Here is a 72,089-nt window from a genome sequence, read left to right as displayed (position 1 = left end):
CAGAACAGCCCTGCCTCACGGACATTTCTGTTTCTCACTGACATTCTTTTTGTCCCATTTCTCATATCTGCTTCCTGATCTGTAAAAGTGACTGATTAAGCTATAGTTAGTACTTACAAACAGGAAGAATTTCTGTCTTCTGTGATCTAATTATCACTAGTTCAAATTGAAGCTAACAGGACATTTTAAAAACATATGTATTGCTATATAAAAAAGACATCAACACATGTTGAATTCTGCCCATATTCATACAACTATGTCAAAGATATATGTGAAAGACAGCTCCTCCTTAGGCCTTAACTAAGGCATATTTCTTACACCTTCAGAGTTACGAATTTATAAGATGTCCTAAGGCCACAACCCTTCAAAGAGAGAGAAATCAAAACCCTGGGTAAAGAGGAAACAATGGATGAGCTGGGGAAAACTTGGCTTCCAGATTCTAAAATGATCTCTTGACTTTGGCAGTATCTTGGTTTCTTTTTATGTTAGTACATGAGAAAATGCCAACAAGAATGAGACTGATGTTTTGTAATTTCTTCAATTTACAGAGATTTAAATTGAGCTAAAGGCTATCATGGCATCTTGGATCCTAAGAAGACAATTCAAACTAGTGGAAAGATAAAAATTATTTTGAATAAAGATGTACTTTAATCCACTGTCAAGGAGATTGGATAACATAGATATTGCTTTCCTCTGCTCCATCTTTCTTGTGACTTGAACTGCTGGCACCCCATGCAGCTCCATAAATGCCCAGAAGACTGTAAAAGGGTGGTTCCGGCTTGCTGCAGGTGGTGCGTCCTACAGCCAGCTCCTTGGTCCTTGTTCACTCTACCAGCAACCTTGGTCATGAACTTTCAATAGCTCATTTAGCAAAGAGGGAACTATGGGGGCTTTTTTTCATGATAACGTAGTTTATTTAGTGTGTGAAAAATAAAGGCACATATAGAATCTCTGTATTTGAGAATCAGGAAAGGAAGTGATAACAAATTCTTCTTTAATTATTATAAATTCTAACAGAATTATACTCCAAAGTAATTTCATTTATTTTATTTTTATGGAAAAAATAAAGTAATGGAAGAATAACAATAGTTAATGCACTGCGTATTATCTTCAAAGTAGTTATTCAGAGTAAATATGTGGGCATAAATACTAACACAAACCTTTCTTTTCAATGAACTAAGAGAAACCAGTAGTATAATTATCTTGTATTTTTTTTCCTTTTCCTTTCCTTTCTTTCTCCTTTCCCTCACCCTATTTCCTTTGTCCTTTTGAGTAATTTCTTCCCATTGCACACTACCCATTGGGGCCTTTCTGTTCACAGTTCATTCTTCAGCAGCAGCCAGTGTATTCCACCATCACAAATGATTGGTATAAGGGAGTGGGTGACTGATAATTCTTCTGACCTCATCTCCATCACCAAATTATTTCTCAGGGTGTACTGTGAAGCATGGAGAGATATATGTGATAAAAAGTATTAAATTATCACAACAAAGACATGCTATGAAATACTCAAGGCTGCAATAATTATTGACATATATCCGGGTTTAAAACTCTAGACAACCTACTATAGTGCCAAGGGAATTCAATTGAAATATCTAAAAGTGGCTGCATGGGGCTGGGGATTTAGCTCAGCGGCAAAGCGCCTGCCTGACAAGCGCAAGGTCACGAGTTCAGTTCCCAGTACCGGAGAAAAACTAAAAAAAAAAAAAAAAAAGTGACTGCTATGCTTCCAGATTATTGTTATTACCATATGTGCTATGAATAGAATATCAGATATTCTATTTTTATCACTTTATATGATATATAAATCCCCCAAATTCACTGAGGACCCACAAGTTCTCTGTTTGAAGGCCTTTTGGATGTACTATTTACTCAAAAATGTTTCGTGATCATGATGATTACAATTTTTCTCCTTCCTCCTCCTCTTTCATATTTTCCTTCTTCTTAGGACAATAGGAGCATATTTTGAAATAGCAATGAGGTCATTATTCTTTATAATATACCCCCCTCCAAATGTTTGCTATCTTAAGGGATAAAAGAAATGTTTGACTGTTAAGATAGCAAGTATAACTCATGCTAATTTCTATCAAATTGTAGGTTATACTCTGCACTTAACACTTAGATGGTTCAAGACTCTGATTTTCCAGAAAACTGGAGCAAATACATGAAGAATGAAGCATAATTTCTGGATAATTATGGATGTTTGGGGATATTATGATAAAAAAATCCTTGCTGGTATTTCAACTATGAACACTATCAGGTGATTCAAAAGTTATTGAGACCAGGGGAGAGAGTGGGACTAAGACAGGGAGAGAGGAAAAGGGAGAGAAGGGAAGGAAAAGAGGAGAGCTACAGGGAAAGAGGAAGAGAGAAATAGAAGGAAATAGACAGAAACATCCAATAACATATCACAAAAGACTTAAATATTTTTTTAGAAAGTGTGTTAGCATTTCATGCTCTCCCTTGAGGTATCATTGGAGGTACTACCCAGATTTAACTCAGTGTTTGATTGATTGATGTTATTATCAACAATATGCTCTCTGTGAAAGTTTCGCTCATGACAAAGTGAACATCTATGAAACTCATTCACCACCTGGAGTTTAATCTCTCTTGGAACTCCATACAGGGGAGAAAAAACACAGAAGAGAAATTCATAAATAGGACGACAGAGCTAACTAAATTTAACATGTTGTATTTTGGATGGCGATACTATTCTATTTTAGATTTAATCAGATTTGAGGTTAAATATTAAAAGTAAGAAAATTTACCAAGTACCTGAACATTTTAATTCATTTCATAAAAGGATAAATATCTAATCTCAGAGAAAATGTTTCTTAATATCACAGTTGAGGATGTATTAAAAATTACTACCATGATACACATGAATTTAAATTCTTTTTAAACTACACAGACCCTATTCTAAATCAATTCTGGCATTTGTGTTGATGCATCATTAAAGTTTATTGGAGAAATAAAATTAGGCCAAAATTTTGTCCATCAAACAAAATATCTATGACATTTTAACATATGACCATGAAGCTGGCCAAATTTGAATTTCTTTTCATTTGTTTTTCTTCTTGCCTTGCAGGATGTTTCTAGAATCTTTGTCCAAGTTTCTTTTAAAGCTATTCATCTGTAGAAAAGAAAAATAGAAAATAATTGCATGATTAAAGGGTGTAACTGATTTAATCCCAGAGAAGTTTTGAGATTAAGAAATAAAAAACAGTGGACCTCACTCTCCTCAAACATCTTCTTTTAAATGTGATTTCATTGTATATACCCCATTTCTCCCCAAGGGAAAGTATGGCAATGACTATTTTAGGTCAGAATAAGAAGGTCAATTGCTTGTCTAGACACTGTCTTTGATGACAATAGGCATTTTCAGATACCCAGGGAAAGCATATGCCTTTAGAACAGTAACTAGATAAGGCGAGGTGTTCTTATATTACCAATTATTGGCTGTAGAATTCAAAGTAGAACCCTTTCCTTTCCTTAGCTAGCTTGTACAGCAGACTGGGGACCACCTACTTTTTCACACATTAAAAGGAAAAGCAAATAATTCTGGCTTTTAATAAAAGTGGCATATTCTTAGAGACCACATCATTAACTTGTTAGGCAGTATGTCAATTTTTATAATTACCTCTTTTGATAGATGTTATGCATCTGTATGGAGTAGACAATATCCACATTGAATTTTCTTTCTTTTTGCTTAACATCTATATAAAATTCTTGATTTTTATGATTTCTGATGAGATTTTGCTGTCATTTGTTCTTACCCATACTTCTGCTATCAAGAAGATACACATATAGTATCCATAACAAAATTCTGTAAACACACATCTCCTTTTTAGTTTCTCTTTATAACAAGGTCAAATTTTGTTATATTGTGAGTAGAACTCAGCCTGCAAACGCATGGTGGAGATTGCTGAATTCAAACCTTCTTCGGGTTGCAGTGCAAAAATATCATGACAAAAGAGTATGTTCTGTCTTGTCTTGTCTTTCGATGAGCACAGCACAAAGTAGAAAATGTTCCCTTTTAGCACCGACTGCCAAATTTCTAAACTGGCGCCCTAATTACACCCTTGCAACATGAAGCCTTGTCCATTTGCACATCAGTGGAAAGTAAATCCTGCATCCAACTGGAAGGTTGGTGATGTCAGGTGAACTAGGAGAGTGGGTAAGTGATTCTTTGTCTTACAAGGTGTTTTTCTCAGCATTCTATAATGGAAGTGTTAAAACATATACCAAAATTTAGAAGTATTTTTCCTTGAGCATCTTTATATCTTCCCCCAAGATTCTGCCATTAACATTTTACTACACCTTTTTTATCATGTATTTATCCTTCACCCATCCCTGCACCTGTAGGCAATCTGTCTTATTTTTGCAATGCATTTCACAGTGAATTGCAGCATGGTTTTCCCTAAATACTTTAGCTTGCTGTAATGGTTTTGATGAAGAAAATGGATGCATTTCTCCCAAACCAACTTTGAAAGAGCAATTTTAGAGAGGCGAATAAAGGTAGAGGAAATTATTTTCCAGGAACAAAGACATGAGGAAAAATAAGTTTTGAAACACCACACAGGGTCATTTTATAGCACACTTTCCCACTCTTGCTGGAATTTAAATCAATATGCCTCCTTTTTTGATCTTAATGGAAAGAGAGAATTGCTCATCAGGTTTATGCGGCATTCTTCAGGATCAGAAACACATTGGTATTAGCATGGTACCAAGTGATGCTTAAAATATAGGAATTGCTAGTGGATTTTGTTGTTATACTACTAAGCAGATGTCAGACAATTTTGTTAATATGTGCTGTTAAAATCAAATAGTACAGTTGAGACGTTTTAGGCTTAGAATCAGAAAAAGAGGCATCTTTTCATTATGCCATTGTTTCGCTAAAATGAAGAGCATTAAAACATGTAACAGAGAAATTGAGACATGCATTCATCTCTGCACATTATGATGTTGTTCTTCTGCTGTGTGGTGGCTTACCCATCCATGGCAGAAAATGGTTGAGTGAGTTTCTAAGGCATTTGGAGGTGCAGGAAGTGAGTGGAGCAAGGAGTTCTGCACAGATGTTAGAATAAGCCACTTAATAGAAATCCCTAAATTGGAAACAAAGATAAATTATATGAGACAATCCTCAATCTGCCATGCACATGGAATTAGAGGTGAATTAATTTGAAAGTGCTTCATCTTTCAGTGATTCAGAAATTAAAATGATGGAGTTTAGGGGGCCCTTCCTGGTTCTCATCTCGGCCCAGGAAGTTTATATTTATAATCTCATGGAAAAGTTATTGGAGTCCTAGTGAGTCAATTCCAATCTACCACTTCCAGTGCAACCTATGGCAAGACACTAAGTTATATTTGTAGTTATGGGAAGTCAACTGTTCATAAGTCCAGCTATGATAGTGGCAAACTGGAGCAAAGGCCTTGACCCAGGACTGAACCTGGGTTTTATTAATTCGTGAAGAAGGAAGTAGCTTGAGGATGAGTGACTGTGAGAATGGCAGGAAGTACATGAGTGCTGTGAGCTGGGCTAGGTAGGAGGCCTAAAATCACCCATACAATATGCAAAGAGAAGGACATGCAGAAGGAGTAATCTGCATAACACAGTTGAGATAGTATGTGATGTTTTGGGTTCGGTGCTTCAGCTCTGATGTGTAGTATTTTATGCCCTGGGAAGTCATAGCCTCTTATCTCGAGGCTGATTGCAGCCAAGAGTCATCCCACCCTGGCTCAAACATGGTTATCTGGGAGCTGGGGCAGGGAACTGGGGGTGAAGAAATGCTGCCCTGCCATCTTTGCTTCAAGGACTCCACATCAGCATCTTGGCTGGACCAATTTGCATTGTTTAAAGCCAGTTGAAGGATATGGAGAAGTCCTAAACAGCTCTTCACATATCACAACATGGAAATAGGGCCAGGTTCAGGCAAAATGGAGACAACTGCTCCTCCTTCAAGGAGAATTGCCGAGGTGGTCCTCTACAGGGTTGGATAGTGCATAGTGTTCAGTGATTCTTATTAAACAATCTGTGTGTAGAGAAGCAGACACACTCTGTTGCCTGGGGGGTAGGCAGGGTAAGAGTAGTTGTGTGCAAACCTCCATGGACAAATCAGAAAGCTTGACTGGAGTTGTTCCAAGGGTGATATGAAGGAGCAAGACTTGAAATTGCACTGAGGTTAAGGTATGTTTCAGAAGGTGGTGGAGAAGAGAGTTGTTTATGGTAATTGAAAGTAAGAAGGAAAAAATGACCACGGAGTAGAGAAATGAAAAAAATTGAGAGGTAAAGATCCTTTTTCCATGAATTGTGGGATTTAGTATACATGATCCTCCAGAGCTGACACTCCTCATCTTTTCTTTTCCCTAGAAATTTATACGGATCTACACTGAAGTTGTGGGTCAGGTCTCATTCCCTCCCCCAGCAGTCCTTAAACTTCACATCCTTCCCTGTAAGTCTTGTGAAGTACCCCATCCCACTAGAACGCTCACCTGGGGCATCTGGAGGAAAGTCCAAAGACCATGGTCATAGCTTCGAGGTTATCCTAATCAAAAGGATCGATGTCACAAAGTGAACGAGCAGGAGAAATCTCACTTAACTAATTTGGCAAAAGGTCTAACATGTTTCTTCTTAGTTCACATTGCAAGTCAATCGAAATCATTAGACTTTGTGTTGACTTCTAGTCCAGCATGGCTGGGGGCAGAGTGAGAAAGTAACAAAAATGGGGAGAATAGGAGAGATGGGATAGGGAGAGAAGAGGGAAGAGGAAGTCAGAAGAAATGAAAGAAAAATACAGGTAAAACACCTTCCACACCCTCCAAATGTTTTAATATTTTTCCCTTTTTAAATAACACACTACTCCTTTTTTCTGGAAAAACTATATTATCCATCATACCTTCTTGCTTTTTCATGGTAATTAAATGTAAATGATCTGGTTTGTACTAACTACAGATGTTCTTGGTTTACCAACATTTCCATTAGAAAGACAAAATGCCCGTATATTAAAATGTTCATGAATCCTAATACTTCACCTTTATTTTCCCTGTGTTGTTCAACCGGGGAAACCTAGGGTGAATGGACTCAGCTTACCAAGACTGTAAGTTGCTAACAGCAACTTGAGGAGCACGGTACTAAATGAATATTTTAGTACTGTCTTCCATCACTCATTCTCCTTTAAATATATTATGTACATGAACATTTACTTCTAGAAAAATTCAAGAATTAGGGAATAAGCTAATTTTGATAAAAATTTTTTTTCTCTAAATTTCCATGAGTGAGGAAGAAATCATCACTTGAAATTTCCTGGAAGGTCCCTCAGAAACCCCCTATTTTAAGAGCTCTGTGGCTCTGCCCTGTGACCCAGGCTCCAGAAGCACCTCCCTGTCCACGCCAGGCAGCCTTGACACCTCCCCTTCCACTCTTACTTGACACACATTAACTCCACTCAGCAAATGTTTATCATATTGCTAATAAGAAGTGCTTTTAAATTTACTGTCTGAGAATTCATTTTCTCTCCTCCTCTGTTCTTTTCTACGGAAGTCAATGGTAATCTACTTTGCAGTCACCTGTGTTGAAACTCATCTATTGTCTGCTTGATAATAACAAATTTGAATTTCAGAAGAAAACATAGTTTAGAATAGGTACAATCAATAAACAATAAATAGAATCCCCAGGGATTTTGTGAGTGAAAATGTTTCCTACATTATCCATGCTAAAGGGGAAAAATGTTGTGCTGAACATCAAAAGAAAGGAATTAATGAGATAAATTAGATTTAGAAGTTTTCTAGCTTTTTGCCAGAAGATGGTCATATAAATCTAGTCTTTGTGCTTATGTCATATTTAAGATTTCCATTTCTGTGTCAACAGGAGTCATAGTATTGTACAAAAAGGTGAGGAAGCCACAAGGTTAACTGTAGAAATTATGAATGATTTGAAAATAGATGTTTTACTTTTTGATTTGTGCCTTCCATAATTTTTACAGTATTTACCTATCTCTCCTTCCATCCATGCAACCATCTATCCACCTATCCATTCATCCATCCATCCATCCATCCAATCATCCAGTCAGCTAGCTGATACAGAATACACCTGAGGTGTTTACTATGGTTATGGAGAGCAAAGAGACACATTTCCTGCCTGAGTGACTTTGCAGTGTAATGAAATGTTTTGTTTCTCTATTTGGATTTCACCCCTTGTTTCATGGAAGGTGCCCACCAAGGCTAAAGGATAAACATGATGTGTATTCCTTGGGCTTCAATTTTACTCTAAGGCTGAGTTATTAGAAACATTAATTAGTAAGGTACTCAAACACTTTGTATAGACAAAAACACTTTTATAGATAAAAAATGAATCTTTCATGGAAAGAGAATTGAAAAACATTTCTGATCTTGGTCAGGTCTCACACCCTCCCTCCAGTAGTCTTTCATTTCTCCATCCATCTCTGTAAGTGTTCTTAACAAGGAACCTGACTGATATTTTATAATTCCAGAGAAATTTGGGTCAAAGTCTTCAAAAGGATGGGCAAGTTCTGATGTCTTAGAAAAACTTGTGGGAATGACATTGCCTGGGGTGGTAGATCCAGCCTGGGAAGGTGCTTCAAATGCTGTGTTGATGAGCTTAGTCTCTATCCCAGAGGCTCCCAGAAGCCACCATAGTGAAACAATGCAATGAAACTTCCAGAATGGTTTCAGCTGCTTGATAAGCTGATAGGAGGCATTGTCTAAAAGTTGTTGAGTTAGCAAAATAAACTGCATGTGGTGTGCCTGATTGTGAGTCAGAAAGCCTTTTTTTTGGTTCCATTAACCACGAACCGTGCGAGTAAACTTGTACAAGCTCCTGGTCCTGCTTGAGACTTAGTCCTCTAATCTCCCAGAGGGAGAAAACATCTGCCCCTTTGCCACTACACGCCCCTGTGTGTCTCAAGGGAGACAGGCCCCTTAAAGAAAGCACTGAGCAATAAATGGAATGCTAATTAATATGAGTCACTGCCACTGTGGAATAAAAGCACTTACTAAATATTTTCATATCTTTTTATAAGTGAGTTTCCAAATCTTGTTCTTTTTCTTTTAACTCACGTAGCCTGCCTGCCCTAAAACAGGGCATTAAGGGTTCATATCCCCTCAAGGTTTTTTTCCTTCTGTGTTCACAGCATCTAAGCAGAGCCTCCAGTGCTATAATTCAGGAGGTACTCAATAAATATTTCTTTCATGACCCTTACCTATGGCCAGTTGTCGACATCTAGCCATGTTTATCTTCTATGCTCTAATAAATACAACCTCCTTCTCGCTTTTTTCCTTCTTGTCTCTGAACTCCATATCAAAGTGTTACTGAGAAAACAGGAGGAGGAAAATAAGCTGAAGACAGGGTGAGAAGAGAGTGTGATTCTTAGGCTCCTTAGAGGTGGATCACAGATTTGGTTCTGAGCCAAAGTAAAGACAAGCAACAGTTTTTGAAATAATGAGATATACTTAGGATGAAACACAAAGGAACTCTCTGGAGACCGCCACAATTCTTGATACTGAGAGATTCCCTGCATGCCTCGTATAGGAGAACACAGTGAAAAAGGATAAACACTGCTTTCCAACAATGCCACTGCAGGCAATGACACACCAAAGTTCATGAGTTTGTTCTCACCGCATTCCTGATGGGAACCGAAGGCAGAATGTCCATGCCAAGTTCAGTAAAAGCAATTTTGTGCTGTCAGGTAGCTAACTCAGAACAATGCATACAATTTTGCCAGATGGGCTGGCTTTGGAGCTGAAGAAACAAGATGTAGTACAATAAGGAGCTGTGAAAGTGCCCAGAGTGGTTGTTCTGGAATCATGCAGACTTTCGCATGGCTGTAATACTGGGTGTGTCTGGGAGATCCTTTTGCCTGTAGGATGCAATCCAAACATCTTGGCATTGCAAATCAGGCCCTTGATGATACGGTTGTCTGCCTACATTTTCTGCCCTAAGCATTGCCACACCTCATCCCCACCTTGGAACCATAAGATTGAATCATCTTGAACATTTCATTTTTGGGTTCCTGGATATCTCACTCTTTTATGAATATATGGCTTTGTCTAGTCAGTGCGGTTATGTTATGAAGCCATAGTCTACCACCTACTTATCTCTACCAGATCTATTCTCTTTCTCTTTCACAACCAAATATCTTCCAACAGCTCTGTAAGGAGCCTCTCAGGTTGGGTCCGAGCCTCTCCTCTGAATTCCACAATGCCTTTGTCTGTTTTCTTTGTTCTCTTGTCAGCTTTGTGATTGCAGGTATGTTTACCTACTCTCTAGTCTGTAATAGGATGCTACAGCTCTCTCTCTCTCTCATTCATTATTTCTCCACCTGGTAGAGTGCTTTACATAATTAGATATCCCTAAAAAATATTCAGTAAATATTTATGGAAGGGGAAAAAAGGAAGAAAAACTGAAGGAACAGGGGAAAAAAGGAAGAAAAACTGAAGGAACAGGCTGACAATATTGGAGTGATTGGCCGGCAAAAGATTGCCAAAGGCCCGTATTCATGCCAAAGGCAGAGGATAAGATTTAGGAAAAGTGGAGAAGCCCTAAGGATGCGCACATGAAGGAGCTGATGAGGGAATCCAACACTTAGGGAGGACAACCGCTTCATTGTGTGGATGAGCTAAAGGACCAACAGGAGGGATAAATCACATCTGCGCTGAGATGAGGTCAGAGGTTATGAGAAGACAGTTTAGAAGTTAAGCTGTTAAAATCTTGGAAGCTTTGTTTTCTGAGGTTACTTTGCAGACACTGCTGGGCACATGCTTTAGCATTTTATCAAGTTCTTCCCTGCTCATTATCTATTATTTTAAAATAGATACACATAAAAGCTACCGATCATAAATACACAAGGCAGTGAATGTGACATATTTATACAGCTGTAACTCCAAACCACATCAAGAGGGTATATTTCAAGTATATCAGGGGACCTCTCATGTCCCCTCCAAGTCAATGGCAGTCCCAAGAGGTACCTGCTATTCTGATTTTTATCACCATTGATGTTCTTGCCTGTCTTTTAACTTTGTATAGATGAAACCACACAAAACATATGCCACTATATCTTTCCCTTAAGTTTCTGCATGGGATCATAATCTATTTATTTTCATAGGTGCATATTATTCCACTTTATGAATATATAAACATGTACTAATCTGTCCTGATGATGAATATTGGGTTGTTCCTAGTTTGGGGATATTATGAATAAAGTTTCATCCTTTTAATAAGTTAGTTTTTTTCCGTGAGACCTCCTTTGACTATTAAATGCAGCTGTATCACCAGAAGCCTTTGACTTGGAGTCCAGTCCTGGTTCTGACAGTTATTAACTTTATAACACTGGTAGTTTACTTCACAACTGTGTGCCGCTTTTCACAGGGGGTAGTTTTCTGAACTCACTGGGTTCTGAAAACCAACTTGGGCCAGACCTAGCGAGTGTGGGATGATCAGGAGATGAGTCTGATTCACTCACTGTTGTGGCTGTGGAGCCTGATATTTATTAAAGGCCCCCAAAATGTTGAATAAGTAAATGAATGTTGACAACACTTACTAAGTTCATCCTCAGCCTTCCCTGTCTAAACAATAAGCTTTCCTCACCAACTTCTTAGTCATGCTCTGAGCCATCATGGAATTCATGGGTAAGAATTAAAATACACGTACTGTACAAGTGTGTTCCAGAAGCTCCTACATTTACCTTAGCAGCAATACGCAATGTGAACATTGCTCAGTTTCTATTGTTTTCTTAGTCACTGGACCTTAACATGACATTTTACAGACAGGGGAGCTTGTGCTCGGCTGGGCTTTGTGCCCCATGTAGCTTGGCTCAACACTGATTCATGATTGAGAGCAGATGTTACTTCTCCCGCTTGACGTTGCTGCTTTTATCTCCATTCCACGAAGTGCACTTAGCTCTTCTGATTCACTGTAATATTTACCAAATATATTCATTTGTTTAACATCAACCCATTTATGATCATAGCCTTCAGGACCTTACTGTTACTATAATCTTTGCTAGAAGCTTCTGGGTAGGGACCCGGTCATGCACTTGGTGCCAAAACAACTATTTACTGAGTCAGTAACAATCAGCTGGTTGTTTTGGTTTCATGATAGCAAAATAACTGGTTTTACTCCCACAAAAGTAGTGACAGTTTGGGAAGGGGCGTTTTGCTTTGTTAAGCCTAGAAACTTGCTCTCTGTGTAACTCATTTTCACACACTGTGTTAGCTAAAGCAGGAACATTTATAAGATAAATCATGAATATTATCCAATTTGGACACCCTTCTCTGTATCCCTTAATTTGCGTTTCCATTTTGACTTTTAAGGAACTCCGTGTAGTAAATGGTGATGTGCTTGTGGGTTTTAAGGGACATCAGAATCTTGTCTCCAAATGCCAACCAGGCAACTTCTCACTCACTGGATATCCTTTAGGATATAAAAATCCAACTCACCAAAGAAAAGCTCTTTCTCTTTTTTTTTTTCTCTAAATTTGTTCTATCCTTCTTATACTCCTCTTGGTGACTGACAATAGTTTTATGAACTAAAGTCCTTTCTTACCTCCCATCTCAGTTAGACCATTAGGGCATCTAGTGAGCCGGTCACTCAGTCAGTGCTTCCAACTCTTTATCTTTCTCATCTGCTCTCTCAGCTCCTCCTTTCTTCACGTTTTTAAACCTCAGGCCCTTAGCATTATTCTTCTGAATTATTGATTTTTGGTGTCTCTACTACTGAAATCACTGAAACCCCTTTCCTATGTTTTTCATGCTTTTCTCCAATTGGTTTTCCCAAAATAGCATTAATAGTGTTGTTCCCCTCTTTAAAACTTTCACTCGCTTCTTGAAGCTTTCAGGGAAGATATAAAGACTTTAGTTAACATAGAAGGTCTCCTGGCATGAAATGGCCTTTGTTTGGGGCTCCAAGCTCAGCTCCACCCATCTTTGGCAAACTTCCTCAAAGGTGTCATGCTATTGCTTTTGGTGCGATTGTTTTATTTCTCCTTTACATATACAATTTAGGGTAAGTACACTTCCATGATGCAAAGTTTAGGCACCTTAAACTGTGCAGAGCATAATAAGGAAGTTCCAGTTAGCTCCATTCCACTCAGTCTGTTCCATTCTTTGCCCTGATACCATGGTGTTTCAGACTTCTGCATCTATTCATCCCCTCCTCTTCCATTGTGGACTATCCTTCCATATGTTCTAGAAACCCCCACATCACTCACCCATGCTTGGGTTGAATTCTGGCTGCATTGAGAAGCCTTCTCTGACTTCCTCTCTGAAACAGATACACCCCCAGATTGCATTTCAATCTGTACATGTTTGAACTGTACTGTTTCCACTGACTCTATAATTACTAATCTGCTTGTCTTCCCCTTCAGCTAGAAGAGAGCCTTCTTAAAAGAAGGAGTTGTCTTTTTTAGTGTCCCACAATCTTGCTCAGTCCATGTTTGGTGAAAGAATAAATGAAATTTTTAATTTATCACAGATTCTATTTGAAGCGTGAGGTAAGAAATAGCCACGGTGCAAAGAACTTAAGTAATGGAAAAACATATTCTCTACTTTGATAAGCTCAGGGCATTTTCATCCTAACTCAAAGCCAAACATAGAGAGAAACCACTCTCACAGCCACAACACAAGACAGAAGACATTACCAAGGACTTAAGGGATGTCAGGCAGCAGGGATTATTCTATGCGAATTAAGAGGAAAACAATTAGAAACAAAAATTCTCTTTAGGTGTGATGGCTTCTATGTTGCCTCTACATCAAAGTTGGAACTCTGATTTCTACATAGCAAGAATCTGAGATAGGTCTACAGAGAGAATATCCCATTAAATGCCAGATGCAAGCAATCAGGCACAGGCTAACCTGGCACACACAGAGTTAGACACATTAGGAGATGAGACGATAAAAAGATCCAGGAGAGGCTGAGACAGCACATGAATGCTCTTGTCTCTGGGTTTTAATAACCCTTTGAACCTGTATCGTAGTTAACAGAGCAAGCTGTTCATGATCATTTCTGAGTACTGTTTAAAAACTGCTGAATCTATGTTTAAGTTAATTTCATTAATATGCATAGAATTTGTTCCATAGTATGAAGTTATCCTCTTAAAATGATACTTTGGCTATAAGTTATCCTTTTCATATAATACTTGGTTGGTTTTATAAGGTTTCAAGTAAATAAAATTCTAAGTTATTATAAGAATTTGTGGGGGCTGGGGATTTAGCTCAGCGGCAAAAGCGCCTGCCTGGCAAGCGCAAGGTCATGAGTTCGGTTCCTGGTACCGGAGAAAAACCAAAATCAAAAAAAAAAAAAAAAAAAGAATTTGTACTTAAAGCATATAGTTACAAATCACATTGGCCTGCTCTTTTGGCAAACTGACTGAGTAGAACAAATGAATTCTTGCGTGGACCCATTTCATGTTTTACACGCCATGTCCATAAAAATGAAAAAGTACACTGATACTGTACTTTGTGTCTTTCTACATGACAACACAAAAATGGTCTTATTCTCAAGATGTCTGTGGTTTTCTAACTAAACTAAATAAACTGATTATACAGTGTGATAGCATATCATGATGTCATTAAAATACAAATAGAATGTAGCAATAAACCCTAGAAAGCACTGATCAGAGAGCTAAGAGAAATTGCTACTGGGTTTGATTAAAACTGAGGCCAGGGATGGGAAACCATTCGATCAGGGTTGAGCAGCAATAACAATGACATTTTATGATAAATTAGAATCATAAAATTTTTCAAAGAGTACTAAGTATAGAGTAATGGTTATTAAAGGAGGATAACTATCTAGAGACCAAAAAGTAAGTGAAAGTGGGAGAATTAAATGCAAATAAGATGTCTGTGCATTTAGTTGCTTCAATATTGCTAATTTAAAAAAAAAATTGCTAATTTAAATTTTTATGCACTGAGCAACAAATACAAATAATTGATTACAATAAAATATATTAACAAGATAAAATTGTCACAATAGTAGATAGTGTAGTTTATTTACATATGACGTGTAAGAAATATTAGGCAAAACTTCATGCAAATAGAGGCATATGACTGCTTTTGGTGTTCTGAAGGTAAGAGGTTGCACTGATGATCTCAACCTCCCTTTTATTTCATACATAAACCACCATCATCTTTCCCTTTTCCCTGTAAACTCAAAGAAACCAATTTCCCTTAGGTTCATCAGTGGTCTGCTTCTTACCAGACTTCAATTAGTCATTCTATTCTTACTTCCTGGCCTTTCCAAGGTATTTGACACAAATGACAATTTCATGAAAATTTCTCTGCTCTTGACTTAATCTCAGGCCATTTCTCTTGAGTAATGTCAGATTCTCTTCATACCACTCAAACTACTCATTTCCATCCCCCTCACTAGTTTATTTGCCCCAGGCATTAGAGCTTACATAAAAATAGGTAAAACCCCATCCTAGGTGCAGTCTCCCCTCTCATCTATGACTGTCCTTAAGGATCACTGAAATCTTAGCCACTCCCAAGGTTTTGACCATCAATCCCATACCAGTCAAAACTTTGCCTTTCCACGCCTATGTCTGTCTTCAATATGGTATACGTTCTTCTGTCTACAGCTCACATTCTTTAAATGGACACCTTATTGTCTTGTTGAAGTGAGTATGCTCCTCTCTCCCAGATTCTTCTCTGTCTTTCTCATTTCCCATGAGAAATGGTCCTGCAGTTCACATGGTTGCTGAAGTAAGCAAGCTTGTGCTCATCTTTGATCTTTTATTTTCTTTTATTCACCATGTCAGAGGCATCACCAAGTTCCATCAGTTCCACCTACTAAGGTTCTCCTTTTAAATCATCTCTCCTTTATCACCCTGCCAATATCTCAGTTCAGACCTGCAATCTGTGTCTTCTGCACTAGTATCTGTGGGTCTGTCAGAGTCACAGCCTCTTTCCTGATCTTCCTGTCCCTATCTCTATTCATTCTCCACATTTTCTCTAGAGCAACTTCACAGAGATGAAATTAGGATCATATCACTCCCCAAATTTAAATGCTTAATTGGTTCTCAATAGTATAGGTTAATATAGAACTTTCCCAGTGGAGCAAAGAGAAAAACAACAACAAAAAGCAACCATGAACAGGCCAATGAATGCACCTGTTACCCTAAGTCCACCTACCACGTGCACGCAAAAGGCTTCCCTCCTTAGCCTCACTGCCATGGCATGTCCTTTGACTAGTATTTTCCCTTTGTCTTCTTGTTTTTCTACATGTTGTTTTCCTGGTGGATGCCTCATCTGCCTCCCAGACATGGGTCCCGTATTTTCTCTTTAAGAATCCCTTCCAGTGGGCAACTCTTTTCTTGGCTGTTTCATGTTCTTGTGCACATGCTCCTATCACAGCACTCACCAGACAGACGGTGCTGTGATCATCTGCTTACTCAGCCACTCTTCCCATTAGGCAGGGATCTTAACATTTTTTCAGATGTGACACATTTCACAGTTGACATTCAATCCTGCAACACATTTTGACCAGTATTCCCAATCAGGTGGCTATAATTCCATTGTTCCCAAATCAAGGGAGGATATTACAGTAGGAGAGAGAGTAACAGATGATAATGACTTTGGATCTGTCCATACACACATACATGTAAATTTATTTGTATTTCAAAAGTCATTTAGAATAGTCATTCTGCAGTTAGACTGCCCAGCTTTAAATCACAGTTTAATCACTTGCTGCCCAATGCCCAAAAGGAATTATTTAACTCCCGTAAGCCTCAGTTTCTTTCTCTGTAAAATAAGAATTGTAAGAGTGAAAGGGACTCTTGAGAGCATAAGAAAAGGTAAAAAAGAACTAGTTTATGTAACTCACTTGGCCCAATAATAGGCACATGAAATATTTCCAGGAAATTTTCACCTATTTGCATTATTTTATTATTATGAACTTTTTTATCATTAACATTTGATGTTGATTGATTTCTCCTCCATTGGACTAGAGGAACTCATTCTATTTTTCAGCTGAAGAATCTGACTTCACGTGTGCATTTTTGTGTAGACACAGAAATAGTTATCCTTGAGACTTCTCCTAACTTCAGTTATTCATGAAATTGGAAAAAGAATGCCCATGGCAGTGGGTGAAATAGCATCATTTGAGACCATCAAATGCATAAGGCTCATCTAGTAGACTCTCACTCAAATGTCCCTTCCCTTTGTCCACCCATTCTTAGCAATCAGAGTAAAGAATGACAAAGCTCTTCAAATTTTTGGAAGCCAAATTGTATATGGAAATGGCAATGAGATCAGCTTTGTTGGGTTATGCAAATGGGAAGCCATTTCATCAGGAGAAATTCCATCATTACGGACACTGAAGAGAAAGACCTGGAAGCCCAGTGATGGGAAGGGAAATTCTTGAAGTGTGAATTGCTTTGAGAGTAATATCTATCCAGTCAGTTATGGTATTCTGCCTGTTGTTCTATTGCTTTTAATTTTCCCACTGTGGTTCAATGTCTGGGAGAAGTATCCGGACTCCAGGAGGGAACTAAGGTCAGAACTGTTAGTTTTGACTCTGCCAAAATTTTGAACAGTGTTTAAACAAAGCCTTTCAAATGACCATCTATCTTCATTTAATTCTTATAAGGAATGTTTGTGATTCAAATAAGCTGTTTTAGTGTCCATTCTGCCTCCTCCTATATCTTTTCTACTCTCTTTCTACCCTCACAGAGACACAAAATGTTGGAATATTACAAGAAACATTATAATGTGGCATTATGGTGTTAGCCATTCCTTACATCATGGAGGGCATGGAACATGTGTGAGGTGGACTCTCATCTCACTGTACCCCTCCTGCTCCTTGGATCGAATGCCTCTGAGAATGTGTGTGTGTGTGTGTGTGTGTGTGTGTGTGTGTGTACTGCTGAAAATAAGGGTGTTCTACCTCAATGAACCCTGGTTCCAGCATTTACCCAGCAGATGGCTGGGTATCTCATTTGTGGAATTCAGTTATGTTTATGGACATAGTAGCATAAAATATGTCTATCTTGATCATTCTGAAAGTACTAGCATCTGGACTTCATTTTGGTTATAGACTGCAGGATGATGAAAACTAGCATATAAACTAAGATAGAAAGATGAATAGGTAGGTATTTTTGGACCCATGCTTAAATACTTTTAATTTATGTCATCACACATGCTCACGGTGCCCATGTGAAGCATATAATATCATATCATAATATATTATTGTTTCCATTTTGAGATCAGGATTCAGAGACTCTGACAAGTGGAGATTTTATAAACTGTAAGTAGAAAGGACAGGAATGAACCCACATTTTAATAAAAATATATGTCCTACTCTCCATATAACTTCTCCAAATACAGGAAAATAAATGTCTTATCTCTTCTGAACATGAGTGTGCACTGCTGAAAAACTTCAGGCAGTAAGATGGAGAGCTAAGCCCTACTGCTGCTTTTAAGGGGGCTGTATCTACAGGTTCAATTTGACCATTTTTAGTGTGTGCATGCAGAGAGAGTCATCTATGGACTGTTCCAAGGCAAAGCATGAGTTCCTTATAATCTACAGCTTTCATGAAAGACACTGAAATTGAAATGAATGTTTGTTACAAATACAAAAAAAGCTCTTTAGCTCTTTTTCTCATGCCTCATTTTTAAATCTTTCTGTTGACTTTCAGAGTCAAGTAATAAAATGCAGGTGTATTCCTGTGACAACGGAATGCAAAGGTTACAAACATTTGGTTAGACTATTCAAAACTTATAAATGCTTACCTTGTAGTGGTAGCATTCTTGTTATTCCAAACCCTTCAGTCAGGATTTCCTGGTCCTGAGAACTAATATGAGCCATTACTTTTCTGTTTAGCAACAGACACTATGATCCCCTTCAAATGTCCAAGGGTTAAGCCAATTGTATTCAGATGATGTAATGTTTGCAAGAAATCACAGAACACAGTCAGTCCCACAAAGCTCAACAGAATTGTATGAGAATTATTACTGGAAGGGGTAGTCAGAGAGAAATCACTCATTAGTTTTTGGTCATGGCCTCTCTTTGAGAGCAGCCATCAGTAGCCATCAGCTGACACATTAATTTTTATAAAGCAACACATGAGTATTTTTGATCCTGTTTAACTTAGCTAGGTAATTCAACTCTTTCTGGATAATAGGTAGACTATTTTGATGTTTGTTTCTAATCTTGCAATTTATACTAATGACATTCCCATTAAAAGCCCATTCCCCAGCTGGTTTATCCTAAAATAATAATATACAAAAGTTACATTTCTGGCAATGTTTCCCCATACCATTGCATAGCAGATATCAAAAGTCAAAATACTGCAGTGTTTCAGAGATCACTGTCGTGGATGCTCCCTTAGCAAGGCTGAGGCAGATGGTGGTACAGAAGGGGTGAGAGCTCTTGACTCCCAAGTTCTCAAAAACGCAGAATAAAGCAGCCATTATTCTGCCAAAACCTGGAAATATTTGGCCTCCAATAAAGTTGGACCTTGTTTTTCTATTTCTCCGTCTTCCTCCCACCTTCTGTGGGGAGACGTTGTCTGTCTCATTCACTGTTCTGTTCTGCAAATCCTGCCAACGTATGCGTGTGTGTACAGACCAGATCCCAGAATCCAGGCATGAGATGCACTAGCATGGTTGTTCTCCACCTCCAGCTCAGAGTCACAGAGAGCAGAATTCACAGAGAGTAGCTGGATGCTGAGGCATAAAAGTTTTTTCTCCCAAGATGGAAATTCTACAATCTCATTCATCAGTAACTTTTGTTAGTGCATGATCTATCTAAGAGTTTTGTTTTCTAAGGCTAACTGATGGTCATGTCTGCATTATGCATATTATTGGACTATATAAAAATTTATCCACCCAAGCGACTGACCCCTGTGATGCCAATCATATTGACAGATGCCTATTTTATCATTTTAGGCAGGATGACTTGAATTATTATCTGGAAACACTGATTTGATTAAAATACAGTCTTCTCTCTTAATTATATTCATTGATATTTTCACACCTATAATCAAGAAATAGTATTTCATGGAGGCAAGCTTCACAGCAGCACTTACCCCAGAATTTTGAGTGGAAAATTTAAGTATAAACTTTTAGAAGCTTTATCCTTCTAGCAACTATGAACCTCTGTTTTTCTGTTTGTTGTTTTTTTATGAGTTTGCTTATTTTAAAGGATTCAAAAGATGTAACAAGGAAAAGTGGTAGTTTGATATTTTCCACTTATTTTTGTCATTTTAGCAGAAAATTCATGTAATATGTTCAGGTTCCTCATTCCTCATTGCAAAAGAACAGGGAAGTGAAAAATGACCCTAGCTCTCCCTTGGCAAAATATTTGAAAAGTGCATGACCCCAACAGTCTTCCTCATGGAGCTGCTTTTCTTCCCGTTTTATTGCTTCTGCTCATCAGTAATGCCATACTCACTATGTTTTTCATCTCTATCAAACTTTCTCTTCTCTTCTGCTTGAACTTGTGTGATGCATGTCTACTCTGTTTATTTTAAATCAAAGTCAATGTAGTACCTCTGCTGAGAGAACTATCTTTTATTCTTTACCTGTGCATATTAAGAAAGAATCTTTGTAATGAAAAAGTATAATGAACCACAAATATATCTGATATTTTAAAATTCATCCACTAATCTATTTTTCTCATGCTTTTTTGAAAATATTTTTAATGTTTATATAGTCTAGGTACCAGGAGTAAATTTTAAGAATAAGTAAGATGCAGTTTTTCTTGGAAAACTACCAATTTATGATCTATCCAGTAAATAAGCAGATAAATTAAGTCATTCAATTAAATTTAAAACTTGTAAATGCAATGGTGTTGCCTTTGCATGATACAATGTGGGTAAAAAGACAGAGAGGAAATTACCTGATGAAAGAAATCATGCAAGGCTTCATAATAAAGGCAATAGTTGAACAATTTTTAAAGGCATAGTACATTTACAAAGAAATTAAAGCACAGAAGGGTATTTAAGGCAGAAAGCTTGGGAGGATGAGAAAGAGATGTTTTTGGAATAAAAGAGCCTAATTTCTATTAGTTCATTGAAAGGAATTGTTTGTGCTTATATTGTTTGATCAGTTTGCAGGCCTATATCTTCTAGTCCGGGCAACTACTTTGAAGATAACAGTATGCAATATAACAACTATTGTTAATTTCCTATTATCTTGTTTTGAAATTCTGTATCATTGTTTTTATTGCTTATTGTTTTGTTTTCTCTTTTCAAAAAAGCCACAGGAGATAGTGTTGCACATTTAGTAATGCACAGGAATTTCACCTGGCTGGAACAGTAAGATCCATGAAAGAAGACATTTCATGAAGATTGCTAAGGCCTTTTAATTATGGCGATTAAGGTGACTATTCTGGTGTTACTGTAGCCCATACATAAAGATAATCCCAATTCTCTAGTCTACTACAATAATCAGCTTGAGCAGTGTCTCATGGGGAAGCTTTGGAAGAATTCTAGATTCAGAAAGAACATGAGAAGTATCACCTTATCAATAGAAAGAAAAATAGATTGGCATAGACCAAACTGGAACCACACTAATGACTGATATTTGAAACATTTCTCATCATAAAATTTAAATAAAGTCAATAACAACACAACAGCTGTGGGAGATCTTGAGCGTAGAGAAGAAGCTGGATCTGGTCACTCACACAGTGTGGAGGACAAAGAAGGAGTCTGGGGAGATTCCACATTTCTCGTGAATATGGTTGCATGTTGTGACATTTCATGGAGAAAAAGCTGCTGGGGAAAGGTGAGCCACACCAGAGGCATGATTCACTGAGCACGTGCGTAAGATAGCTAGGAGAACTGTTTTGTAAAGATGTAATTATCAGGGATGGTGGCTCAAGAATCTGGTCCAGGCTGGAAGGATACATTTGGAAATTACCAGCCCAAAAGTGTCAGTAGTAACCCAACTGGAATTTGGAGAGTGGAAAAAGAGGCATTCTACTGTTGAGACCTGTCATATGCAGACATTTAAGGAACAGGAAGAATTTTTACTGGAAGGGGTAAGAAAGGAACAGTGAAAGACACAGACAGATCTAAGAATAATGTAGAGGGGACCCGTGAGTGTAGCTCAGTGGTACAGTGCTTGCTTCGCCTATGCAAGGCCCTGGGTTCAATCCCTGCTATGACAAAAACAAAATAAAATGAGCATATGGAGTTATAAAAAATAACATGACTCTAAGCTATAAAATGGCTAAATCAGAAGTTTAATGGTGCAGTGAAGTGTTTGTGTGAGGAGGGAATAAGAGAGGCAAAGGTGAGAGAGGAAGGGAAGAAAACAAATACAACAAACACCTTTATTTTTAGTGACTTTTTTCAAAGAAATATATGGACTAGACACACACGTTGAAGTGACAGTGACATGAAAAGTCTCCATGAGCAGGAATACGCGGGCAAGAAAGGACACATTCATACCTGAATTTGACTGTGACATGCATGGAAAGGCTGTCATAAGATGAAGTCAGCAGCTAGGCCAGGCTAAAGAGCTTGAACTTTTTTTCAAAGACAACATCAAAGCATTTTAAGTAGGGCAGAGATAATTTCAGCCTTGTGCTTTAGAAAGAACATTCTGACAGCTGTGAGGGGGAAGTTTGGACTGGAGCCAGCCTGAGAAAGGAGATAAGACAAGAGGTTAGTACGATCCTAGCCAAAGAGGATGAGAACCTTCAAGAGGGTGTGCCAAGTGGGCCCTGACCCCATGCCTATCTCTGAGGTTCTCTTATCTGTTTTGATAGAGTGCGGCCTTCCTGTTTATCCCAGTGGTCTTGATAAGAGCCATCGGTATGAGCAACCAACCTTTTGCCCAAGTTAGCTCAGACGGTGGATGTATACTGGTGTGACTTTGCATGACTGTCCTGGGCCTCCAGCAGTGCAAAGTGTCTGTTTTCCACTTCTTCATGACCATAGCAGTAGACTTGGAGAAAGGCTGAGGCTTTAGCATCACACAGAGTTGCTCAGACCCAAGGCTGTGTTTGCCTCTAAGCTCTGAAGTGGCAATTCCCGGAGGTCTGCAATGTGTAGTTTCTCCTTGGCCATAAAAGGAGTTTTCGCTTTTCCCCATTCCTTACATGGAGGAATTAGGAACAGTGATCCTGCACTCTTCTTCCTCTCATCAGTAATTCAAACAGCCTATATTTTAAAGCAGTGATTCTCAACCAGGGGTAATTTTCCCAGGCCAGTGACCTTTGGCAATGTTTAGAGACATTTTGGTTGTCACAACTGACAAACAAGGATGAGATGCTGCCGGCATTTAGTGGGTAAATTCTCTGAATGTTGTTAAATACTCTATAATATAGTGGCCCTCTCCCCTTGAGAACCATGCTTGTGATAAAGAAATATCTGCCTTCAAATATCAAAACTGTTGAGGTTCAGAAACTCCAAATAACTGGGATGTTGTTTTCTTAAGAATAAACAATACGTTTCATCTCTTCACAAAATACCTACTGTTTGATCCATCTACTTCTGTCTATTTATGTATCTACTAAAAAGTGACATGAAGAACTGAAGAAGTCATTAGGCTATGTTAAACTACTTTTTAAAAACTGACTGTCTTATTTAGTATTAATCTAATGGATTTCTTAAAATGTAAGGTTTACATCATGTATAAAGAGAGCTAAAATCTCCACTGGAGTTACATATTTAGACCATGAATAAATAAAACAAAAAATTGAAACATTTGGGTAGGTTATACAGTCATATCTGAGGCAAAAATATCAGTATTTTCACATGTCTGCACATTTTTTCTATATATACTCCAACTATGATGAATTATAGTTTTTCTTCACAGCTGGAATAGGATCCAAAAGGAAAATGCTCTAACCTTAATATTCATACATTGAAATTTAGATAGCAGGTATGGGATATTGACTATGTCTTTAGAATATTACTTTTACTTCTTTTATTTGCTGAGAAAAGAAATTGCATTGATGTTACAATCCTCTCTTTCAGGATATTTCAAGGAAAGAACCAATTCTGGCAGAATGACTAGATCTATGCCTTTAAAGGCAGGAGACAATTCACACATCCCACAACTACTAAAAATGCATTGGGTTTATATTAAAAAGATAATCTGTCTCCTTAGGAAAGCTTTGTTTAATTTTTGCCACATTTTGAGTTCCATTTTTTTTCTAGCCATTACTTATGATATGAAAAAATAACAAAATTTAGCAAAACTGCATTTATGAAAGGCCATAACAAAAGAAATGTCAGCAAAGCAGATATTTAAGCATATAGCAATTCAAACTAATGGTTAACAAAATGGAATTCTCTGAAAAGATTAGATATTCTATATTGAAACAAACTAACTCCTTAACATAGGAATCCCAGGAAGGTCACCTGGTATGGAGACTGATCTCACTATGTTCTTCTTGGCAATGTGCTATCAGAAGTTTCTCTGAACTGCCTACAAACGTGCTTTTAAATGTTATCTTGGAATTTCTGGAGTGGCATTCTAATGGTGTGGTTTTACTTTCTGATTTTGAGTATGATTACCAAAATCCTAAAAGTAATAAAACTCAGTTCCTTTATAGTAAAAAAAAATTATTAAATAAAGTAAAAATTCAGTATGATGGTAGGAAATCTACCATTGTTGGCTGCTTTGAAATACACTTCTTATTTTTATATAACCTCAAAAGAAGGGGAGCCTGTCAATGGAGACCATAGTCTGCATTACTAAATACTCTACTGAATCTCTACAAGAATCTTTGCACATCTCTGTCACTGTATGAATTATACTGATTCCATGTCATCCCTTTATGGAGGTATCTCCTCCATTAGAAAAGAGACATTTAGGTTAAGTATTATATATTTATTTTTTATTCCCAGAGGCTAACTCAATTATAAAAATGAAAGTGTTGATGAGTGGATGAATGGGAGGAAGCACTGAGAAAATATAATGAGAATAGGCAGGATTGATTTGGGACTAAGAACATCTGTAGCATATATATTAATGAGGTGTCATGCAAACTAGTTCAAATCTCCAGGGCAAAAGATATTTCAGAATTGTGCACCATTTTGGAATATTTTAAATAAACTAACGGACTTCTCATAGAAAACTGTCCATGTGTATTGAGAAGAAATAGGATGAATAATATTTCAAACATTTACTGAACCATAGAATACCTACTAACTTTTCCAAAACTGGTATTCTGTGAAACTTTGTTTGAAGATACAAGTTGGCATCCAGGGAACTTCAGTGTATCAACTTGTAAAGGAAGTTCGGAACCTTGTTGACAAAGGAAGAAGAAAACATTTAATTTGGAAACTTAACCTTCAGAGTGAATGGGAGAGGTATGAAGAAAAAGCAAACTTTCTTAGGGAATTATAAAACAGGTTGAGCCCTAGGCAAGAAAAAATTGATCATATAAAGATTTGCAGAAGAGTGTCCAGGTTAAACTGTGAAAACATGTCTACCTGTACTTGCAATTTCTGTTATTTCTATCTTTTCATAGTTATTTATATGAAAGTGGATTGAACCTGTTTTTGTGTTATCTCACCAATGACCTAAGCATTATGCCTGTATTTAATAACCATCTCTATGCTAACGTCCCCTCAGACTCTGACTCATTCTACTTCAGCCTGTGAAGTCCTTGTTGTCTTTCAAACGTGAGAAGCACAGTCTCACTCTAGAGTGTCCATGGAACTTCCAAACTTTGATGAACTTAGGTATGAACCTTTCACTTCTCAGACATACTAGTATCAAGTTAGACTCTTCAGCAACTTTCACAAAGTGCTAACACCAAGGACAGAGCCATTTGGCTCCAATTTGCCAGAAGTGTGAGATAATCCTGGTCCTAGAACTTCTTCGTAATGTTATTGTGAATTAAATGCACTGTTATGGAAGGTAAATTGCCATATGATCATGTAATAATATTATTATGAGTGTTTAAGCAGCACTTACTTTTCACTTAAGATTGTATTTCTCAGTCCAATTAATAAAAATGACCCATCTTTCAAGTGACTAAATTGTCTCTAGGAATCAATTGCTTACTTTCAGAAACACATTAGGAATTTCAGGCTTACTAATGTTTAAAATTTTGATGCTGGAAAGGACCTTAAAGATCACCTGTGGCAACCCCCTCATTTTCATATTTATGCTTATGGCACTAATTATTGCAGTTTGCTGCCAAGAGCAGTGGTCGAGAAGCATTAATAGACCCATAGGAGTGCTCCATGGACTTGGCCTCTAATTGGTAGTTACAACTCAATCCTGGCATGAGAGAAGGAATTTATGTTTTTATTCTTCACTGCAAACATAACCTTTATTTACAGAAAAAAATTCCTTTTCATGTTGAGGAATAAGATAGGAAAGAGAAATGAAGTATGCGAAGCCTAGTTTGTCTTTCTTTGCCTCATTAAATTTTGTTGTCTGGCTGAAAATAATCTGGATTAAAATTATTCATTCAATGTTGCAAATCATTCTAACATGAATTATGTTACAATGCAATGAAATTCCTGATCCAACTGAATATTTAACTGAATACCAACTGAAAATAGTCATAATGATACTGTAGCAATCACATGAGAGGACAGATGTGTCCCTTTTTCAAATTGCATTTCAGGACCACAGTGGTCTTCCTCCGTATGTCACTTTTTCAAATGGGAAGGAGACCAAGGGATGGAGGGAGGAGAGGAGAAGGGAATAAAAAAGGGAATTAAGATGTGATAAGTACATGGGCCAACTCTTCACAAGTAATGTTAACATTATATACTGCAAATATGTACTAAGAAAAGAAATTAAAAATCAACTTGTGGCGGGCTATGGTAGTGCATGCCTCTAATCCCAGTGCTCTGGGAGTCCAAGGCCGGAGGATTGGAAGTTTGAGATCAACCTGGGGAACTCAGTGAGATTTTGTCTCTAAATAAATAAATGCATGACAGTGCTGGGTAGGTAACTCAATACAAAGGCCTTGGTTAAACCCATGATACCAGAAAAAAAAGTCAACTAACGGAAATGAGCATAGGTGCTCCTGAGTGATTTAAGAAGACTTTCACTGCCCTTTTAAGGCTACTATAAATTAAAAACCATCTCTGTTATCCGGTTAATAATGCTTAGTTATTGTGGGCTGATCAGGCCCGCAGTCTCCCCAAAGAGTGGATGGCGAAGGCTTAAATAAATGAGACAAATGAAATGATTATAGGGCTCCAGGAGGGCCTAACTCTCTTAAAATATTTAACATTCTCTAGATTAGGACCCAGACTTCCCTGGGCTGCCCATATTTATTAGATTTTCAAAAGGAGGGAGATACTAAAGAAAGTGCAGGAATCTAGGCAGGACTTGGGAAATCAACTACAGAATTCTCCAAGTAATAAGTTAATTTAGAAGAACTAAGTTGACTCCAGGAAGGCCTTCACTGTAGGAGTGAGATGACTGTAGCTGTAATTCCCTTTTAGTTAACTGAGGTTGAAGCCAAACATTCTCAGCTGTGGCCCTGTCTTGTGCTTTGAGGCCTTATGGCTTCATTCACCATTACAGGCCTCAGTAAGGACTAGTGACTCACAGGTAAACATGGAAAGCCAGTGGGTTAATATTAAATCCTGCTTAGAGATGCTACACAGTTGTCTCCATCATTCTGTCAAATATTTTACTTTTTAATTAATTAAATTTATTTGTACATTTTAGATATATATAATGATCACATTCACCATAGGGAATTTGTACCTGTACATGATATAGCTTGATTCTTTTTTTTTTTCTGTCTTTTCTTCCTGCCTCTTCAACCCTTATACCTCTACTCATTTATAAAAGTTTTGTTTCCATTTTTTTCTTCTCTTCTCATTTTTTTCTTTTATCTTCCTTCCTTTCCCTTTCCCCCCTTCCTAATTCCCCTTCTCTTTGAACATTTTCTTCCTACTTCACAATGTCTATTATACATTTTGATCCTTATTTACACTTTTGGTTTCTCACATCAGAGAAATCATGGCATATTTGAACATGTGTGTCCATTTTATCTTACTTAAGAATATGGTCTCAAGGTGCATACATTTACCTAGAAATGTTTAAAGTTTATCCTTCTTTATGGCAAGTACTCTGCTTTATTAAAAAAAAATCTTTCTTATCCATTCATCAGTTGATGGGCATTTCAGCTGTTTCCAAGGTTTAGTTATTACAAACTGTGCTGCTATAAACAGGGATGTGCATGCATTGCTCCTGTATCATGCTTTTAATTCTATCAGGAAGATACCAAGTAGTGGAATAGTGGGATCAAATAGGACCACTAGCCTTAGTTTTTTGAAGAATCTCCACAATGATTTCCACAGTGGCTGTACAAGTCTACACTCCAACCCACAGTGGAGAAGGGGCCTTTTTTCCCCACAGTCCTATCAGCATCTGTTATTCATTGATTTCTTGATAACATCCATTCTTTCTGGGGTGAGATGGAATCAGTTAATTTGCATCTCATGAATGACCAGTGATGTTGAATTTTTTTTCATATATTTATTTGCAATTTGTCCTTCTTCATCTGAGAAGTGCCTATTCATTTCAGATGCCTATTTTGGATTGGGTCTTTAAATTTGGGAGGTCTGATTATTTTCAGTTCTTTATATATTCTAGATATTAATCCTTTGTCTGAGGAAAAACTGGTAAATTTTTTCCTGTTCTGTGTATTGCCTTTTCCTTTTTGGTGATTTCTTTTGCTGTGGAAAGGTTTTCGATAAGATGAGATCCTAACTGTTGATTCTTTATAATATTTCCTGTGTGATCAGGGATTTGTTCATGAAGTCTTTGCCTACACCCATGTCTTCAAGAGTTCTACCTATTCTATCTTCCAGCCAATTTGGTGTTTCTCTTTCAATATTTAGATCTTTGATCAATTTTAATTTTAGTTTAGTACATGGCAAGAGATATGTGCCTAGTTTTAGTCTTTGCCATGTGGTAAGCCAGTTTTTCTAGTAGCATTTATTAATGAGACTGTCTTTCTTCCAGTGAAGGTGTTTGGCTCTTTGTCAAAGATAGGATGGCTGACTGTGTTTGGAATTGTTTCTGCATCTTCTATCTGTTCTGCTGATCCTCAAGTCTTTTTCTTATCAATACCATGACAAGAGATTTAGAGAGTATCTAATGCCATCACTCCTCAGACTCTTTAATGAAATTGAAAGGAAAGCAATACTCCCAAAGTCATTCCTGAGACCAAGTATTACCCCAATACCAAAACCAGAGAAGGATCCAACCAAAAAAGAGAGCTACAGACCAATCTCCTTAATGAACATAGATGCAAAAATGCTCAATAAGATACTGGCAAACAGAATGTAGCAAATCAAGATTATACACTATGAACAAGTATGATTCATCCCAGGGATGCAAGGATGGTTCAACATATGGAAATCAATAAATGTAACACATCATCTCAACAGAGCCAAGGACAAACTCCACACAATCATTTTACTAGATGCAGAAAAAGTATTTGACCAAGTCCAACACCCATTCATCATAAGAATTCTAGAGGAAATTGGACTACACGGTCTTTATCTCAATATTATAAAAGCCATCTATGGCAAACCAACAGCCAAAATCATACTAAATGGTCAAAAAGAAAAAGCTTTCACTCTGAAGTCAGGAACAAGACAAGGAGGTCCACTATGATGAATCCTGTTCAGTAAAGGTGTAGAAACTTTAGCCAGAACAATTTAACAAGACGAAGAAATAAAAGCAATAAAGATAGGAAAGGAATAATTTAAAATATCATTATCTGTGGATGACATGTTACTCTACATAGAATATCCCAAAAACTCCACCAAAAGATTTCTAAATTTAATAACCAAATTCAGAAGCATAGCTGGATACAAAAATCAACACTCAAAAATCAACAGCATTCTTGTATACAAATAAACTCACTGAGAGGAATCAGGGAAACCACACCTTTCACAATAGCATAAAAAATGAAATACTTAGGTATTAATCTAATGAAGGAACTGAAACACTTTCACACTGAAAAGGACAATGCTGTGAAACCAGAGATGAAAAAGGATATCAGAAAATGAAAAGATACTGCTTGCTCTTGGGCAGGAAGCACAAATATAGTGAAAATGGCCATACTTCCAAAATTGTTAAACAGATTTAATGCAATCTCAAGCAAAATACCAATACAATACCTCACAGAGTTAGATAAAAAAAAAATGCTAAAATTCATTTGGAACCAGAAGAGACCTAAAATACCAAAAGCAACTCTGGGAACAAAGGCAAGGCTTGGAGCATCACAATCCCTGATTTGAAATTATACTTACAAGCCCTGTCATATATTTAAATGTGATCAAAAAGTCACTTTGCTTTTCTTTGAAATGTAGATAAGAAAGGGATATTATCTAATTTTGAACTCTTATTTTTCATCAAAGTATTTTCATTAAATAATTTCAAGGTGACTAGAATTTTCTTCTAACCATAACTATTGCTCAAAATTTACAGGTCTACCCTAAAGTTTTATTATAATTGGTTTAAAATTTTCTGTAATACATTCCCAAGATAGGATTAAGTAGAGTGTACAAAGAATAACAAAGTAATATTTTTAACTTGGATATAAACTTTTAAAAGCTGGAGTTAATATATTTATATTAACATATAATATTTATATTACCTTCATATATACTATGTTTTGAAAAAAATTTAATTGTTCAATATTTAAATGGCTTTTTAATTCTACCATATACAACATCTGGTTTAACTAATTCTTATACATGTATTCACTCATCACTTTGAGAGTGTGGACATAGGCTACACTGTTTACCAAATGGACTTTCAAGCACAGCTCCAGTGTTCAAATTGAACAGGACTAATAGCACTCAAGCATCATGCCGACATGTGACTAATAACTCCAAGCAATAAACTGCCTTAGACACAGATCTTTTTGTAATGCAAAACTCACACTAGCATTCCCGTTCTGCCAAGCCAAGTTAAGATCAGCAAACATGTTAATATCTGAGAGCATATTTCAGCACCTTAATGTCAGAAAATGAGGAAATGCCAATTTTATTCAGAGCTCTACAGATTCCACCTAGTTAAGCATCTCCTAACTTGTCGGTTGAATATAATTTCAAATTTTTGATTGTTCAATAACTGATATCCATCTTCTAGGGATTTTTTTTAAAGAGGCAAGGCATAATTTAAAGCAAAATTGGTTTTTAAAATGAAATGTTCCTAATGTTTCACGGTTTTTAATACACTGTGGCTTTCACAACAAGAATATTTTATGATAGAATTATTCTGTTTCATTTATATGTCTTTTGTTGTACTTTATTCCAGGTGTCAAGACAAATGTTTTTACCATGAAGACTACTTTATACTTTTCATGATTTATTTTCAGTCATTCATTCCACAAACATTTATTGAGCTCCTTTCCTAGGGCAAGCAACAGTGTGTTAAGTGCTAAGGATTCAACTATGAATAAAACATGGTCCTTTCCTATCAGGAGCATACAAGGTAGCAGGATAACATTTATGTAAATAAATGCCTACAGTACATTTTTGTAAATCATGTAATCAAGTTATGAATGAAGACAGTGGAACCTCAGAGGATGGGTTAACTTGCAACACTGCAAGGAAGTCTGGAAGGAGACAAAGACCTGAGATTTAAATCTAAAGAAATGGAAATTTCTTAGAAGATAGACAAGTGTGTTATAGACATGGAATAGCATGACCAAGGAATAGAATGTAGGGATATTGAAATCTGAGGGATGAAGAAGCCAGCTTAGAAGGAAACTGGCAAAATAGGTGAGAATATTTTACAGGACTGGTATAGCCCATGCCAAAGAAGTTGGATTTTATCCCAATAAAATAACATTACAGGGTACTAAAATAGTAATTTAGACTTTTAAGCTCATTTCCTGCTTTTTCACCTGTTAATTAAAAATTAACATTTTAGTTGGCTTCACTAACCTTGCCCATGTTCCCAAGAATTGCTTTAATACAAGAATATCATCACAGTGGAGAAATAGTAGAGCACAAGTCTGTAGTGTAAATGCACAAGGGTGCCATGAAAGGCAGCGTCCAAGGGACCTACACAAATCACCAAAGAGATGAATGTTCACACCTATTTTGAAGGATCAGTTAGGGAACTTGGAGGATCATGTTAGGCTAGACCTGCCCAAGAGTGGAATAGGAAGATGAATAAATGGTATATGTGAAGAACATTAAAAGAAATAACTATTCCCAAATCACCCTAATTGGATTCATTCCACTGGGATGGGTATGCTCCCCTGAAATGCTTATTGCCTAGGGGTTATCACATGACCATGTTAACAGTGAGAGCTCTTGACATCTAAAAGATCTCATGTATTCCTAACTCCTTGATTTGGAAAGAGTATTTCTAAATTTTCCTGTAGCTGGGACACAGTACCTAACACAACAGAAAGGAAAACTTCAATTTAGTTTACCATTTTGGGGAATTCAGTAAATGACTGGCTGGCTCTGAGGCTGACATATCATGGGGTAGGGACATAATGGAGCAAAGATGCTTACTTTATGGTGGTCAGGAAGCAGAGCCATGGAACAGTGCCCAAAAGGAAAAGGCAGGGACTTGGTATACACCCTGAGGTCACACATCCACGACCTACCCAGACATACCCAGAAATGTGCTCTACCGATCCCCAGGTGGATCCCCCCAGGTGGATCACAAAGCCAGTCAAGTTGGTCACAAAGGGAATGGCAAGTTAACTTGGACCTGTCATATTTCCTGCCTTTCATGGGCCAAAGAATAAACTGGAAGAAAATCAGAGGGATACAGAGCAAGAGCATGGTTGCTGGGGAGAGTTGTGGATGGGCTTTGACTTTTCCTGGCCTAACTATCCTACCTATCATCATTCTGAAGGTTTAGAAGCCTGATTCAATAAACATCATGAAACAAATGAAGGAAGCAAAACAAAGAAACAAAAAAATACTTGTGGCCAAATACATTATAGGTTCCAGGTGTGCCACATGTTAGGTTTCCGTTAACTTCCTTTCCAACTCTGAAAGAACCATCGGCTCTCCCTAGATTCTTGTCATTTGGTTTGGGCACCATCAGACTTTCCCTTTTTGGTTCTACTTGTCCCCTGGAGTGAAGATATCTTTCCTGTGTTTACTTAATGCGCATTTATGAGCCAGTGAGTTACGAATAACACATTTCCAGGTCAGTTGCAAGTTGAAAAAGTGTATTCACAATACAACAAAAATGCACATAAGAGCCAGAGAGTGGAGCTTTCGAGCAGTGTCATGAATAAGCAATTTTCTTTAGTATTTCTCATTTAAGATAGCAAAGTTGGAACATAAAGACAAATTTCTTAAGTCTCCCAGGAAGCCCAGAATTTAAAGAAAGTGAAAAGAAACAGATTTTCCTTGTGTCTGGCCAGGGCACTTATCAGACTATTGCTTACTACAACACACCCAATTCCCTTTCTTCTTTCACAGATAAACACAACTCAGGTGCAAATGCAGCTTTCAAAATTTGGGGTATTTCTGAATCAACTCCACATCAAATCTGTAACCTGTAACATCATCAAACTAGTATTATGATTTATTCTCAGAGCTTGATTTATATTTTAAATCAACATCAGCAAGCACAATACTAAAGATCTCTGAAGAGTTAAAGAAATCATATTCCATGACAGATATAAGTGGCATACTTTCCCTGTGTATATATTTAACTGTGTTTAAACATTTTAGCCATAGATTTAAGGTATTTTAACTTGTTAACTTCCTGTACTGGAAAGTAATTAAAATATTCTTCTGAACTTAGAAATACTCTTTTAAATGATAAGGGTATTAAAGAATCTCAAATATAGTATATGTTCATTATTTGAGGCTTTGAAAATATTACTTCAAAAGTAAAAGAGTGACAAAGACACATGTGATCCTGAAATAATTAGTTTACTTCCTTTCCATGTGCAAAGTGTGTGCATCCCCTTTCCAATAGGTCATTAGGTTGTTAATCTCTGTTTGAATTACCTGAGTTGCTTAAATTTAGGTTTTATTCTAGGAACAATCCAGCCTAGGATAATGAATGCCCATAAGTTTTCTCCCTTCCCATTCATGTAACTTTTAAGCCTTTGTGCCTATAATTTGTGATATATATTATATTGTAGTATTTGTCTCATTCAGATAGGTGGTAATTAAGGTGTGGTAGGCATCACACCCCAAGGTTTATAAAGAAAAAGTTTTGGTCCTATGCAGGCTGCTGTTTCATCCTGGCTGTGGGATTCTTGGTTCTGCCTCATTCTCACTTGGGTCTAGAATATCCACTAGAGGACCTTTTAAACTATTACAGATCTTGGAAATGAAGAGAGGAACTCATATACTTACCTGAGTTAAAAAAACAAAAAACAAAAAAACAAATATTTATTTCTACCTGAAAGCGACACATCACACTTTTACTTGCATTCTAATGGCCAGAACAAGATGTGAGAAGAGTCCTCACATCAAAGGGGTGAAGTAATGCAAGCATGTTGTTGCCTGGATGAGGGGGACCTGGAAGTATCAGTGAAGAATGATAAAGACCCATGTGATCCTGAAATAATTAGTTTACTTCCTTTCCATGTGCAAAGGATGCGCATCCCCTTTCCAAGTGAGACCACCTGAAATTGCCCTCCAGCCAGGGCATCAAGCTCAACTCGAAGGACTTCTGAGGGTAGAAGGATCATGAAGTCTTTTATCAGGAAGTGATACACAATTGTTAGTGTGTCAAGGGCCAGATGTCCTCCCAACATACTCAGGAGCCTTAGTGGAACAAAGACAGGATCACTGCAGTAGATGCTTGTGTTCAGCCCAAAAGAGAATGCAAGGCACACAGCACACATGGGTCTGGTTGTAGCAACTCTGTGTTTTCACAACTCAAGTACTTTGAGAGTTACCTTTCATTAGACACTGCTTTGCTGCCTAGAAGTAGCTTCTATGTCTTTTGTGCTCTGTGGTCCCTGGTTCCACTCCCTACCCTCTTCTACTGTGAAGTGTGTCCCTGGGAACATGCCCTCTCTGTGCACCAAGCACCCTTGGCAGTTCATATCTTGGCCACAGACACTGTGTGGTTATGTGTAACTTAAAATTTGTCAGTCCCTTTTAGTGTAAGTTAATGGTCTTTTCAGTACAGCAACTGCCTTGAAAAATTAATTGGCTTCCTATGTACTTGCTGTCAAGTCTATATTCTAATAGTCTTTTAGACACACAGTTCTCATATCACTTATCTTTTCTTACCATATGTTTTCTCACTCTACTTGCTGTGATGACTCCACCAAACTTTGGTGAAAGAACCAAAAAAAAGAGTAAGAGTTTAAAGTCTCCTTTTCTGAGGTAATTTCATCAATTTAATGAATTTAAGGGACTTTATACCCTTAGTGAGACATTTAATCTCAGGATGGTTAATTCTTTCAGTGAATTTTAACAATCAATGTGACGTGGAGACTTCAAAATAACCTTTGTGAGACAGCCACATTTTGGTTGCATGTGATGCCCTATCATTCCTTAGTTTGACCTGGTACTATTAAGACATGAAGAACAGGGCTGGGGATATAGCTCAGTGGCACAAGTGCCTACCTGGCAAGCGCAAGGTCCTGAGTTCAATTCCCAGTACAAAAAAAAAAAAACACAAAAAAAACATGAAAACCAGTTGCTACTTCCTGTCCTCAATGTTTTCTAATTGATAGACTCTCTGGAGTCCCCTTCAGCCTATTTGCCACTTACTTTCTGGGTTCATTTCTCTTTCTTTCTTTCTTTCTTTCTTTCTTTCTTTCTTTCTTTCTTGCTTTCTTGCTTTCTTTCTTTCTTGCTTTCTTTCTTCTATAATACACCATGTCACATGTGACTAACTAGTAGTTTTTAATATTTTCCACTTGAAGCTACAAATGTGTTATGTGCATAATCTGCTGCCTATACTCCTGCATGTTTGAGACAATTTTGCTAAGGCTTTCACGGCAACAGCGAACTGGTCATCACTATCTTTCTTGCCTTCAGTAATAGCTTCCTTGTCACTCACTGCTTAGAACACGTTGCAGCACACTTCAGAGCTTTCTTCTAACAGTTTCTCGTGTCTGTATTTGCCAGAATAACTGAATTATGGTGTGGTAAGAAGCAATCTCAAACATCTCAGCAGCTTAAACAAAAGTTGTTTTTTGTTTTTTTTGAAACAGGGAATCACTACGTAGTGCAGGCTGACTTTGAGCTTGCTTTTATAGCACAGGCTGGCCTGAAACTCACAGTGATCCTTCTGCCTCAGCCTCCCAAGTGCTGGGATTACCACCACACCTGGACAAAAGTTCATTTATTAATCATTCTGCGTGCTCATCTTGAGCCCTCAGGAGGCTGTGTTCAATTTGAATCCTTAGCCAGATAAAGTCACTGTCTAGTTACCAAGTATGCGGGGATATTCAAAGTCCTTCCTCAGCACTCCATGAATACTTGAGTGCTACCCTTCCCATCACACTTTCTGAGCACTTGAATACATTTTCCTTCTTTTTGAACTGTCCTTTCCTCTCTCTTCCACCTTGTGAAGTCTGCATTAAACATATATGTCACATGTCCTATATGTTGTTAAAAGTCCTTAAGTGTAATACTTAACATTAAAACATACTCTGCTATTGTTATGGAAAGTTGCTCCAGGCTTTTTACTATATTTTCACCTCTAGACTTTAGACTTTGAGGATGTGGTTTTATTAATTTTGCAGTTCCAAGCAGTTATATGTGGCACGCACGTAAAGTATTCTAAAGAAACTATTACAGAGTAAATTTGTTTTTGAGAAATTGATTATAGAATGCGTGGCTGCTTTTTTCTTTAGATTAAGATTTTAATTACACATTTTGATATAATAGAATTTGAATTTTAATGAGGGACTTTGGTCTTATAATTATTTTTGTTTGAAATAGTTTTTTCTTTCTTTGCTTTCATCCCATCTCCTATTATCATAGTCTAGGCTTCCAAAGCATAACAGTTGGACTTCTCAGGTAACTTGCTTAGTCTTACTGCTTCTCATCTATTCTGTGTCTGTGGTTATTTCTCATCATTAAAAAGTTATTTTGACCACACCATGCCCAGGAACCCTCCACGACCTCGCAATTTTCAGTTCTGACTCATTTGCTGTTGAATTTTTTTCCATCATATAAACCTGTTTTCCATCTTATAATCTGTTCCTCGTTGTCATCCTTTGCTTCCTTTTGAAGCCTCCACTCTCTGCACTCTCCACTGGGGGAACTGATCACAAAGCAAAGTCAAACCAACTTCTCCACGACCCTCCATGACCTCATCAGCTCAGTTCTCTCCCCTCACTTCTCAATACCCAATCTTTTACCTCCACACACTGCTACAGCACATCTAACTGAGACATCTAAGTTCTTCAGAGCCCTCGCATCTTTCCTTTCTAGACCTTTGGCCATGCTCTTTGACACTCTCTTCACCTCCTTTTCAACAAGTCAAACTCCACCTCTCCTTTAAGCCTTTAAGTGTTACTTTCATTACAGTGTAAGTGTTCCTGGCTCTCCCTGGGCTTGGTTCTAGGTTCTTTTAACATGCTGTACTTCCACATGACCAGAACTGCCACAGTTTATTATTTATATCAATTATTGGTTTGGCTGGACCACATCTAAAAGTCCATAATAATAAGTACAAGAGTTAATATTTATTAAGCACTTTTTTTTTTGAGACAGAGTCTTGCTATGCAGTTCAGGCTGGCCTGAAGATCACTGTGTAGCCCAGATTGGCCTCAAACTCAAAACAACCCTCTTGCCTCAGTCTCTGAAGTGCTCAGATTACAGGTGTGCACCACCACGCCCGGTTATTAAGCATTTTTGTACCAGACATGTTGGCAAAAATTGTACATGTTGTTGCAGAGACTGGTTAGTGGCTTCCCAAATCTTGGCCAAACATTTCCTGGACACTCAACCGGACCTTTCTTGTTAGGCTCCTGTGTACTTAGGTGTGAACATGTGTGCATATTCTGGCCAAGAAGTGAGTGGAAATGACATAACAAACATCATTGCAAAATGGAATGTGAGGACCTTCCCATAGAGAGTGCTCTGGACCTTATCCTTTACCCTGAGTAGTAAAGTCTGTAGATGGCTGAGCAGACTCCTCAATTCCTGCACAGGAACCAGCAATAATCTCCAACCATATTACACCCAAGATGTATAGTGAAGTTTTTGGAGCATCCACCATTTTTCAATCAATCCAAACAAATTTTTATTAACTTATCTGCTATATTATCATTACTATGAATATTATCATTCCTGTGAATATTATCATTACTATGAATATCATTACTATTTTGTGCACAATTAAACTCAGAGAGGTGAAGGAACTGGTCCAGTGTAATGCTGTTAGTAAGCTGTGCACACTGGATTCTGACCTAGACATAGATGCAGACTGATTTTTATAGCTCAAATTTCAGCTATAATGAATTCTTTCTATTCTACTAAAATGACAATAAAATGTTCAAATGGAAACGTATTTTAAAGTTACAGTAATACAGCATCAATATGTATCAAAGATCCAGCAATTAATGGAATAGACTCATAAAGTTAAGAATCAAGGAAGGTATGGTGGCACACTCCTGTAATTCCAGCACTGGGGAGGCTAAGGCAAGAAGTTCGCCGTGAATTCAAGGACAGCCTGAGCTACACAGTAGACTCTGTCTCACAAAAAAAAAGAGAGAAAACAAGAATCAGAGCCATTCATCAGCACTTCACATGCAAATGTAGCACTCTGAATTATTAATAAAAACTATATGTTTCATACTTTATATTGATATATATTGTAGATGGATCAAAACAATAAATATAAAAATTAAGCCATAGTAAAGTAAAAAAGTAAAATAAAAAGGATATTTACCTGATTTATTTCCAACCCAATCATCCAGGATTAGGTAAATGTTTAATCAACATGTTAATTGAATTAATGAGTGTGACTTTAAAACAACTTATCATCTGACTTTATGCTTTATGTAGTCATTTCATTTTTTTTTCCAGAAAGTATGGTTTTGTGCATATTTAAGACCTGTATAACAGAAGGACACATCTTTAATAAGGATATAATCTTCACATTTTATAAAATTTTATGTTAGAAGGGACATTCCAGTTTAATTTATAAGTATTACACAGCCTAGAAAAGAGTGTAACTAGAAAAAATATGTTTGAGTAAAAACCAGAAAAACCAGAAACTTCTATTTCTGTGGAGAGTCATTAGCTCTTAATTGTTTAGCTTTATACCAGTGTTCACTTTATTCCTAAGATGTACATTGTTAACATGATGAATTGAAGCATTTGTTTAATATAATGAGAACCAAGTAAAGTTTAATGTAGAATGGGACTATTAGTAAATAATTCAAAATTATTTCCAGTTTATTTGAGCCACAAACTCCTCAAAATCAAAATGGAAAAGTCACTTCAAATTGAATAAGTCACAGAAATATCCTTAACTGTAGGATTTGATGCTATCAACCATCCCTAAACTGGAAAAGTTCTAGTAACCATCTTTGATGAATAATTTCCAGGGCTGTAAGCCAAAATTAAAATTTTTAATATAAAATAGTATTTTCACTATGTGCTAATTATTATTCTTAATTGAAAAGCTTATATTAAAATCTTTGAAACTTTTTTGTGATTTTCCCCCCAAACCTAACATCTAGTCATATTAGCAATTTGTAGGGTGTGTTAGTTAAATTCACTATGTCAGTATGATTGGCTTGAGTGTCACCAGGGTTGCTAGGAAATGGTACTTCTGGTATGTCTGGAGCTTATTGGAGGCATGACCATGGGTACTATTTCTGTCCCTTTGTTGCTTCCTCTTTGAAGCCATGAACTAGATATCTTTGCTCTGCCACACCCTCCTACTGTGAAGTTTCTGCCTTGGAGCCAGTTGACCATGGACTGAATCTCCTGAAATTGTGTACCAAATTAAATCTCTCCTTTAAATTGTGGAATTCAACTTGTTGCTCCTCCTATGTAGTGGTGAGGTCCATGTTACTCCACTTGAATGTGGGCTATATGACTGCCAAGTACAATGTCACAAAAGGAATGCTGGATAACTCTGGAGGCCAGGCACTGAAAAATCTCCAGCTTTTGCTTTCTTGAAAACAAGCAAACACACAAGGTATTTTTTATGCCAGATTCTCCTTTGTTGTTAGCTATGCCTTCTAGCATCCATGCCCTTGGACTTTTGGATTGACTAGTCCATCTCAGCCACCAATGAATGTAGATAAGTGAGTCACTGTGGCTGACACTACATGGATTCAAATTCCTCATGAGGAACTGACACACATACACAGTGCACCCGAATTCCTTTTACTTCTTGTTGTAGTTTTGGATTTTGCAAGGGGAACAATATAATACAGGACACATATTTTATGATTATTTATAATAGTCACCCAAAGAATCATATACAAAAAGTGCAGGAAATCTGTTCACACACTAAAGACAAAAGAATCTAGCCCAGGGCTTGGACACCATAGTAATGTCCTGCATGAGTCCAGCTAAAGGCCTAGAGCCCATAACAATGCCTCCCACAAGTCCAACTGGAGGTCGAGAGCCCGTGACAATGTCTCATGTGACCTGTTTCACAAATCTGTGCTGGGAAAGCCCAAAGATCAGTGGTGGAAGCTACAAAGTCTATGCCCGTGAGATGGGGGATCTGCACTGGAGCTAGGAAGCAATGCCCAAAGTAAGAACCAGAGTTCCCCAAAAAAGTACCACAGCCATCCTCAGTAACAGTGAGGTCCCGACATCCTCTCATGATCAGGACAGCCAAGTTTCCATCAGGAGAGCCAACATGACAAGCTTCTCCAGGAGACAGAGCAGTGCACCATCTTCCCCTCCAGAGTAAAGAAGTGATGTTCAGAGTGAGGACCAGAGCTCCCCCAAAGTGACAGAAAACATTTTCAGCCACAATAAGGTCCTAAGCTCCTTGGACAATAGGAACAGCTGAGTTCATCAGGAAAGCCAGCATGACAAGGTCCTCTAAGAGAGGCAACAGCAGCCCCAAGAAAACCTACAGCTCCCAACAGCTTCTACCAGCTCCCAACAACCTCTCCATAGCTTCTCCAGTTCTGCCTCTATTGCTGCTGGCAACAGTCCTCAGGTGGGCCCCCCACAACCAGCACTGACTCAGTTCAGCTGGATGATACAAGTTGACCATCAGTTGTCAGTCCCACAACACTTTTTCTCCTGCCCTGACTCCCATCTCTCCCATTTCTAAAGCCCTGTCTCATTTCTTCTTGTGTATATCCCTATATTCCCTACCACATTATTAGTGCAACATGAGATATCCCTATATTCCCTACCACATTATTAGTGCAACATGAGATATCCAACATCCAGAGTACTTAGTATTTGATTTATGTATTCACAGTTGTATCTTTATAAACTGTATTTTAATAAGTACATAAATAAACAGCAGCAACAGAAGTGTGGAGTTATAATAAGATAAGTTTCTTAGAACATTGGGAAGAAATTAGATTATTGAATTGCTATGGCCAAAGTGTTGGGTGGAACCAGTAATACAAATAGACAGAAGAAGAGATTTGATACTGGTGGAGGAAGGGATCTGATCTGATACTGCTGAAGGACATGAAATAACAGATTATACAGAAGGTCACTTCTAGCTGTCTTTAGACACCACATATGGCACCACATGTGTGGACAGCTTTGGCCTTCCACCTCCTTCCCTATGAACCTTTTGTATATTTTTTCTCTACTTCTATATCTCATGATAAATTTAGAGTATATCCTCACTCATCAGTGCTGGGTGTCTCTAACATGTTGATGGATCACTGACACTTGGGTAGTTAGGAGAAAACAAAAGAGAAAAACCATTGCTGAACTCTACCCAAGCCTGATAATTCTCATCCAAATTGCCTTTTTCCTTCAGCCACTTCTTCAGATAGGCAGTCACCTCAGTGAGTATTGCTAGGCTCAAGACTTCCCCTCACCCACAGTCCCCACCACAGTTTATGCATGAATAAAAACAAGTTAACATTGTTAGTTGCTCCCCAAAACATGCACCTGTTACCCCTTGCATGTCACATTGTCATCTTGATTTGAAACTTACTACCTTCCAGAAAGATCTAATCCCAGAGACAAGTTATTTATGCATAGAATAACCTTGGACCTTAAAATCTTGATTGTAGTTTAACTTGAAAAAAAATTAACATGACAGCATAGTAGCTATGTCAGTCCCTGTGAAGGGTGATACCATGACTTTCCCAGAAGAGGTGGTGTTTTTGCTGAAAGTTTGATCCTTACACTAGTCCCGTCGGCCTGGCCTTTGGAGTGAGGTATTTTTTTTAAATGTTCTTCTGTCCCTGACAAGGTTTGGGTCTACAGAGCATGGCCTGAGAATTTTCATTTACCCCATTAAAAAAAATTAAAGTATGCAAATGCTTAGCCCAGAGGAAGATTTAGCACTTTCATCTTCCAGAAAGGAAGGAAAGTAGTCGTGGGAACTGCTAGTTTGGATTTATTTCTCCCCTATAAAGAAGGACATGTTTATGGACTCCAAATAATAGGACATGTGCATAGCCTAAAATGTAGGAAACAATAATAAACTTAGAGAAAGAAATGTTCTCATCTTAGCATTGCTAATTATCAAATATGAATGTAATGAGTATTTCACATTCCAAACTGAGTTTTACAAAAGCAGGTTTCAGAAGGTTCCAAGAAAATATATACAATATATGTCTGAGTTGGCTAGAGATGCTAAACGAACAGGAGATGGAAATTCTTAAAATAAGCAAAGCAGAAATGAAGGAACAGAAAGGACATGACATTATTACAACTGCAAATGTTTTCAGTGAGGTAGAAATCTGTTGGAGCCCAGAGTGGGAGGCTATATAAAAAGAAATCAATATGGCAACAAAAGAAACATTTGACCTGTTCAATTTTAAGACACCACGCATGGAAGATGGAAGGAAGAATGCGTGACCTAAGACAAACAAAATGGAATGACAAATTCATCAGATACAGAGGCAAGGACGATGACCTAGTCAGCTCTCCATTACTATTAGGAAATTTCTTAGGCAATTAACTAATAGAGAGAAAGGGCCTGTTTGGGCTCACAGTTTTGGAGTTCCCAATCTATGATCAGGCGGCCACATGCTTTGGGTACATCATGGCAGGAGTGTATGGAGAAGCAAAACCATTTATATCATGACCCAGGGAGCAAAGAGAAACAGGAAGAAGCAGAGGCCCTGCTCTTGCCTTCAAGGATCTTGCCCAAGGGTCCACAGAACTCTCACCAAGCTCCACCTCCTGAAAGTACCACACCAAGGACCTGAAAGGTCCACAGAACTCTCACCAAGCTCCACCTCCTGAAAGTACCACAGCTCCCCAATAGTGCCAGTCTAATGCATAAGCCTATGACACTTGGTTTGTAGACTGCCAAACAATGGCAGAAGTTAGCACTTTAGAATAAATTAAGGCTTGTAGAAAATATTCATAATAATTAAAATGCTTTTGAATGGAGTTGGACAGTGAAGGATAGGAAAGAAAAATACTTGTTGCTTGATTTTGATTCACAAATGACAGAGAATAAAATAACAGAACTCTGTAGACAGATGCTCTCCTTCAATGATCCCCATAAATAAGGAAGAAGTCCAAGGGTTAAAACACTAACAAGCTGTAGTTAAATGAACCTGGTGTCTGAAATGGATAACAGTCTCTGGCAGAACAGCCTGAATCTTTTCTCTTCTCTGAATCTCGGCCACCTGTTCCGTAGAATGTTATACAAGGAAGGACACACAGCCAGTGTAGAGGAAGCCCAGAGGCTCGTTAATGTGGAATGCAGTCCACAGCCCAGCAGCTGTGCATCACCTGAGATTTGATGGAAATGTAGATTCTCTGGCCCCCCTTCAGTCCTGCAGCATTTATACTTTAGCAGGGCATCCTGTGACCCACATACAGGTTTGTGTTGGTTAACCTTGATGACCAGCCTGACTAGATTAAAAGATTCCTGGGGAGATGATGGCATGTGAGGGCACTGACCTCAAAGTTTTAACACACTGATAAGTTTCTAGCTGAATTGCGTATTTGGAAGGAAGCCCTGGTTGGAGAAAGTGGGTCATGGGAGTGTGACCTTGAGAATTATATCTGGTCCCTGGTCCCTTCCTGTCTGCTTCTTCTCCTTCTTTCTCCTTCCAGGATTCCATGAGTTGAGCAGCTGTTTTCCTCTACACACTTGTGCCAAAATTTTTTCTTTTAGAGCCAGTCATCCATGGATTGTAAGCTCTGAAACTCTGAGTCAAAACCAGCTTCTCCTTTAAACCCTGGATCTTGAGTACTTTATCCCAGACATAGACAAGCTGACCGATCAAGTGTTACGGTTTGAAATGTTCTAGTCTAGAAAAGTCACTTCAATGCAAATGCGTCAATTCTTTGCTCTAAAGCATGTGGAATACTGATGCTAATCTCGGCAAAGCCTAAGAGGATTTTTTAAAGGAATAGTTAGTGACAACCTGGATGGACTGTAGTAATCTCCCACACTGACAGAAGCCCCCCTAGAGTGAAGCACACAAATTAAACATTTGAAGGTTAAAATACAGTGGCTTGCCAGGTAATGCCACGCTCATTTTCTGTGTGAGATAGAGTATGAGATAAGGATTCAGAAGAAAGACTGTGGAGACAAAACAGAGTATTAGGTTCAGATCCTTGTTTTCCCATTTCACGTGTGACTTTAACCAATGTTTTTTATTTTTCAGGGGATGGTCTCATCAATAAAGTGGGGTTAAACAATGCTGCGTGACTCATAAGTTGCTGTGAGAATGAAATAATTTGATAAAAATAAAACAGCTCTAAATGCAATGTGAAACCTAGAGTGGGTCTTGGAATTGAAAGAGAAAATTTAAAACTTCATACATTTCCAGTAAAGTCTATAGTTAATGGCAATGTGTCAATGGTAGTTTCTTACTTTTGGTAAATATACACATTTATGTAAGATTATTAGATGGAGGTGTATAGAACTCTCAGGGACTTTTTTTACAAATTTTCTATAAATCTAACATTTTCTCAGCATACAGGTAATTTTTTAAAAGTTAATATCTTAAATATAGTGAATATTTCATAAACTCAATGCTAGTAGTTTCTAATCTGCAATAGTGTTCAACATCTTCATAAACAGTGTCTAACAAATAATAAACATTCAATAAATGTGAGCAGTTCTGATTGTTTTAAATTTTTATTCATTTATATAAATATTCAAGGAGTCTATGTAGACATACTAGTCCTAAATTGTCTTGGATGGAAATTTAGAAGATATAATTATCATGTTTTGAGATAGAGCAAAATTTGGGTAGAACTGATATATTTAAAGTTTGAATACTCTTGGTTTGTTTCAAGCAAATGACCCCAGTGCTAACTTTAGTACAGATTATAGCCTAAAGTACATGGAGGAACAGAATAAGAAGCCCAGAAAAGGAGGATCAAGGAGAGACAGGAGATCTAAGTAAGGAATATATGTCTGATCAGCCTGCAGCTCAGGGAAACACTGATCACAGCAGTTTTCATATCTGGGTCTCTTCAAGATGCATAGTCCAGGAGCAAGAACAACCAATGGGTTTAGCCTGATTATAAATCCTCTCTAGAGTTTAACATATGAACAGAGGGCAGGCGAAAGCTCTTACAAGGAAGGGGATTTGACACCAGGTAGACAAAAGGAAGAGAAATTCAGTAAGAACACAGTTGTGGAAAGATTTGAATAAACTAGAAAAATGCAGTAGAATGAAGTTCTGCCTAACAGGTTTTTCTATGAAGGGAAAAAAAAAACCTGAGGCGCTAGTTTTCTACAGATATAATATGATTCAACTGCCATTTCCCTACCCAAGTCCTCACTCTGAAGAAGCCAGAGCATCATCACAGGAGGGTAAGGTCCTCCTGATCCTAGTACTAATGAGAACCTTCATGTTCTTGTTTAAATTTCACATTTTAGTGGGATAGTTTCTAAACCCTTCCCAGATCTCATCACAGTCCAGAGTCCCCATTTGTAATGCTAGGAAATTGGAATTTCAATAAATAATTCCAAGCTACTACTTCCAGTTCAATCCATGGTGAGAACAAAGACACTACAGAATATTTGTAGTTGTAGGAAGCCGAGGATTCCTAAGTCCAGCTAAGATACTGGCTAACCAGAACAAAGGCCTTGACCCAGGGTCAAACCTGGGCTTTATCAGTTTGAGAGGTGTGTGGGGTGGGGATGAGTGAATGTGAGAATGGCGGGAAGTACGTGAATGCTGTAAGCTGGGCTAGGTAGGAGACAAGATACTACTTTTGCAATGTGCAAAGAACGAGAGATACAGAAAGAGCAATCTGCATAACATGGTTTAAGGGGGTATCTTATGTTTTGGGGTTGGTGCTTCAGCTTTGATGTGCAATCTTCATACCCTGAGATGTGTCATAGATTCTGTCTCCAGCCTTGTTCTCAGCAGACAGCACTGTCTCACTCAGCCTGGCTCAGGCGTACTAGTTGGGAGCTATAGGTGAGGCATCACTGACCTGTACCATTGCTTTAAAGACTACATCAGCACCTCTCTAGACTTATTTGCATTTCCTAAAGCCAGTTGAGGGGATAAAGGAATATCCCGGCCTGCTCTGTACATGTCAATACACAGGAATAGGGCTAGATTTAGGCAAAACAGAGCCAAATGCTCTTCTTTTAAAGGAGAGCCATCCTGGTGGTCCTCCACAGTTTCAATATGAAATAAATACAAGAATGTTCCTGGAAGTTCAATCAGTGGTCCAGTGGTCTGCAACATGAGATATACGCATTCCAGGGAGAAGCCAAATAATATTTTGGGGGTAGGTAAAATATTGGAAGTGTTACAAAGATTTACATTTTACAAAGAGAAAGAAATCCATTCACTTTAAATGCTATTTATTCTGCCAGGAGTTAGTCAACCACATCACATGCCATGAATATCCTGTGGTTTACAGCAAGACTTCCACCTTGGTGCCTACTCCCAGGTACTCTGTGGGTTTTTAATATACTTTAATTTCAATGGGCCCAGTTAAATAATCATGTGAATAAGTTGAGAGGATTCCCTCAAAGATGTACTTCATCAAAGTAGCCCTGATAATGGGGGAATAAAGAAGCCAAAACAATGAAAGAACCTGTGCTTTTCATGCCAGCACAAACTCATTAGCCAGCCACATGCAAAGACAAAAGGAAAAACAATCTAAATATATCAGCAGGAAGCTGACCAACATGTCAAGAAGAATATCCAACAATGGACTATTGTTTATAACTTTATCCTAAATCAATACTTCTTAATTGAAGGCAAGGGTGTCCTTGCAGGGACATTTGGAATGTCAGTAATGTCTACAGATATTAGCGATTGTTAAGCTGTGAATTGTTGCTGGCATCTAGTAAGGAGAGGCCAGGAAGGGTGCTGAGCCTGCTACGGTATCCAGGACAGATCAACCTCACAGCATAGAATCCTCTGGCCCAGTAATTCTGAGGTTGATAAACCCTGAAGTAAATGTGCATTGTGCCTTGAGATGCTAGGAGCTAATCATAGAACTGCACATATCACATATGTAATGTACATATAGTTAGATATATATTTATATGTTGACATACACTCAAAATACTTTTATGAGAAGGGATTGTGAATCAAAACCCGAGTTTGAACACCACCAGAGTAACACACAGTGGACACTTGATAAAGGTTACTGTTTGCTTTTATTTAAAGGCTGGCTAAAGTTTCTCAAACCATGTCCCAGAAATTATTGAAGCATCTGTGATTGTGGAATATAAAACACAAGATAAAGGAACATTGTCTTGGTTACTTTTCTCTCATTGCTGAGACAAAACACCTGACACTCAGAATTAAGGAAGGAAAGGTTTATTTAGCTCACAGTTTGTGGAAGTTTCAGTCCATACTTGGCTGGCTCCAAGGCAGAGTGGCACATGGCAGAAGGCAGCAGTTCATGGTGGTGGAAAACAGCCAAAGCAGTGAGAGCAAAAGGAAGGAGCAGCAGCAAGCAGCCTCTTTCCCTCCCTTATACTGTATGCAAACTAGCAGCCCTAGGGCCAGTGTAGCACTCACTCCCATAATCCTAACATTGGACCACGAATCAATCATAAACTCTAGAAGTCTACTGCATGAGGCTTTGGGAGGACATTCAGACACAAGCCATAACAAGGATATAATCTGTCTTCAAAATAATCTGTAGTATTTTGTAGAAGAAAGATTTGTTTTAACAACATATCTCCAGAAGGCAGAGCGAAGACTATTGGAATCAAGCACCTAAAGGGTTACTTTATTACAACAGGAAGAAGATGTTCTAACAATTTCAGTGTTCAGGCAATTAAGTGAGCTGGTACACTAGAGGCAGTTGGTCAAGATAACCTATGTGAGTCTCAGCTCAATGATTCTGCAAAATTGCTCTTAAAAACTCTGAACAGCATCTCAAACAATTTACATCATGTTCCAGGGGGTCACACTATGTGTTTCAGCAGGTAGTGAACTCAGGATCATTATTAGTGCTTTGTATTTCTCAAAATGATATTTAATAGTTTTTTAAATATTAACACCTGACATTTAAAAAGCAAGAGAATTAACATAAAAGATCTGAGTTCCAGATTTTTCTTACAGTGTGAGAATATATGTCAATTGTACTGGAAATTTCAGGCCAGAAGTTTTGAATAGTAACACGAACCTACAGAAGCTCAGCTTTAAGAGAACAGTGAGCACTGTCACTATAGTTCAATTCATCTATCCTAGGACAAGAAGGAGAGAACCCAACAGAGAATTTGACAGTGGACAGAAAGAGTAAAGTTCAAAGATGTCTATTGGAGTGCTGGAGGATGACTTCAATTCTCAGGGACCACCAGACCAGCATTCATTATCTAGGATATTCCAATCAGTTATCTCAAATGAAGCTTGAATTAAAATTGCATTATCATTTTGCCTAACTGGAATTAAAGATTTATTTAGATTTTTTTTTTTTTATACTTTATTGGAAAACTTGGATAATGTCCACTATGAACTATGTTGGATTTAGTGAACTTTTACCTAATGAACAATACCCAGCTTTGATTTTGGTTATATAACCTTCTTATTTTTGGATCAGGCTGAATAGAGATGGCAAACATATCTCTCAATATTGGTTGCTATTCAGAGCAAAATCACAAAGCCTGGAAATTGCAGGTTCATTCATTCTTGACTGCTAAACAATCTCCCAAGGAAGGCAGATGCATTTTCCAAGATAGTAGTTTCATCAAAGAACAGCCGATAATGACAGATAAAGAGCTGCGTGGCGGCTTGAGCTTACATCTGTTTCAAGGATTTACTGAATACTAATAGAACACAGCTTTTGTTCAGGCAGAAGCCCTTGTGGTTAGCGATTGCCTTGTGCCATGAAGCCTGGCCACTGGTTGATTCATCCTACAAGATCAACTTTACCAAATGGGAGGATAAAGAAATAGACATTTTTTAAAAGGAGCTGGATTTTAATGTATGCACCCATTTATGCAATCACAAAAGAAGATTTGCGTGTATGGCCCGTGATTTGTTTTGTGGTGGTACAGTTGCACACTGTGTGTATGGGAAGGAGCATGAAGTAACCTGGGAGTCTGATAAAGCAAGGCTGAAGTCTCACCTGGCTTGACATAACATTTTTAAATGAGCCATCTTATCCTCATACCTTGAGAACTATGCGATTTGACTTTCAATTGCACGTTGCCTCATATTTTCCTCTAATTATTTGTGATACATCAGATTTGCCTCTCAAGCTATAATATATACTCTACAAATCTCATAGGCAGTCCTGATACTCACCATATTATTCTTGCAGAGAACTGGGCACATATTATAGGTTCTGAAATACATAAGGATTGAGTAACAAATTGTATATGCAGAAAGTGATAGGAAAGAAAAAGGGGGCCTCTGTAGCTGCCAACAGAAGCTGAGTTTTCAAAGAATTAAATGATGACTTATTTAAAAGTGCCTTAAATGAACGGGAAAATGAAACTCAGGGAACATGGTTTGTTCCAGCTCTTCTGAAACAGGAGCTTCAAAACAGAAATGCATGATTTTAAGTGATGAAAAGCAATGTTTGGCTATATCAAAATGAATGTAATTTTAAATCCAGTTTTTATTCACAATATCATGAGTTAGGGGGATAGAGGGCCTGATTAAACTGTTTAGTTTTTTTTTAAATTTTATATGTAGATTTCTTGCTCACTTTTCACTGTTTTTAATCACTATCACCATCACCATCGCCTAATAATAACTTAGTTAAGCATAGAGAAACATAGGTATGTCTGGCTGCTTTATTTACAAGACATATTTACTGTTTCTGCAGTCACTAGTTCATCCCTAGTAACTTGTAACATCAATGAAAAGTAGTGGTGAATTTATCAGGAAATCAGCATCCTGTTAGAATTTCAACCTGGTATCTTAACATGATATCAGGCAAATGTCTGGACTGAGGTCAGGAACACAACCATGAAATGCATAAAGTGCCCTCAGCACTTTTTCTGAAGTTATCTAAGGGAGCAGGAATGTCATGCCCATTGTTCCATGACTTGTTCAAAAGCTACAGTGACACTTATATAAATACCAGCATCTTTGACATGTGTGATTAATCTGTGTATGAGTCAAAATACTGTCTCCTCTATACTAGATGAGTGATGGATTTTGATTACATCAGGACATACTCAGACCCTCCTGTGTTTGGGAAGCTTATCCAAAATCAGTGCACCATGAAAGGCCTTCCTAGAGAATTTAAACTAGTGGATGCCACTTCTAGGTGTCACCATGCATATAAATTTCTACCAGGCAGTCACCACACACCTCGTGTATTTTTATATTTCTTGTAGAAGAGAGATGATGGTAGCTTAATATGTACTGAACAGTTCTCAAGGGTCAAGCTTTGTGTGGGACCTTAATCTTACTGAAGTTCTAAATTAGATGGTTATTCTCATTTATACAAAAAGAAACAGAAGCACAAAGAAACTGAGTCACTTGTTTAAGGCACACACAGTTAATGTATATGATTGTTGAGATTTGAGTTGAGGCCTCTTTTTAAGTGATGAAGCACAGTCCTTAATGCTATTTTTAAGCACAGTCCTTAATGCTACCCTTTTTTTTCTGCCATTAAAAATAAACATTTTCAATGCTTTCCAATTCTACCAAGCAAATAACATTATACTTATAGAGCTAACACTTACTGGGTATTGACTATATTCTACAGATTCATGCACTAAGTATTCAAGATTTATTCCTTCTTGTAATCTTCATAAAGACCCTGAAAAGAAGGAATAATTATTATCATCACTCTTATATTGTACATTGTATACTGGGTGAGGAGAAAAAGGAATGCTATCTAAGTTGCTCAATGTCACTTGATGAGTAAGTGATAAACCGGGATTCTAGCCAGTCATGTGGCTCCAGAGCTTGTCCTTGTAATCAACTGTCCTCAACTGATATACACTATATGCTTTACTATGTTAAACAGGACCACAGGTTTAGGTTGACCTTAAAGTGTGCTACTTAGTACATTGGTGTGTAATTACCTAAGAGGGACTAAAACATAGGTCTTCTGTGGGTGTTTCACTTCAAAATAGCTTATGCACTAGCTCAATCAGACTGAATAAATAATGTCTTCTTGTGCTATGGGCTGTACATGTTTAGGACTCATTTTCTCCTACTTGATAAGAGTGTGTTTTAGAATAACCAATTCTATCTGCTCCACTAAAAGTACAGGAGATTCTTCAATAAAAGTAATTTACATGATGTGTGCTCATCCAAATTATCTTTTCTGTTCAATATAAATTAATTACAGATGGTGTATGGGTCAAAGTGGATTACAGTATATATGAGCATTCATATTACTTCAAATAGAGGACCCAATGTAATATTTCAGAATTGCTTTGAGTTTTTTTAATAAAATAAAATAAATGGGCATCGTGCTTGCCTTTGAAGATCCCTTTGCTAATCTCAGATTGCCATCTGAAATTTTAATTAGTGATTTAAAATGTGCTTACACAAAGAACCTTGTCCAAGTTGTCTGTTTCTGCCAAATTAAACTATTAAACTAAGTAACCTAATTAAAATCCTTTTAGCTTTTAATCAATATTTTATTTACATTCATATTTCCTGGGAAGCTTGATGAGTTTTTTGGATGTGATAGTTATTTCTGCCCCATTTATCAAAGGTCCTTTTAAAGACGTTCTCTCCTTCGAGGCCATGGAGTCAGCAGGACGCTGACGGGGACATCTTTGACACATACCCTCTGTCTTCTCCCTGCACTGAGTGTGCAGAACATTTCATGGTGGTTCTGCACTTCCCAGGAGTGGTCCCTGCAGGTGTTGGAGATGCCAGAGCACCTCTGTTGTTCTGTACACATCCACCAAATGCTCCTCTCAGAGACCCTGGCAACATACATGATGGAGACAACACAGAGTAAAAAGCTCAATGTGCTCTCCAGGCCCAAAAGAAGATTCCCATATTCCTTAGCCTCTAGACTTGGGCAGTTTAAAAAATTTTTGAAAACAGCACAGATTTCCCCCAACGTGTGTCTTAATTTATCTCATTTCCCAGAGGCAACTACTTCCAGATTTTTTTTTCTTGTCTTTTTGAGACAGGGTCTCACTGTGCAGTTCAGGCTGGTCTTGAGCTGACTTTTTAGCCCAGGCTGGTCTCAAACCCTCAACATCCTCCTGCCTCAACCTCCCAAGTGCTGGGATTGCAGGTGTGTTCTACCATGCATGGCTTTACTTCCAGATATTTAAATAAATTTATGCATCACTATCTCTAAAATGCATATTAACATTACAATTGCTTAAACTTTTAAATTTTAGACATCAAGTGATGTCTGAAATTTCTTACTGTAAGAAGTGATGTCTAATTTCTTGCTGTCTTATAGCAGATTAGTTTTCTTTAATCTCCCACAGTGCCCATCCATATGCACATACATATTTGAACATGGATTCTACTCTCCCATGGAATGCCTAGGAGCTCTCATTCTGTAAGTATTTAGTATTGACTGTTCTATGACCACAGAGACACTGTTCTCAAGTAAGTCATGCAGTATGCTTTTCCTTCTTTCAAAACTATCAATTTTCTTTGAATTTGACTTTCATTTCCTCGTTTACATAGTTTGTTATGTGTCCAATTCTAGTCAAACCTCAAAATTTCCCCTTATTGATTCAATCTCCTTTAGCACAATTAAACATGAAAAAATATAAAAATTTCATTTTAATGAGGACCTTACTCCTCTGTCTTGTCCTGGTCTAGGCTGGTTTGTGTTGGCCTTTAGGAGTAGCACAGCCTACTGCCTTTAGGAGTAGCACAGCCACCACAATGAGGGTACTCTGCACCCTGTGAGTCGTTTGTCTCTTCACAGACCCAGGTCTCTTTTCTGGGCTTCAGGCATCATCTTTGTTCATTTATCTTGGTAAAACACATTCTCCTTTAGCTTTCTGAGAATGAGTACTGTGGAAGTAGATTTTCTGATATATAGCATGTCTGAATATTTTTTTCATTCAACTTTTGCACTACTTAGTAGCTTCTCTGGGTACAGAGTTTTAAGTTGATGTGGCATACTATTTTTTTTTCTTAAAATACTTACAAAGGTATTTCTTATACTACAGTGCTTTAGAATATGACTTCAATATTTCTTTCCCTAGCATTTTTCATTCCTTGCCCTTGAATTGTGACTATGGTGATAGTGATACTATATGATTTCTAAGACTCGCTTGCAAAAGCTATATGGAATTTTTTAATAATAGGATTTTTTTGGGAATCTAACCAGTGTGCTGTGAGGAAGCATGAAGCGGTCAATGAAAATACATGCACGTACAGACATCTACAGCCAGCACTCACTCACCAGTCATGCAAGTGAATTCGTTTGGAAGTGAATACTTCTGATCAGTCAATCCACTAAGTTAAGCTACATAGACAAGACATGTTATAGAATGATACTTTGAGACTTTAAATTGTTTTTAGCATACATTCATGTTCCATTTGACAATGGGAATACATTCTGAGGAATTAGTTGTTAAATGATTCTGTCATTCTTTTACCATCATATGGTAAACTTACATAAACTAAGATGGCTATGACATCACTAGGTGACCACCACTGTACGCATGGTTTGTCATTGACAGAACTGTCATTGTGCATTGCATGACTAAAATTTGAATTTCCCATCATTTGTTCTTTGGTTTCAATTGTTTTCTGCTTGGTTTTGTTTTGTTTTTTTTAGTTTTCCTCCGGTACTGGGAATCGAACTCACAACCTTGAGCTTGCCAGGCAGGTGCTTTGCTGCTGAGCTAAATCCCCAGCCCTGTGCCCTGCTTGTTGTCTTTATTAACATAATTCCTTTATTCATGTCTTAAATAAGATAAATGGTAAACTTATTTGAAAAAATTTTTTCTTGCATGTTCTTTCTTGAGTCTTCTAGCAACTTTACCGTAGCAGAAGTAAACACATTTATAAATATGCTAATTTTCATTTACTTTGCCTTACATTAAAAAAATCAGAATCACTTTCTACATTGTCTATGTTCAACCTTTTATATTTTCTTGTTTATCTTGAGTTCTGTCTTCTGTATTGGAAGTACCCATTAAAATGTGGTGCTCATCATGGGTCTGATTGTAGTGAATGTGAAGTACTAAGAAGCAGGCTACAACAGGAGTTCTTGACTCCCTATACATGGTTTTGTCCCAGTCTCTGACGTCCTAAGAACTGGGTCACATGCAAGGGGTGAGCATCTGGCAATTGTGAAGCTTCATTTATATGTACAGTTACTTCGTGTCACTTGCATTACCACCTGAGTTTCACATCCCATCAAAATAACGGTGGAATTAGATCCACATAAGAAGACAAACCCTCATGAAGACCACTATGAGGCATCCCCGAGCAGGACTTAAATTAACCAACTGGCTTTTTATGTTTACTTGTGAATCTGTCCATGGGGGTAGGCCACTTGTCTGGACGTGGGCAATGGACTCATAGTAAGTTAACCTTTGTGAGTCACTAATCCCTACTAAAATCTGTAATGACAGATGAAGCCAGAAAGTTTCAACAGATAAGAGAAGATCACAGCCAAGAATACCTGGGTCTGATCTCAAGTAGATAAAGACTATAGCCTGAGGCATCTCACTGCTGGATTGATTAACTTAATCTTTATTAAGGATCAATTTAATACCTTACTTGGAGAAGTTCTTGAGTAATTCTACCCTTCTTGAATACTCCCCTTCCTTCTTCTGATAACCAAATAAATACAGGCCACCCAGAGAAGGACTTGGTCTTAGCCCTGAGAGAATCTCAAATTCTGCAAGATGGTTTTGATCCTCCTGGAGCCCTGAAATCACTTAGCTCACCTCTTTTTATTTAGCCTTCACTATATACTCATTTGGGAGATTGTGGACTTGATCAACCCACAATAATTAAGAGATATTATTAACCTGATAAAACCCTGCTGTGAACTGTGCATAAAGGGATCTATATAACATACTTCTGATGATAATATAATTCCTATGATCTGAGGTGAAGCTGAGACAGTGATGCTAGAGCTGGGGAGTGGCTGCAAATACTGATTAATATTAACAGAGAATTTCACTGCATAGAGAGCATAACAAATCAATAGTTTGAAGAGTCATATAGAAACCGCACCCATGACTAGCAACTGACAAATAAACTGCATCTGGTGGTAGTCTCTATAGTGGTAAGTGAATTGATGAATATAATTGTTCAGTTGCATCAGGTGGCCAGCTTTAAGTTAGTCTAAACATGGCCTGCCTGTTATTTTATTTGTCACTTCCATCCCCACTTCTTTGCTGCATTGTGCACTTGTCTCATTAAAGTCTGGTAGCCAACAAGCTAATCCTGGCCAAAATTAGTAAAATAACAACATCAATGGAGAGCTCCTCTGAAAAGGCAAAAAGAACCAATGATGAGACAGCAGAAGACTCAAAGACTGCCAACAAAAAGAAAGCTTCATTTAAAGAAAATATCAAGAGTTCTACTAAAATTATGGGTTCAATGTAGCAGGTGATTCACAGCCTCTGAGCCTACATTGTATAATGTGAGGTGTCTAGCTACCCAGTGAAATGCTGACACTTTCAATACTGCTTCACTATGTGGAGACAAAGCACCCTGCATTAAGAAAAAGAAGACTTTGGAGATTTTTAGAAGAAAACAATGTTGACAAGAAGAACAGAAGCAATGATTAAAGGCTAGCACTTCATTAAATGTGTCTGCAATAAAAGCATCACTCTTAGTGACTAACCACGTTGTTAAAGCTGAGAACCCTTATTATTGGTGAAGAGCTGGTTTTGCTCAGTGCTAAGGACATGCTATGCACGTTTAATAGAGACTACAATTTAAAAGATAGCATGTGTTTCTCTATCAGTTAGCACCATAATCGGACCAATTGAAGAAATAGCAGAGGCTATTAATACACAACTGTTACAGAAGATTAATGACTCACCATGGTGCACAATCCATACTGACAAGTCTACCAACACTGCCAACAAGGCAGCAATCTTTATTTTTGTGCTATGTATTTTTCAGGAGGATGTGCATGAGGATATGTTATGTGTACTTTTTTGCTTTGCCAAGCGACACTACAACTGCAGACCTAGTCAAGTTTTGAATGACTACATATCAGGAAAACTGAAGTGGCTATTCTGTGTCAGTTTATGCATGGATGGAGTAGCTGCCATGACTGGATGGTTTTTTGGTTTCACTACTCAAGTAACAGAAGTTGCTTCTGAAAATGATTCTACAGATTATGTCATCTGTAAAGAAATGCTGGCTATTTGAAAATTGTCATCTGAACTTAAAAATGTTTTTCAGGTTGTGACTAAATTTATCAACCAAGTTAAAGTACATGTCCTTAAGTTAGCCTTGGAGGGGATGGACACAGAATTCACATTTTCTTTTATGCACAACAATAGCACAACGTATCACTTTTAAAAAGTGATATGACTTTATAAACGTAAATCAAGGACCAGAGTTTTTCAGTTGCAAAAGCTGTTCTAGAGATTTTGTTTAGAAAAAAGATCATCCCTAGCAGCACATTTCTTTTTTTTTTTTTTTTTTTTGTTTTTCTCCGGTACTGGGAACCGAACTCACGACCTTGCGCTTGCCAGGCAGGCGCTTTGCTGCTGAGCTAAATCCCCAGCCCCCCTAGCAGCACATTTCAATGACACAAAATTTGTTGCAAAATTTTCTTACTCTTGTGACATATTTAACCTGCTCCACAAACTTAATTTGTCCCTTCAGGGGAGAATAACTGTGTTCTTGTTGGCAGATAATGTGGTTACATTCAAGACCAAACTGGGATGATGAGTGAACCTTGGGATTTTTGACATGTTCCAAACAGTAGCAGAGGTATTACAAGACTGGGCCTGAACCTTCTTTGCCCTAGCTGATGAATGATCAACCAATGTCTACTTTCTAAAGAGCTTGAGCATTACTTTCCAGCCACAATGACCCCAGACTAAGAAGAAATTCCCCTGTGACTCATTTTAAAATAAGTCATCAATTTTATCCATGCTAGAAGATGAACAACAGTGCCATATTGTCAGTGATGGTGCCTTTAAAAGTATGTTTGAGACTTTTTTCATATCTGCGCATGTACTAGATTAAAGTCAAAGTGGGATATCCTAGGATTGCTACAAAAACATGGAAAAGCCCTTAATTTGTGAAGGAGGGGTTTTCTGCAATGATAACAACCAAAATGATATTATGGAGTAGACTAGAGTTAAGCAACACATTTCAGATGTCACTGTCTCCTGTCATCTCTGTTCGGGACCAATTACAGTTGCAGGAAGATAGGCTCAGGGCTTCCACTGATGCCGCAGTATGGCAAGTTGTATAATTATTTCATTATATATTTCAGTGTAATGATAGAAATGAAGTGCATAATAAATGCAATGTGCTTGAATCATCCAGAAACCACCCTTACTTCAGTCCTTGGAAAACTGTCTTCCACAAAAACTGTCCCTGAGGCACAAATGGTTGGAGGTGCTGAGCTAAAAGGTCTGTGTCCACTGTAATTCACTGTGAGCTCCACTTCTGTCTCAGATGGCTTGATAAGCCATTCTACTGGAGAAGACCAAAACTCAGCACTTTTGTCAGTTCAGTTAATCATGTTTACCTGGGAAAGATTTTTAAATTTTTGCTCTGTAGTAAGACTGGCTGTCAGGGCTCAGAGAATTGAATAGAAAAAATAAAGAAAAGTTTTGAAAGTTATAAAATATAGATACAATATTTCACCTCAAGTGTTCCTGGTATATTATGCAATCTCCAAAGAATAAGTCTTCTCCTATTTTTCTTCATGGCCATCTCACTTACTTTTCTCTCTTTGTTGAGACAAAATGACTGACACCCAAAGTTAGAGGCAGACAGGTTTATTTTGTTCACAGTTTTTAGAGGTTTCAGTCCATAATCGGCTGACTCCAGAGCAGGGTAGCTTTCCAGAGAACAGTTCCTGGTGGGCAGAAGACAGCAAAATAAAAAACTGAGCTTCACAGTATTTTTCTTCCCCTTTTTTCCTCTCTCCAAACTATTGGCATTAGGGTGATGTCAAACCGATCAGTGACCTGTGATCACACACCATTAATCCCAGCATCACATACTCTAGATTCAGCCACCTCCAAAAAGCTCACCCCGCCTGACCACATGAGGCTTTGGGGGCACATCTAGACATAAGCCATAACAATTGCCCGTGATGAGTCTTTAAAAGAACTCCAACCAAATTATGCTGTTTTACATTTTTCTTTCTCTCTGTCTTTCTCTCTCCCCCTCTTTCTTCCCACCCTCCATTTCTTTTTTGTCTGCCAAGGCCATTACTACTAGCCCTTTTAGTGTTTGAACTTTCAAAATACAGGTGATCTTCTGTTCTCTACAAATTTTCTGCCTTTGTGAGTTAATGAAAGAAAACAAGAAAAATAGAAACAACTCCACTGCCATTGCATTGAGTTTTTGAAGAAGTAGAGATAGATACCAATACAATTCAGTTATTGCTGAATGACAAACCACCAGACCTTCCTAACTCAATGTCTTGAAGCAATAAATATTTACTGTTGCTGAGACTCTGTGGGTTAATTCTACTGAGCTCAACCAGGATCATGTCATCTCTACTTGAATCATTCTTGTTTGTGTTCTGCTTGTGTGACAAGTTGGCTGGAGACTGGGTGGTCCAGGTGGTCTTATTTGTGTATCTGAATGTTAACTGGCTGTTGGCTGAGTTAATAAGGATCACTGAATCAGAAGTCTTTATCCATGCCATCAGCTGTGCCTGGTTTGTTCTCATGGCGAGGTTCAAGGACAAAAGCAGAACCATGCAAGCCTTATGGTTACTCATGTCACATCATCAGTGCTGACACAGTCTGTTGTCAAAACTTGTCTCAAAGGGCAGCTCAGTTTAAGGTAGTGTAAAAACACTGGTGGGTTGACCAACAGATATTTCAAAATATTTTGAAATAAGAAGTAGTGAAGAATGAAGAATATTATTGCACTCAATCTACCACTTGTATTGAATTCATCCATTTTAATTAGAATTCCTCACTTGGTAGACAAAATAAGGAACCCTGAAAGTCATCCACATCCTAACCCTTGACACTATAATGGATCTAAAGGCTTGAAGGTTGACTAAATTATGAATCTTGAGATGGAGAGATGGTCCTATATTGTCATGGTGTGGCTAATGTAATCATAAAGGTCCTTACAATCTGGCAAAGGATTTTAAGGATCAGAGAAAGAGATGTGGTGATAGAAATAGAAGTCAGAGTAATGCCAAGATTGCTAAGGGCCACAAGAAAAGGAATACAGAAAGTATCTAGAAGATAAGGAAGTCAAGAAAGAAATTCCCCTCCAGAGGTTGCAGAAAAAACACAACTCTCCCAACAACTTGATTTTAAGACTCAGGGCTTGTAAAAATTAAGGTGATAAATTTATATGGACTGGAGTTAATGAATCTCTCTTAATTTGGTGCGAACATGATACATAGGATTTTTACCATGCCAGTGTATCATTTATATTGTCATTTTCTTAAAAACTGATGACTGTTATGGTTTGTATTTTAAATATTCTCCGAAAGCCATGTCAAAAGTTTAGTCCTCAGCTAATGACACTACTGAGAAGGGGATCTAACCATCAGAAGTTTGGGAGTCAGGGTAAGAAATTAGGTCATTGGGGCATACCTTGACGGGGACATTCTCACTCAGGCTAAGACTTTTACATGAATTTTTAAAAATTTTTCTATAAAATCACCTAATTGTTTCTGGGCCTTTAGCCTGGATGGATGCAATATACTCTTTTAGTGACAGAATAGTAAGTTCCGAAGATGGGATTCTTAGTGATAGAATAGTACATCCTACAAATCCTGAGGACTTTTTCGTAGACTTCGTCACTTTGAGAGGAGCCTCATGGTTACTCTGGGACCACACAAGTATAGCCTCCTCCAGAGAGGCAACTGAAGGCTTCAGGAGCTCAGTCAGAACCTGTGAGTCTACTGCTCTGCCTTCTCACAACCTTCGAGCTCATTCTCTTGTCCCACAGTGCCAGTTGGAAGCATGTGAGAACTGTCCAGCTAGGTCAAGCAAAATGATCAGTTTTCTAATCTTCTTTAAATACCCAGTCCATGAAGGTAAATGAAAAGAAGTTTACAGCAGTCATGGCTTTGCCTTCTGGCTTTCCTTTTTGCTGTGCTCTCTGTAGCTTTTTGTGTTCAGGAACAGTCTTTCTACTTTGCATAACATCACTTCAGCTTAAAAATCTATTTCAGAGATTATTTAATCAGAACACAGTATTTTAAGATATAAAGGTAATGCCCAGGGACATCATGAAATTGGCTTCAAATAACATAGATATTTAGTGACAAATCTTAAGACGCAAATGGGAAATTCCTGGCTCATCTTCCAAGACTACACTCTCATGTTGAACTTTGTGCTGAGAAAGCATATTTTGAGACAAATAGTTGCTTTATTAGTAAGTGATGTTGAAAATTACATGACAAACTCTTAGAATTATTTCACTTTCAGAGAATGAAATTGTTTTCCAGTAGCAATCACTTACAATACGTTTTATGATATTTGGGGCTGAGTTCTTTCATTATTAACTTTTGTGCCTTTGATTGTTAAGAATTCATTATCTTCTCACTGCCTCCATATCTGGGGCAATTTTATGACAAATGCTTTGTACATTCTTTTTGTTTCTCCTGTAACAATTTTCAGTGTCCTTACTACTTATAAACTGGAGGAAAAAATAGCCACGTTTCAGAGCTATTCTTAAAGACAGTCCTTGGGGCTTCCCTTGCTATAAATCACAGTGTTCTTTTCATTTGAAATACAGCTTTAAACACGGATCTTCCAAGGATAAATTGCAAGAGGGTCTTTTCTGTTTAGCTGCTCTCAGAAATACTCTTAGAATCATTCTTTTACAATATCTTCATTTGCCAGTGCCAAAAGGTTGTATGAAGTTATTAGATAAGATTTACTTCTAGTCCACATTTTTCGTCTAACTACTGCAAGATGACACAGTGCACTTTATTTCTCTTGTTCCATTTTTCAAAAAGGAAAAAAAAACTTAAAAATTCCCTAAAAGAAACCATCCAGTGTTTTGACAGCACATGGGTTGCATAAAACTCACTAAAGTCTTTCATAATTTGTATATAAGATCATGATCAAAATAAAATCCTATATCCATAGCCAATCTCTTCTCATTCACTTTTATTTTGGGTAATAGCAACAATGAGAAAGTGTAGCATATGTGCTGTTCTTTCATTTCCTGAACCAAATAAAACATTATTCAGCAATTAAAGAACCTTATTGTCAAGGCCAATGTGACTTTTTTTTAATGTAGCCACAGGCAGCCACTACCCAGCAATTGCATTATATATGTGAATTTCAAGCTTTTAAGCAAGCTTACCCCACAGTTAGTTTAGTTAACTTACAAAAGCACAGATATGACATTTTGAACATAAACTTGGAGGTTTACTGTTGTGTACTGTTACTATCAGTTTTCATTTGCCCATTGAAAGCTTCTGCTTAAATTTACAATAGCTTTCTAGAAATTTCTCCTCCCATAATGCAAAGCAAAACAAAACAAAACAAAAATTTAGAACTGTAGTATTTTCACTGGAAAAATAAAGAGATGGACCAGAAAAAAAATTCTCAGTTATAAAATATGTGAGCCTTGTTTTTGTGTCAGAGCTTAAACTTAAAGCACACATGCACATTCACACACATGCACACATGCACAAAAATACACATACACATATAGAGATTTAAAACATCATAGAAATTGATATTTAAGTGAAAAGAGACACTTCCAATTTAGAATTTCCCCAAAAAGAATTGTCTCTGAAACTACAGTGTATGTATAAAAAGCATAATTATTTTCAAGTTATATAATTTTATAAACCACCGACGGGTAAGTGGAACTAGTAAAATATTACATTTTTGATGGAATCAGTGCCAACATGTAACAGGTTTGTGAATGTGACTGCATCACTCAAGCATCACCTGGATTAAAAACAAACAAATTACTAAACAAAAATAGGAAAAAAATGTGACTTACTAGGGCTAGTGAAAGCAAAGCTTTTGAGTATTGGAGTCAGGAAATATGAACATTTTCTTACAAATATACTTTTAATTTTCCCCAATCCCAGATAAATCTTTCTACTCTATCAGCACTGAGTGCTGTTTGCAGAGAATCTGTGATGTATCATGTTGACCTTCCCCATCGGGTTCTAAGTTTCAAGGTACTTCAGAGAATTTAATACAAAATACTCCAGGAAGTTCAACACTGAAAGGAACTCAAAAGGAGAGACTGTGAGATGATTAAACCTCAAAGGTCCCAGGCAGTCACAAGTTTTTAGGAAATTTCCAGCCACATCTCTTTGTGAGGGGCTGGGTGTCACCCCAGGGCCAATAACAATCAAGTGAACTTGAAAGCAAAATTAAAGTACATAAAATGAATAAAATATTGGTCATGAAGACACAGATTAGAGATGGGGCTCCTCATTTTTAAAATTATATTGTGTATTGATTTTATAATAAAATATCAATGCTATTCCACTTGAAAACATGCATATAAAACATAATCATATTTAGATTGGTAGATAGTTTTTATGATCTGAATTTGGCCAGAAATTTTTAATCTTAAGGTTAGTAATATTAAACTTTTAGTTAATTCCTATTGGTAGCTATGTAATATGTAGCAATGCTTAGAGTTGTTATCACTGTCTGATACTCTAGGGCAGACACTACATGCTATACCATGGAATTTCCATTGGCCAATGAAAACATGATGAGCAAAGTGAGTCCAATGGGGTGGTCATTCCAGGTGAAGGCTTTGGTAAACAAATACCTTGTTTAATCATACTCCTTTTCTCATGCCACAGTGAGCATAGAGATGTGGAGGATCTGTCATCCTGAGTCCCCAAGTGAGACTGACATACATACATAAACCAGAGGCACTGGCAAAGTACTCTTAGTAGCACAAGTGGGAAATACATTCTTGTTATTTTGAGTCACTCAGATTCTGGGATTTTTTGTTAGTGAAATATAATGTAGCCCATTCTGAAAGATATGTAGGCTTTCTCCAACATTTGACTCTGTAGCAAAACTACACTATGAAAAACCAATAATGGCAACTTAGCCAGAGAGGCTATTGGATTGAAAAATCACTTAACTTTAACATAACTGCTGCTCAATACTCTGCAGTTATGGAAGTGCAGGTCTCCCTAGTGCCTTAAAATTCTCTTTCCTTGCATTTTGTGTATACTCCCAAGTCTTAGAAATGAATAGATTGATCCAGAGTCTACCGGGAGAAGAGAATGAGTCAATGATTCTATGTGGAAGACTAACTGGAAAAAGGGGTCAGGTTGACTGGAACACATGTCAGAAAGAAACTAACAGTTCTATCCTCTGAGTGGTAAGGATTTCTAAATCAGTCGTGAGGCCTGACAATTCAATAGATTTATACTTATGTATGTCAAGGATCTATGATAAGACAAAACTGTAAGATCAGTGAACAATCCAATTGTATGAACAATGGTACTATCCATTGCAGCACATTCTTATTTATAAAGAAACATTTTATGACTACTTAGACTCATTTTTAAAATTTTCAGATATCATGTCAACCTAATTCTAGTAGCCTCAAAAATAGATGAATCCCATTAAGCTACACCTTTGTATTGGTGTTCTGTATTAGTGTCTTGTAATGTTATTACAGTTCTTTTTTATTTTTTGGGTTCCAGAATTGAACTCAGAACCTTGTACCTTCCAGGCAGATGCTCCACTGGTGAGCTATGTCTCTGGCTAAAGTTATTCTTTTTTTTTTTTTTTTTTTTGCAGTACCAGGGATTGAACTCACGACCTTGTGCTTGCCAGGCAGGCACTTATGCCTCTGAGCTATATCCCCAGCCCCTGGCTATAGTTATTCTTATATGCATTACATTTCCTATATTCTTTAGCATAGTACATTTTCTTAGCAACTATTAAGATTATCTTGCAGGGACATAGGAAACACTGAATCCATTTTATTCAAATTCTAGTGACCACATTAGAAGTACAAGTGGTACCTCCTTAGCTTGGGTGCTATTCAGATTGTCCTGTGTTCTTAAATAGTCATTCTTTCCCTTTTTAAAATAGCTCTTCAAAAACACTTTTTGTTTCATAAATTTGGCTTTGGCTTTTGGAACAACTTTATATATTTGTATTCCTTCATTTAAACTACATATTTATATTCCTTCACTTATATATGTGTTTGTGGATGTATTTTCTTCTTTCATTGAATCTTGAAGACACTCATGTAATCACAAAAACTGATTAAGTGGATAGAACATAGTATTTGTGGAGCTATATATTTTCTTTTAAATCAGGTCTTCCGAATGAGACTTTGTTATTCTATATGTTGTTAATGCCTATTTTAGAGATGTGTTCACATATTATATGGTTTGTTTGAGAATGTTCCGGCAAAGCCTCATGCACTCAGAGGCAGGGCTTTGGGAAGGTGATTTAATCCTGTTATCACTATACTATACTCATAAGAGGAATCATCCACTAATGAGTTCTTTAGTTCAGTGTGCTGCTGAAGAAGGTATTGATGTATCTCTCCCTGGCTTGTCCCTTCTCTCTCTGCTTATAGATCTCCATGATGAGAGTAGTTTTCCTCCATGCTAGGCACTTCTACCATGCCATTTCTTTTCTATTCTTTTTTTTTTAAGAGAAAAAAACACAGCCAAGACAAAAACAAAACAACACATAAAACAATAAAACTGATACAGAATTTCAAAACAAGATGATAGGAAATTAATAACGGTTATTATATTACATATTGTTATCTTCAATGAAGTGGCTCAGATTACCAGATGTAAGAATGCAACACTGATCAAATAGTTAAAGAGAATAAAAAAATCATAAAAAATTAGAAACAATACAGAGCTTCACTAAACAAGAGAGTAGGAGTTCAACAATGGTTATTATATTGCACATTGTTGTCTTCAAAATGGTTGTTCAGATTACCAGATATAAGCATGCAAAATTGGGCTACAGCAATTTAAGCATTAAGTATTCCTTTCAATAAACCAATAGACAGCAGAACAATTATCCCTGTTATCCTTGTATATATTTCCCTTCCTTCTTTCTTTTGTCCTATCCCTCATCCCAGTTGTTCCTTCACTTTGAGAAATTTCTTCCCCTTTCACAATATCTATGTACCTTTTGGGTTTTAATTACTTTTTCAGGTTCTTACACTAGGGAGACGGTATGATGTTTACACATGTGGGTCTAATTTATTTCACTAATGAGAATGGTTTCTACTTGCATCTATTTACCTATAAAAGCCTCAGGTTTATCTTTCTTATACCTAAGTAAAACTCCGTTATATAAAAAGAGCATAACTTTTTATCCATTCCTCAGTTGATGGGCATTTGGATTGTTTCTAAGATTTAGCTACTATAAATTGTGCTGCTATAAACATGGGTGCACATAAATCGCTGTGGTACAATATTTTTAAGTTTGTCTGGAAAAAATATCCAAAATGGGAATAGCTGTGTTAAGTGGGAGCTCAAATCCTAGTTTTGTGAGAAATCCACACACCCATTTCTACAGTGGTTTCACCAGTTTACATTCCCACTAGCAGTGGAGAAGTGTTCCTTTTCCCCGTAGCCCATCCAACATTTGTTGTTGGTTGATTTCTTGATGATGGTCATTCTTTCAGGGGTGAGATGGAATCTCAGTGTTGTTTTACTTTGCATTTCTTGAATGACCAGTGATGTTGAACATGTTTTCATATATTTATTTGCCATTGTATTTTTTCATCTGAGAAGTGTGTATTCATCTCAGATGCTCAATTTTGAGATGGGTCTTTGAAATTGAGGGGTCTGATCCCGACTTTCCAGGGCTTAGTGTCACTCCCGTGATGTTGGCAGGTGAGGCGGTGGCAGTGGGCTCACTGAGGCTCCTGAAGCTCCCTATGGCACAGTGTGACTCCTGAGATAGTAGAGGAAGCAAAGCTTACTGAGGCCCCCAATGTAGTTCAGTGTGGCTCCCATGACATTAAGGGGGCAGAGCATGGCTCACTGTGGTTCCCAAAGCTGTCTAGGGCTTAGCGTGGCTCCTGTGACAGTAGGGGGGTGGGAGATGGCTCATGGAGGCTCTGGAAGCTCCTCAGGGCTCAGTGTGGCTCCTGCAATGGTGGGGGCTGGTACCATGCCATCTGTGGCTTTGAGTCTGCCAACTATGATTTGAAATGTATGAAACTGTGAGCAAAAATAAACCTCTCCTTCAAGTTATGGGCATTGGGTATGTATCTTAGCAATGAGGAAAGTGACTGAGACAGATTGTGATACCAGGATTGAGGTATTGCTATGACTATGTGACCATGAGGTTTAGAAACCTTTAGAATAGGTTTGTGGAGGAAGTTTGGAAAGGTTTGAATGTGTGCTAGAGAAGCCATAGAATGCTGTAAGCCAGACTTTGTGAGAGATTCTGATTGGCTCTCAGAAGAAAGACATAGAATACTCATATAAATGCAGACAGTAAGGTCCAGCATCAAGAACATTCAGCTGAGGGCAAGGATTCCATTGGCATCTGGGCCAGAGGTCATGTATGTAATGCTATGTCAGAACATTTGCTGATGTTCAGTTCATGTCTTAAGACTTTGCAGGACATGAGATTAAGGTTGGCAAACTAACCAATGTGATGGAGGAAATTTAAGTGTACCCCATTATTCAGGTCATGACATATGTATTACTGGTGGGTTTTGGCCAGGTTATAGTGAAAATCAGCAGCAAAACCCATTTACAAAGTTTTCAGCTTTACAAGAAATGAATCACCTGCAAAGGTTGAGCAGAGGAAACCTTGGTTGTTTAGAAAACAAGCATTAAAAATGAATAAAGTACTTTGCATCAGGAAACATGGCTTGTGTGCATCTCAGGAACCAGGAAGACCCAGCCAATAAAAGAGTAAACAGTAGAAATCTGAAAGACTTTGCTTTGAGAAACCAAAGCATAACCAAGGGAATTGGTTTCTCAGTATTATTTTCCCAATGCTCAGACATCTAGAAGGCTTCTGCAGCTGAGATCCAGTGGTGGAGGGTGGCTAATGCTTGAGTTGGCAACAGGCCTTGGCATCATCTATATGGTGCTAATTTTGTGGGTAGACAGAATTTGAGAATTATAGGGTGAGGAAGGCCTTTACCCAGATTTCAGAAGCAGGTCTAAGAGGTCAGATGGTATAGCTCATGAAGCTGTGAGTATAAAGCCAAAAGTACAGTGGAGCTCCCAGGGAGCTGAAGAAGCCATAAATTTGGAATGTGTGCTGAGGAAGGCTGCAGGCAGTGACCAAAGCCTAACTAAAAGAGAGGCCATAAAGGCTGCATCCGGCAATGCTATAGAGGTGGGGCCTCCCACATCTCACCACCACCAGTCCTGGATGTCGCACACCGAGCTACAAGTTTTAATGTTTGTCCTGCTAAGTTTTGGTCTTTCTTTGACCCCTCTCCTTTGATTCCATTTCTTCCTTTTTAAATAGGAATATTTTCCCTATGTCATTATGTGTCAAAAGTCTTTAACTTTCTTTTGATTTTTACACAGGCTGACAGCTTAGAGTTTGCCTTGAGTCTCAGAGGAGACTTTGGATTTGGACTTTTCATCAATGCATGTATCTTTTGAGGTTAAGGAAAGAATGTTTTGGTTTATACTGAAAATGTCCCCCCAAAGCCTTTTGTACTGAAGGGCAAGACTTTTGAAGAATTATTGAATCATAAGGTACTATGCTCTTTACTGATGTACAAGTAATTCACTAACTGGGTGTATTTTTAGGAGAAAGGGTCTCATTAGCAGCAGGCAGTTAGGGGCATGACCTGAGAATGTATGTCTCTCTCCCCAGCTCTTCCCTTTCCTCTGCTTCCTGGCTGTGATGACATGAACTACATTTTTCAACCCCAGACTCTTCCATCATACAGTCTCTGCATTTGAGCTTGTCAGCCATAGACATGATCTTCAGAAACTGTGCACCAAAATAAACTTCAACTCCTTTAAATTATGATGTTGAGTATTGTGTCTCAGGTACAAAGAAAATGATAAAGATGGTATTTAAATATAAACATAAAAACACAGCCAAAGGCATCTTGGAATATATTTTTAAATTATCCATACATTATTTTGCACCATCAACTTACAAATTCTACCTACTTCCTACCATGTAGAACCCATGGCTCTCTTTCATATGTATATAAATACCTGCAGTATTTATTATGTAGAAGTGGGTAACTAAAACATTTTATTGGGTTTTTCTATGATTAATGATTTTTACTTAACTGTGAACTTGGCCTTGTGATACATTGGACATTTAAAGTACCAACAGTGCCTGGTAGTTTAGGAAGAAAGTTATCAGTTAAAACAAATTTGTCAGTATGGAAACAGAGCTACAAAAAGATAAGCACTTTTAGGAGAAAACCTGAAAATAAGAATTAATCATTTACTTACAATGTAACTTACTCAAATCATGTCAACCTGTTTGTATCAGTTTCTTCATCTTAAAAATATCTTTATAGAAATTAAATGAATATTTGAATTAGATTTTTAAAAATTATCACTGAAAATAAATAATGAGATTTTAAAAATAATGGTATATACATATAACATATTTTGATGATTTTCATCTCCATTGTTCTCATCTCCCTCTCCTCTCCCAATCTCCTGAATTCCTTACTAATATCCACTAGTCTAGTTTCTACTTTTCTGTCGAATTAGTTGGGATCTCTAGAGAAACTAAATCCATAGAAAATGTGTGTATAATTATGCAAGAGGATTTGTTATGTAGTGTGGTGGACTGACAACTGGTGGTCAATTTATAACACATAGCTGAGTAAGCATGGTGCTGGATGTGGGAGGCCCACCTGAAGATTGTTGTCAGCAGCATGAGAGGCAGAACTGGCGAAGAAATTAAGCTGTTGGGAGCTTAGGAAGGCTGTTGGGAGCTGGTAGAAGCTGTAAGGAGCTGTTGGTTCTCTTGGAGGAACTTTTAATGCTGGAACTTGGCTATCCTCATCCTTTGAGAAGCTCAGGACCTTGTTGGCACTGAGAATAGCTTCAGTTCACTTTGGAGGAGCTCTGGTCCTCACTTTGAGCATTGCTTCCTGGCTCTGGAGGGTAAGATAGTGCGCTGCTATTCTCCTGGAGAAGCTTGCTGCTGGCTTTCCTGATGGGAGCTCAGCTGTCCTGATCATTGGAGGAGCTCAGGACCTCACTGTTGCTGGGGATGGCTATGGTACTTTTCAGGGGAGCTCTGGTCCTTGCTTTAAGTGTTGCTTTCTGTCTCTAGTGTAGATCCCTCAGCCTGCTAGCACAGATCCTTCATCCCTCTCGCACAGACTTTCTAGATCCATGACTGACTGACTTTTCGGCCTTCCCAGTACTGATCTGTGAAACAGACCTTCATAAGATATTGTTATGGGCTCTAGGCTTCCAATTGGACTGGAGGGAGGCACTGTTATGAGCTCTAGGTCTTCAGCTGGACTCATGCAGGTTATTATCATAGGATGCAGGCCCTCAGCTATTTTTTGGTCTCTAGTGTGTGGAAAGATTTCCTGCACTCTCTTGAATATGATTCTTTGGGTGACTACTATAAATAATCTTATGAAATATGTGTCCTGTATTATACTGTTTCCCCTTGCAAATAACTCCAAAAACCATAACATGTAGGCTTACTGCATTAGAGGCAGAAAAGTCCATAATGGCTGGCTATATGCTGGAGAGGTGGAATGTCCAATAGCTGTTTGGTCTAAGATGAAAGCCAAAGAACAAAAGCAAACAAGGATGCAGTAGGAGTCTGAGGCTGGAGTCCTGGAAGAACACTGGAGAGTCTCCTATGCTAACATCTTAGAGTCTTTCTTTATTGCTGTGAAAAAATTGCTAACAAACACAATTCAGGGAATGAGAGGTTTATTTTAGATTACACTTTGTAGAGGTTTCAGTTCATAGTCAGCTGGCTCCAATGCAGAGTAGCATGGCAGCAGGTCATGGCAAAGGAGAAAGAGTCCATGGAATGATTGCAAGAAGCAGAGAGAAGGATCAAAGGAGAAGAGAGGGTCCATTGAGACCATCCACCCAGTGACCCCTGTTCATACTAGGCTTTACCTCCCAATGTAATATTTAGTTATAAGCTCATCTGGCTGATCCACTGGTAAGTATCAACCCCCATGATCAATCAGCTCCAAAAATGCCACCTATGAGTGCTTGAGGCTTTGTGGGGATATCTAGATATAAACCATAAAGGTAAGTCTTTGTTGAAAGGCTGAAGACCTATGTCCAAAGGCAATGACAAAGACTGGAACTCTTCAGGAATGAGACTTCCTTCTTTCTTTTTATTCTGTACAGGCTATAAACCTATTGCTTGATGTCAACCACATCTATGGTGGAACCTTCTCCATCATTTTGCTGGGCTATATGTCAATCTTCTACAGAAACACACAGAATATAGCTTTACTAATATGCTGGGTGTTTTTAATCCATTCAGGTTCTCTCTCTCTGTCTTTGTCTCTTTCTCTGTCTTTCTGTTTCTCTCTGTCTCTGTTTCCCCTTGTCTCTCTGTCTCTCTCTCTCTCTCTATCTCTGCCTCTCTGCCTCTCTGTCTCTGTCTCTCTCTCTCTCTCTCTCCTTCTGTGTCATTGCTCATACAAGAGAAAATATGTAATACTTGACATCCTGAGTCTGGACTTATTTCACTTAATATGATAGTCTCCAGGTCTCCAAATCTATCCATTTTTTAAAAATTTCACTCTATTTTATGGCTAAATAATATTCCATTTTATATACATAGCATATTTTCTTTATCCATTCATCTGTTGATAGGCATCTAGTCTGTTTCCATAGCTTTCCATTGTGACTGGTAGTACAATAAGCATAGGTGTGCATTTATAAATATAGCGTGCCATCTTTAATTTTTTAGGAGTTGTAAAACTGAATCAAATCAGTTGCTACTAGGTTTTTGAGAAACCATTACACTTATTGTAATTATCCTAGTATAATTTCCACCAAAGGTGTAAAAGTGTTCCTTTTCCCTTGCATCTTTGCTAGCATTCATTGATTTTTGTATTCTTGCTACTAGTCATTCAGATTTGGGTGAGATGTGATCTCAGTATTGTTTTGATTTGGATTACCATACTGGCTCAAGATGTTAAACTTGTTTTCATACACTTATTAGCTATTTGTAGAGCCAGGTGTGCCGGTGTGTACCTATAATCCCAGCACACAGGAGGCTGAGGTAGGAGAATTGGTGCAAGCTTGAGGCCAGCCTGAGATACACAGTAAGTCAAGGCTAGCCTGTAGTACATACAATGAACCTGTCTCAAACAAACAAATAAAAAACTGAGAGAGAGAGAGACAGACAGAGAGAGAGAGAGAGAGAGAGAGAGAGAGAGAGAGAGAGACAGAGAGAGAGAAGCTAGTAGAGAAATTTTCCATCCTGTAGGCTATCTCTTCACTCTGTTGATTGTTTCCGTTTTTGTGTACAAGCTTTCCAAATAGATGTAGTCCCATTGTTGATTTTTTAAAATATTATTTTCAGGGCTATTTCAATGATAATATTTTCAGTGGGGTTTTTCTCAAGAACTTTTTGTGCCTGTGACTTGAAGTGTTTCCTGTGTTTTTCTTTCTAGCAGTTTCAAAGTTTCTAGTCTTACTCGGTCTTCA

Source organism: Chinchilla lanigera, unplaced genomic scaffold, assembly GCF_000276665.1.
Source record: "Chinchilla lanigera isolate Chin_1 unplaced genomic scaffold, ChiLan1.0 scaffold00052, whole genome shotgun sequence".
NCBI lineage: Eukaryota > Metazoa > Chordata > Mammalia > Rodentia > Chinchillidae > Chinchilla > Chinchilla lanigera.
This window is presented reverse-complemented; position numbering follows the sequence as displayed.